General features: G+C 40.5%; 1 protein-coding gene across 12 annotated transcripts; it reads right to left on the reverse strand.

Moving 5' to 3' along the window:
- Positions 1-328: 328 nt before the first annotated feature.
- Positions 329-35,815, reverse strand: CR2 (complement C3d receptor 2). Of its 12 annotated transcripts, XM_047841149.1 has the most exons (27): positions 35,553-35,712; positions 27,733-27,912; positions 26,322-26,421; positions 25,819-25,904; positions 24,848-25,246; positions 23,672-23,848; positions 23,488-23,590; positions 22,749-22,834; positions 21,174-21,563; positions 19,644-19,832; positions 19,460-19,559; positions 18,872-18,954; positions 17,956-18,366; positions 17,205-17,381; positions 17,035-17,125; positions 16,662-16,738; positions 15,214-15,621; positions 14,443-14,619; positions 14,281-14,368; positions 13,616-13,698; positions 12,268-12,660; positions 10,855-11,040; positions 9,616-9,804; positions 8,861-8,884; positions 7,696-7,771; positions 3,086-3,194; positions 329-1,074 (listed from the first exon to the last, which is right to left on the reverse strand). In XM_047841149.1, exons 1-26 carry the CDS (start codon positions 35,608-35,610, stop codon positions 3,101-3,103), a joined length of 4,425 nt encoding a protein of 1,474 aa, XP_047697105.1. In that variant the 5' UTR covers positions 35,611-35,712; the 3' UTR covers positions 329-1,074; positions 3,086-3,100. The 12 variants fall into 12 exon arrangements, with proteins under 12 accessions (XP_047697105.1, XP_047697108.1, XP_047697107.1 ...); XM_047841152.1 differs by lacking the exon at positions 27,733-27,912 and having other exon boundaries at positions 35,553-35,739; XM_047841151.1 differs by lacking the exon at positions 14,443-14,619 and having other exon boundaries at positions 35,553-35,711.
- Positions 35,816-72,089: the final 36,274 nt, after the last annotated feature.

The raw sequence follows: 72,089 nt of genomic DNA on the forward strand, positions 1-72,089 counted from the left end.
GTGGTAGCCACGGAGCAAGGTTTTGTTTTCTCAATAGTATAAATGCTAGAACAAGGAAAATTGTCAGCTGGATTTCGAGTGTGGTGGCAGGGGGCTAGGGAAAGGCGTTGTCTGGACGAATAGAGAATATCTTGAGGATGAGGGAATGGAGTTTGTGGACTGCAAGTCGGCTAAAACAACAAAGTGGGAAGATCCAGAATGTATAAATGTTAGATCAGGAACTCCAGAAACCTTAACTAACTGCAATTAAAATTAAAAACAAAAAACGAAAAACAAAAACTCTAAGAGTTCATTGACTCTAAGAAAAAAAAATCCTGTAAGGCAAATGTTTTTGTTAAAAGATAAAATTTATTTGAGTAACCACTGTACACATTATTAAAGGACACAGAGCTTTGACAAAACTGCCAAGGAAATATCCAAAGCCTGAATTGTACACCAAAACCTTACAGTGAAAACTTGACTCCTATAATGAAAAAAAAAATGTGCAAATTGGAATTACTGAGTGATTATGGAAAGGCAAAGTATACACTGTGGAAAAAGAACAACAACCCTCAAAACAAGCGGAAATACAGGTGAAATGTTTAACCATATGAGAGCAAGATGCTACTATTAAAATAAAATTAGACTTCCCAACAGAAGAATGCCCATCATAACTGCATGAAATCCTCTCTCCTTTGCTTAAATAGTTAAAACCACTCTAGAACCAAAAATATACGGTGACAGTAAGTATGCTGATTACAAAAGAAGGGTCGAGATAGGAGGGCAGCGCTTTTTAGCGCCTTCCTTAATTAAAATGGCGACACTTATGGAGTTCTGTTGTTTGTAGCCATAGCCAGGCTCCAGGCACATCACAGGGGAGGCGTCAAAAAAGTCCTTGAAGAGAGTGTGGCGGTGAGACTGGGATCCCATCTTTATTATCAAGCAAACTTTCTTTGTTCTGCTTGAGAGAAAGTGCATATGGGAAATCATAGCTTATGAAGTCATTTCACTGATGTTGAGACCATACTCATAGACTGGCTGATATTAAAATCGTTTCGTCCCAACTGATGTTCAGTAGGATCCAAACAAGGCACACTGCAATAGAGAATTTTTGTTCAGGGGGCAGCAGGAAGAGCAGTGATGTGACTCAAAATTTACATAGTGAGAACGTTAACATTCTCTCTCTCCCCCAACTGTGCTATAACCGATAGAGCATCAAGCCTCTTAGAAGACACTTTCTATCAAGAGATCCCTTCTTCAGAAACAGGATCTGAAGCAAATAATGATTAAATTTTATGTTGATAAGTAATAAGTAATGAGATAGAAATCCAAGCAATGGTATCATTCTTTCTCATTCATGCATTCATTCAACAAATTATTTATAAACTAGTTTTACTTGGGACCCCTAGCGGTTTGGATTTAGGTATCACTCTGGCCTGGTCTCCGCTGTTCTCTTTCCTCTTTCCATGGTTCACCAGCAGTAGGTAATCTTGGCTTTCCTAGCTACCATACCAGTTTTTCTGTATCTTGTTTAAGGTACTTACTCTCACACTATGATAAGTCGATGTGTATTTTTTGTTCTATTGTTTTTTATTTTGTTCTATTGTTTTCTATTTCTATTTCTATATTCCTATTTCTGTTTTCTATTCTATATTGTTCTATTGTTTTCTATTTTTTGTTCTATTGTTTTGTCTATTTTTTGTTGTAAATAAGTTCCAAGCGGGCAAAGGGGTTTACTTTTGTGTTTTATAGATTATGTAAGAGAAAGCAATTTGAATGTAGATTTGAGTTTGAATTCAGCCTCTGCCCATTACTGATCCTGAGACCCTAGCCGATAGTTCAGCTTTGCTTCTCTCACCTTGGATAGTGTATGCTCACCTGGGTATTATTTGGAGATAATACTTTTCACTGTTGTAGCGGGGACTGAGACAAGGCATGAAAAGTGAGTATTATCTCAAAATAATACCGAGGTTCCCTCTCATACTCCATGACTCTGGATGTGAAAGGACTCAAGGTCCGGCACGTGGACCTTTTCTCTTCCCTAGCCCCTTTCGCCCCCTTGCTAATCTTATTTGATTTCATTATTACATACATCCATATGCTGACAGGGCCCATATTTATGTCTTGAGCCTGGACTTATTCTCTGAAATACAGACTTGTACATCCACTGCCTTCTTGATACTTCTACTTGGATGCCCGTTAGATATCTCATTTCTAACCTCTCCAAAGTGAAACTCTTGTTTTTTTCTCCCTAATCCCGCCTTTTCACATTGCCAGTCATCCTAATTAGTGGCAATTCTGTCCTTCCAGTCGTCAGGCCAAAAAACCTTGCCATCGTCACTGCCTCCTCCCTTGCAAACCATGAGGAAACCCTACTGTTGCTCTCTTAAAAATAATGCAGGGACCCCTGGGTGGCTCAGTCAGTAAGTACCCAACTCTTGGATTTCGGCTCAGGTCATAAGCTGTGAGATGGCGTCCCATGTTGGGCTCTACGCTCACAGTGCAGAGCCTGCTTGGGATTCTTGCTCTTCTTCTTCCTCTCCCTCCCCACTCCTTCTCGCTCTCAAAAATAAATAAATAAACTTCAAAGTAATGCAGAAGCTGCCCTCTTCTCACCGTCCTGGTGGCAGCCACTCACAACCTCCTGCCTAGACTGTTGTGATAAAGTCTTCATGGATGCCTCCATCTTCCACCTTTGTCTTCCTAAAATCCGTTTTCCACACAGCAGTTAAAGTGACCATTCTCCCCTCTGCTTAAAACCCTCCATTGGTTTCCATCTCAGAACACCCACCAAGCTCATTACAATGACCCAGCATACTCTATAGGAGTATGCTTTCTTTCTCTTCAAAATACATACCATCTTCTCCATTTTATCCTTAATTATTACACTATGTATTCAGTATTTGTTGAATGGATGAATGAACTGAAAAGAACCCATGGCATTAGTTTGGCAATACGAAATAGGTAAGTTAACAATTTCTGGGCATGATTGCTGAAGACTTGTGCAATACAACCATACTCATCTAGTACTATACTTATTGACAAATATAAACTGAAGGCATTTTGACGGATGGGTGAATAAAAATATTTCAATTTCATTAGATACCAGTTTGTCTTCCGATTAGCTTGCCGGGTTGTATGGATCAATAGAATAGACTTCCTGTGTTTCTAAATGAAGATCTCCTTCTATAGGGCTTTTGTTTGTATAATAATTCCTAAATGGGAAAAGGAAGAAAAAAGTAAACTCTTTACTCATTGGCCATGATTACTATAAACATGTCATAGTTGTTTGTTTTCTGTAATTCCCATCACGTGATAAATACTTTTCATGAATGGGTTCATTTTGATGTCCTAAGTACCATATGAGATGATCACTATAACCCCTATTATTTGGAGAGGCCCCTAAAAATAAATAACTTGCTAGGATGCTAAGTGTCCAAATCAAAAGTGGGTACCAGGTTGCCTTCCCTCGGATCCAGGACCCTCAATAACTTAGAACTATGATCCTCAGTTTGAAAAAATAAATTAAAAAAAGAAGCTTTAATTTTAGGATATGGCCATAAATTTACCTTTGTGGGACACAGTCTTCCAGTCTAACTTAAAGGAAAGTTTTCATATTTGATGTTAAATTCCGAACCCTTCTGTAGTCTTACAGCACTAAAAGCTTGAAATAATTTTTAAGAGGACATTTTTACTTTTACACTTTAAAAGCCCACACACTTCACTGTGCTCCTAAAACCCCTTGGCCAAAATTAGCAAGAAACATGAAAATGTGATCACATTATCAGGTAGCTCTCTGAAATAAAGTATTACAGAATTACCAAAGAATGATTTCTGCTAAGGTTACTCAGAGCATGTCACTTACTACCATATTTAAGACGTCAGCTTATAGATAGAGGCGTCAAGAATATTATACAATGGTAATTTTTAGGTCTACATGAGATTTAGGTTTCATTAAAAGATCTTAGATGTCTAGAAAAGAAGAGTGGTCTCTCTCAAATGTTTGGGTGGCTTTAAAAAATATTTAATTTCGCGGCGCCTGGGGGGCTCAGTCAGTTGAGCATCTGACTCTTGATTTCGGCTCAGGTCATGATCTCACAGTTTGATCGAGCCCCGCCTTGGGCTCTGCGCTGACAGCTGACAACGTGGGGCCTGCTTGGGATTTTCTCTTTCTCCGCCCCTCACCCTTGTGCAAACTCTTTCTCTCAAAATAAACATTTTAGAAAATATTTAGTTTTGTTACTTAGGCAAAATTTCTAAGTGACCGATTATTTATCTCGTTTACAGAAAGTATTTAAGGCAGCTCAAACGTCTAGATCAACTATCAGAAAATAAATTGAAGTCAGTTACAAATTGGAAATAAAACGAGTGATGCTTAGGAATGGAGTTTAACATATAGGTTTGGTTTATATCAATGGAGGTGCTTCAGTATAGTACATGATATAGTCCCATTCATAAACTAAATAATCTGCCTGGAACATTATAAATTATTTGAGCTTATAGGCATTCCTAAAGTTTGCCAATTTTCCTACACATGTGACTCTCTGATAACAAAATTAGTAGTGTGAAGGAAAGTGATAGAGACCACATTTTCTATTTATTTAAATTTCTAATTACTCTTGGTTAAAATTATCTTCGAACTTCCTGTGAGGAAAGCCATGTGACTGACATCCCTATTTTTCTTTTTTGAGACCCTTTTCTCCCTTGATTCTGTGAGACCACTCCTTCCGTCTTCTGACTGTCCCTTCTTCTCCTCCCTTTTAAGCATTACTGTCCTTCTGAGGTCCGTTTTCATCCCTATTCTTACCTTTTATGTTCTTTTTGGTCTCAAGGCTGCAAATGTGATCTAAATGTCACCTGCCGGAGTCCAAGTCCCTCTCTTGCGTCCTGCATCGTGAGTGCCCCCAAAGTCAACTCCCCAAAACTGCCCCTCTCCTCTTTTGGTGAACCACTGGGTCCACTCCACATGAGTCATTCTTTTTCTCTCCCTTCTGCCCGCATTTGGCAAGTCACTAAGTCCCAGAAACCCTCTCTTCTAAATAGTGACAATACCTCTTCTATCTATTCCATCCTCCCGATCCCCACCACGGCTGCTTTGGTTGGAAGCCCAATCCTGCCCTTCTTTTGAAAATGCGTATCTGAACATATTATTACCTTGCTCAAGATCTGACGGGATACCCACCAACTCCTCTGTCATGGTATGCAAGGCTTTTGGTGATCTAGCTACTGCCCACCTCTCTAGATTTCCCAGTGACTGTTCAATGGAACATTAGTTCCATGGGATGCTCAAGCATTAGTTGAGAAAGAGTTCTCCAGTCCAATTAATTTGGGGAACTCCGGTTTGAAAATAAAATGAAACAGGCTTCTTCGTTGTAGGGCTTTAAATATTTCTCATGGTCATTGTGAATCTTCATGAGAAAAATAACGCATGTTATTTGGTCACAGAACACCCTTTTTATTTCCTGAAGTCATTGACAAAATGAGGGCTATATGGTCCGTATTCTGGTAAACACTACAGGTTAAAGTATATCACAGTTGTAGATCCTTGTAGGACCTGCGGTCCTCAGGCCCCGCCGAGCTCAGAACAAAGCACTCAGGTTCATAGGTGACATCGTTACAGAGGTTCAGCGTAACCCCGTCACGTCTAATGCCTCCATCAGGCATTTTACAATGGTGAACAGTGCGTCAGCCCTGATAGATCCAAGTGACTTAGCATGTGAAAGTAATGTTGCTGGAGTTTATGGGTGACATGTTTGGGGTGACATGACGTGGTCACCCCCCCCCCACACACACACACACTAGAGGTTACCTGAGACGTTGTAAGGCTTCACCTGATTATCTTCTCTAACACTGGCACATACAGAGATTCAAGAACCTATGCACACAGACCATCCCTAGGCTGACATCTGATGGTCTCATTTGCTAAAAAGGTATCCTTTGCACTTATCAGAATATTTTGATACAAGATTTATGGGTTAGAGGGGTCTTTTACGCCATCTCTCCACCTAAATCTATGCTGCCTTTTCCTTCAGTCACCATGTCCCAGTTGTGTCAGATTGCTTGCGTAGTTCTCATAACACATGATGGAATGACAAGCCTCTGGGTTTTCACTCAAACTGCTCGCTTACTCTTTCCAGGAAAGCCTTTCTCTCCTGGTCTACGGTTTCTTGAGGCGCTTTTGAAACATTTTGTTCACCATGGAATTTTTTTTTCTGCTACAAATTCTCTGTGACTTGACCATTTGCTTTGTGCACCCACCAAATAGCACATAACCTACTATGGCAGTCAATATTACATTATAGATTAAAATATTTTAAAACTTTAATAAGTTAAAAATAAAACTAGATCTAATCTCTGGATAATAAAACATAATATAACAAAACACAGAAAACCTAGTAATATATTTAAAAGTAGTCATGAAAACAACAACCAAGCGAAAGAAAAGATCACTTGAACGAATAGCAAGGCCTACGATGCTTCCGAAGAGGAACACATTACAGAAAAAGATGCCAATTTCTCACCCACTAATCTATAGACTTAAGTGTAATCACAACATATGTTTTTTTTGGAAATGGCAAATGATCTAAAAGTCGCCTGGTAAGAATAAGCAGAAGACAATAGAAAAGAAAATAGTAAAAATTAGAGCAAGGGAATTCTTGCCTCGCCGTATATTAGAACAGTATAAAACTATACGAATTAAACACAAAGTGATTTGTGATAGAAGAACAGATAAGTCATTACAGCAGAAAAAAAAAGTCCAGAAACACAACACATCCAAAATACATTAACTATTCAATGTTTGGTCAAGTTAGAGCAAACTTTTTGGAAAGTCACTGGGCAGTATTTATTAAGCAGCTTAGATGTTCATACTCTTAGTAATTCTAGACATCTGTGCTACAGAAATAAGTAGATGGGGGAAAGGTTTTATTCAAAAAGGTTTTATTCAAAGGGGTTTCTTGTATCTTTATTTATTATCAAAGTAAATGTAGGGGCGCCTGGGTGGCGCAGTCAGTTAAGCGTCTGACTTCAGCCAGGTCACGATCTCGCGGTCCACGAGTTCGAGCCCCACGTTAGGCTCTGGGCTGATGGCTCAGAGCCTGGAGCCTGTTTCCGATTCTGTGTCTCCCTCTCTCTCTCTGCCCCTCCCCCGTTCATGCTCTGTCTCTCTCTGTCCCAAAAATAAATAAATGTTGAAAAAAAAAATTTAAAAATAAAAAAAAAAATGTGGAAGCAACCTAAAATTTCTACAATACAGAAATACATAGAACAATCTGCTGTTAAGTAACTAAAAAGAAAACATACGATACAAAAGATAAAGGCCAAATTTTAAAAATTTAGGTGGGAGACTATGATGCTAAAATTTCAGTTAAAGAGAGAAAAAGAGAAAGAAAGTAAGAGAAAGATCAGATAGGAATATACCAAAATATCTGCAGTTGTTACTACTGAGATTTTTCCAATTTTAATTTTCTAGATTTTTTAAATAATATATCACCTGAATAAACATCATTCAAATAAAGTAAGTGATAATTTTTTTAAGTTCTTACAGAGGGGGCTTCCTCTCAAGAGCCCTTGAGAGGACAAGGGACCCACACAAGATCCCTTACTCCAGTGATCACACGACAATATTCATGGCATATAACTTGCGCTTCTGAATTTAGTTTCAGGCAAGAAGCCAAAACCTTTTGCGCCTTTTGGTCAAGCGTGCAATGAACTTACCGTTCTCTGTGTTTTAATATCGTGCATAAGGTGACACCAATCAAGAATATAAGAAGTACTGAGCCTGCAGAAAGACCTAGAAAACAAAACAGCAAGTATCAAATGCCAGAAAAGTGTGACCTGTATTGTTTTGAAGTCATTGCAGGGCTATTCCTAGTGTGTGGGGGAATGTTATGTGATTTTATACCTATCCTTTTTCAGCCATATAAATACCGAATTCCTAAATAATCATACTTGGGATTAAGTGGGTTTTTTTTGATTCAGTCCAGCCCACATTTAATCTAAAGCACTGAGCATGTGACCACAGGGCTCCAGTCACGTTTGTGTCTCCTTTCAGTTTTATTAGCAATATTCTCGTTACTGGGATGATATGAGGAGCTCAGGACACCGGGGTCCCACGACTTGGCCAAACAGCATAACTCAGCTGTGAAATATATTTGGCCGCTGCAGAATAAGCCAACCTATTTGATAGTACCGAATCATGCAAATGACCAGAAGTTAATATAAACTACACTTTCAGGTTAAAAACTTGGAATAGCTGGCTGTTTAAACCATTTATTGAACTCGATGCAAAAGTGTCAGTGTGTAATATGGAGGACACATTAATAGAGGCTTAAAACAGCAAAAAGGATCATTTCCTAGGACTTAAAGTGAAAAAAAAAATAACAGGCAGGATATAGGGCCTCAAAATACACGCATATTTTTAAAAAAAGTTTATTCATTTTTGAGAGAGAGAGAGAAAGCGAGCACAAACAGGGGAGGGGCAGAGAGAGAGGGAGAATCTGAAGCAGGCTCCAGCCTCCAAGCTGTCAGCACAGAGCCCAGCACAGGGCTCGAACTCACGAACCGCGAGATCATAACCTGAGCTGAAGTGGGACGCCACCCAGGCACGACTTAACATATTTTTTATAAAACATTAGAGGGGCACCTGGGTGGCTCAGTCGGGTAAGCGTCCGACTCTTGCTTTCGGCTCAGGTCATGATCTCATGGTTCATGGGTCTGAGCTCCACATCGGTCGCTGTACTGACAGTGCAGAGCCTGCTTGGGATTCTCTCTCTCCCACTTCCTCTCTGCCCCTCCCACATGCTCTGGCTCTCTCAAAATAAATAAATAAACTTAAAAAAAAATCATTAGAGATTTAATTCAAATATTTAAGAAAACTTACCAGAAAGAAGAGGAGCAAGTGAGGCTAAAGAGAATACAGAACCATGAAAATATTAGTCTAGTTGCATGCTTCAGTGCAGCCCAAAGTCCCATGGTCATGTCCCCAAAGTTAACATTCAGCTCCTCTCTCTCAAAATCCACTTTAAAAAGATGTGATTGGACCCTGGATTATAATCACGCTTCATTTTTTATGTGACAACTCACTGGACTTTAAAAAAAAAAATTCACTTTAAGTCGGGGTAGTTCCTGAACGAAAAAACCAACATAGTCAATTTCATAATCAGAGACTTCTCAGGTTACAATGCACATATTAGCTGTTGATATTTATCATTAATTCTAACAGGTTGTTCACCGTAGAGAGTTGTCAGAGGTGAACCGTATAGTTTGTAACAGGTGAACGAACGGCCTTAGTTGGCATAGCAACAATGTTCACCGTTGTCCAATCGGTAAGTGGTTATAAAACAAGATTCAGCAAAGGAAAGCTCAGTAGTGACTCCTTTCAAAACGTAAGGTTGTTAGTCTTGCACCTTATAAGTTAGTATTCCTCTCCCTTGATTTCCTTTCTTTATTTCCTCCATCCTCGGAGAGTTTTGCTTTTTGTAGAATCGACTACTAACTTCAAACTTCCATCAGTGTAGTGCTGGTCACAGACCCATGTCAAGTTAAAACCTAGAACTTAATGCTGAGGCATAGCCCTTGCTCTCTTCTCTCCAGTGAGGCAAGTACACGAGCTGCAACAGAGCCCTTGGTACTTACCTGGCGATTTGCAAACAGCCAGGGGCGGGTTCCACCGGTGATCATCCTGGCACTGGCTCTGTGGACTGCCTTCCAGGGTATACCCCTCCTCACACTCCAAAGTGACAATAGCTCCATACTGATACATTTTCCCAGGCTCCAGCCCCTTCTGGATTCCATTAATATACTCTGGGGAGCTACAGTTCACCTCTGAAATGGAAGAAAGCTAATGGAAGCTGGGTCATAGTTTAGCCTTTTCTCAAGGAAGTAGATCATTCTAAGTAAAGCCTCACTGTGATAACACAAAAGGATATCTTAGGCAGTCTTTTCGTGTCAACAATCCATCTCGATTACTTCTAGGCAATTGAAGCCAGATTATTTTCCTTCTTTGTGCTTTAGTTTCTAAATGGATAGCGTTGGATCGTTTTGATGGCTTCCCAGAGAAATGGTGAGGGCTGAATGGGTAATATTAAGAATTCTGAATGACTGTCTCATCTGCTTCACTGTTACCTAGAATTCTCCTTACAGGAACATGCTCCCTTATTTCTTCCTTCAACTTGCAGTCTAGGGAGTGATAGTGGGAGATTTGGGATTTGAATCATGACTCCTAGACTTCCCAGCTGTGCGACTTCAGGTAGGTTACAAATCTCTCATTCTACCAAGACCTCACCTGTCATACAGAAATAATAGTGGCACCAACTTCATATTGTTCTCGGCAGGATTAATGAAATAATGCATGCAAAATGGTGTGCACGGTTTCTGGTATTTAGTAAAAAGTGCTCGACAAGTATTGGATATTAACTCACTGTGTATTTCACATGTGTTGTTTATGCTAATGAAAGTGAAATCCTGACACTTTTATTAAAAAAATAGACCCATAATGCCACCACCACTGATAGGAAATATACTGACAAGGTCATTGTGCGTTGTATCAGCATTTTGTCGAATGCACACTTCCATAACTACAACCGTAGTATAAATTCAACCTGTATTTAGTTATATAAGTTGTGTAAGTACTTCAGTTTTCTGTACTTAAAGGACTACATAAGCGATCACTCGTCAGACAAGCTATTCCTTAAGTCATTTTTTCTTATTTTGTGGTTACTTAGTGGATTAATCCAATTAAATCAGTCCAATCAAATGCATTGTATTAAATGATCCAATTAACGCATTTGTCTATTTTAAGTTGAAAGCACCGAACTGAATCTATCTACGTGGGAGAAATTTAATTGACAAATAAGAAAATAATAGACACCGCACCTTTACAATAAGGGGCAGGTTGGCTCCAGGTTCCCTCATGTGTGCAAAGGAGGAATGCCTCTCCCACCAGCAGGTAGCCTTGGTCACAGCTGTACAGGATTGACATCCCGGGAGAAAATCGAGCCATATCTCCACCAGTGTGATTCCCATTGGGTATATCGAGTGGAGGCTGACATCCTAAGAAAGCTTGGACACCAAGAAAAAAAAGGATCGTTAATTTAGCACAGAGGGACATATAGCCAACGCTCTCCGTGAGTGACAGTGATACTGACAGAAGGTAGGAAACAAGCCAATGAATTGGTACCCAGAAATACTCATCCCACCCAAGCCAAGCAGCAATGGACGGAAATGTGCATTTTCTACATCTCTCATACATGACCTAAAGATGTCAGAAGTGAAATAATGAAAAATCAATGGTTGTAGCCCACAGTTGTAATCTATCAGCTAACAGTGTTCTTTTCTTTTCCCTTTAAATAGCAGAGAGGCTGTAGTTTAATGGTCTCACACTCAAATGCCTACTGGAACCAGGAAGGGAAGCTGCTATATATCATGAATCCAAGAGCATCTGTCCTAAAAATGGCGGCCATTGCTACCCAATTCAAGCTACTGGAGCCTTGCAGGAAAGCAAAGCACCATATTTCAGCCAAAGAAAACAGTTCTGGTGAGCTGGGTTTGGTTCTTAGGGCACCAATTGGTAGGCTCGGTGGTAGGTAGTTTCTGACAGGAGCAAAACTGCCACACAATAACTAAAAAAAGAAAGACAATTCAATGGGTTTGAAGGCCAGCATTCCTCTTGAGAAACACAAAGTTCTCTTTCTGGCTGCTATCACAGTTTTATATATCAAATCATCAAGCAGTATTATCGCCAGACATTTCCCCTCCCAAAGATAGGTGTATTTTTTTAAATTATAAATTAGTAAAAAGAATAGATTTTAGAGACTCCATCAGTTTGGGAGGTAACCATTATCCTCTCGTGTACTTTTGCTCAACGCACTTAGAAAAGGGGAAAAAGGGGCGCCTGGGTGGCTCAGTCGGTTAAGCGTCCGACTTCAGCTCAGGTCACGATCTCGCGGCCCGTGAGTTCGAGCCCCGCGTCGGGCTCTGGGCTGATGGCTCAGAGCCTGGAGCCTGCTTCCGATTCCGTGGCTCCCTCTCTCTCTGCCCCTCCCCTGTTCATGCTCTGTCTCTCTCTGTCTCAAAAATAAATAAACGTTAAAAAAATAAAAAAAAGAAAAAAGAAAAGGGGAAAAAAAGAATCAGATGAAAAGACAAGACAAGGCAGGTATCTTGTAAAACAATGTGACTGTCTTTGCTTTCACATGCTTTTCTGCAGTTCAAATGGCCAGTGGAGATTCAAAGCCCTTTCCTTTATTCTCTGCACCATCCCATACTTAATTCCTTAAAATATCTTACCCATTTTGATACAAGTTGGTACACCTGGCACCCACTGGTTGTTGGTATGACACCTAATCAAGTTACTGCCATTCATGATGAAGCCGGGATTGCAGGCGACATATACTGTGTCATTGTGGGCATATGAAGAACGAGTTTTGTTTAGCTTATATCCGTGTTTGACTTCTGGGTTAGGGCAGTGGGTCACAGGAGGAGATTTGAAGCACTGGGGGGTAGGTCCACTCCAAGATCCATGTCCTTTAGAATCACTGATGCATCGTATATTTTTCTCTCCCAGAAGGGAGAATCCCTGGTCACATTCATAAGAGACTTCATTTCCATATAGGAAGTGTTCTGCCATCACACCCCTGGGCCTTCCGTGGTCAATCACTGGTGGAGGCGGGCAGTGAACAGCTGTAGAAGAGAGTTAGGAAACTCTACTTCAGTTGGACAGTCTTCATTCAGGCACGAATGAAACTAGGCAACTGTAGGTATTACACAGAGCGATAAAATAACTTAGATTTTAGGACCCGGGTTATACTTTCTTGAAAACAGCTTTATTAGGGGTGCCTGGGTGGCTCAGTCGGTTAGGCATCCGACTTCGGCTCAGGTCATGATCTCCCGGTCTGTGAGTTCGAACCCCACGTCAGGCTCTGCGCTGACAGCTCAGGGACTGGGGCCTGCTTTGGATTCTGTGTCTTCCATTCTCTCTACCCCTCCCCGACTCATGCTCTGTCTCTCTCTCTCTCTCTCACTCTCAAAAATTAATAAATGTTAAAAAAATTTAAATATTTAAAAACAGCTTTATTGGGGCACCCGGGTGGCTCAGTCAGTTGAGCCTCTGACTTCGGCTCAGGTCATGATCTTGCACTCTGTGAGTTCGAGCCCCGCGTCAGGCTCTGTGCTGACAGCTCAGAGCCTGGAGCCTGCTTCGGATTCTGTGTCTCCTCTCTCTGCCCTTCTGCCTTTCATGCTCTCTCTCTCTCAAAAATAAATTATTAAAAAATTAAAAAAACAGCTTTATTAAATTCTCTATGCGACTAATACATCATACTCATTCAAAAAAAATTCAGGAAACACAGTGAAGTCTTCAGAAAGGAATAAATGTGGCTATGCTACCATGAACTAGAAACCTAGGCCATATATATATTTTCTTAAATCTTGAGCAGATATACGGCAAATACTCAGTTCCTACTTGACAACTTCATTTCCCAGTGTCAGTGCCCATCAAACACAGAAAGATTTGCTTTATCTTATGTACACGGAGACTGAACACACAGACCACTGAGGTAGTTATAGGCTAGCTCCTCAGTGGCCTGCCCTCTCTAACCCCCTATTGCCCCTCCAACAACTTTTTTTTCTGACTTACCTTTACAAAGTGGAATCTTTTGGAACCAAACCCTATTCTCAGCATCTTGACACTTCTGATAAGCATGTCCAGTCAGTCGGTACCTAGAGAGAGACTGTAATGCATTTCCTCTTCCTGATAGCACATCTCTGCCGCCTCTCTTCCTCAAATCACAGATGCAGGGGCATTTCTAAGTAAGAACTTCAGGGAGACAGGAGCTAAAACTCTCGGCCCTCTAAGCACAAAAGCTACTTTAAACAGAGTTTTTCGTGGCACCTGGGTGGCGCAGTCAGTTAAGCGTCCAACTTCAGCCAGGTCACGATCTCGCGGTCGGTGAGTTCGAGCCCCGCGTCAGGCTCTGGGCTGATGGCTCAGAGCCTGGAGCCTGTTTCCGATTCTGCGTCTCCCTCTCTCTCTGCCCCTCCCCCATTCATGCTCTGTCTCTCTCTGTCCCAAAAATAAATAAACGTTGAAAAAAAAATTTAAACAGAGTTTTTCACAGCACAGTTATTTCCATGTCAAGAAAGGACTGAAAAGCCCTAGATGTTAGACCTTTAGAACCTCACGTTCCCTGTGAGTGCGACAATGAGGGACTTCTAAATGGAGTCACCAAGACAGGTTGAGGATAGGATTAATGCATAAAGCTAGTGAAGACCCTTCCCAAGAGTGGACCCTCTTCTACTCACCCCTCTTGACAGGACGTATTAACCAGTACCACGTGTGAGTGAACAGGAGGCTCTCGAAGATCTTCTCTCACAGGTTGACACGGTGCTTCTGGACGAGCAAAGTTTGAGTTACTTATACATGCCTGATATCACAGAGAAAGACAACTCTGGAACTGAAAGTACCTTCACACCGAGGGGCAGAAGGACTCCAATTTCCCGAAGGCATACAGTGAATGGATTTGTTTCCCACCAGCAAGTAGCCAGGGTCACAGGTGTAGTCTACAGTCATCCCAGAGACAAAAAGGACCCTATTTCCACCTGTATGCCGACCATGCTGGAGCCCAAAAGGTGGCGGGCAGCCTGAAGAGAAAACTCCCCACATAAATACCAACAACAACAACAAAAAAGGAATTTATACGTGAGAACATTAAGTATACATCGTTCGACAGCAGACAATCTGAAACTTAAACCAAAGACCATGAAGTGCTAATTCATTACTGAATGTTTTCTGCTCTTTTGCAGGAACTAGGCACCTTTTAAAAGGTCGGGAAACAGATGCTTAGCTACAGAGAACAAACTGATGGTTGCCAGAGGGAAGGTGGTTGGGGGGGTGGGTTAAATAGGTGACAGGGATTAAGGAGGACACTTGTGACGAGCAGCTGATGTTGTATCACCAAATTCTACATCTGAAACTAATATTACACTGTATATTAACTAACTGGAATTTAACTAAAAACTTGGAAACCATAAAAAGGTCCTCTCATTACCTACCCTGAATATATCACAGATCCATGGGGGCATTCACATGAAGAATATATAAAACCACATAGAACATTCCATCACAGAATGGAAGAGATGGGATAGTAACGTGTGCATGCTTGCCTTTTTCCGTGACTCCAGTTTTGGGTTGGAGATAATAAGAATAAATAAATAAATACCTCATTGGGTCGTTACCTTTTTCACAGACTGGTATTTCAGGATCCCAGGTGTTATTGGCTTTGCAGCGAATCTGACTGCTGCCCTTCAAAGTAAATCCCTTATTACACTTGAATGTCACACTGTCATTGTAGAAATATGGGGCTTCCTTGCCAGATATCTTGTATCCGTTTGCCACGTGGGCAGGTAGACACTGAACAGCAGGGAGGGAGAGTTTACAGACAGGGGCGGGGCCACTCCAGATGCCCCTCTCTTGGTCATTGCTTATACAACGGATGGTGCTCTCTCCAATGAGGATGAATTCCACTCCGCTCTCTGGCCCAGGGTTGCATGTGTAGGTGACCGTGGTGCCATATGGAACATTTTTGGAGGAACTCCCGGTGTGTTTCCCATTGTAGATCACAGGAGGGGGCGGGCAGGTGATTTCTGGAGAGAGAAGAATTTACTGTAGAATTCTGTTCCAGTATCAGGCACAAAAGAAGAGAAGGGAAGCTGGTTACAGACCTCTTGTTATCAGGTTTCCTGGAGGATATGCATGAGTTTTGATGGTAGAAGTTACATCAAAGCTCATTATGTATGTAAAATGTGATTTAAACAGATATCATAGCAAAGATCTTTGTAACGGAAATCTTTGTTTAAAGTGAACATGTACATCAATATCATGTTGTGAGGCAGTAAAGTCCAGTAGTAAATAAGCCCCCTGTGTTGGGCTCTGTGCAGACAGCCCGGAGTCTGGAGCCTGCTTCGGATTCTGTGTCTCCCTCTCTCTCTGCCCCTCCCCAGCTTACACTTGGTCTCTCTCTCAAAAAATAAACATTAAAATTTTTTTTTTAATCATTTTTTTTTTAAATCACTAATAGGTGAATAAAAGGCACAGGGGAGTAGAATTAAGCTTTTTTGAGTATCATCTTTGTGCTCATGTGATATGATAGGTTACGCAAGAAAGACTGTCGATTGAGCACCTATTTTGACAGGCAATTTTCTTAGCTACTAAACAGGAATAGTACCACATAATTCTAATAATGTGGAAGTCTGCAGTCTTAGGTTAACTTCACAGGTAAGAGTCTAGGATTTCCGAGAAGTTACATAAATTGCCCAAGGTCCAATCAAGCAATAGCAGCAGAATCTGGGTTCAGATCCCACACGATTCCCCTTTCTCCCCACTAAACTCCAGTGTTCCCTCTATCAAGGATGGTGGCTCATATACTCACTGTCCTTATTACTCTTATGCTCCTCAATCACAAAAGAGAATCAGAAACTAAATAGGTTTACATTGATGGTCATGCTCTGAAGTAGAAAGAGGGGACAGCAGAAAGACAGCAAGACCGCACAACTAGAAGCGGTGACAAAGTGAATCAAATAGAATCTAATATTCTTATTCCCATAACAGCGCCTCAAGCGGAAATCTCCCAGGAAACGCATACATCTTACCCTGTTTGAGGTCCTCCGTAATTTTTGCTACTCACCTTCACAAAGACGACGTTCCATAAACCAAGGAATCGCACCTTGACACAACTGATAAACACTCCCACCTAACCGGTACCTGGAGACAAAAAGTCATGTCATTTTGCCATCCGGTGCCCACCAAGCTAAGCAAGAGCTATTGGCTCAAAGTGGACTCCCCACTTTTAGGGTAAGAAACAATAGGAACAAAAATGTAGCTAGCATCAACACCATCCACCCATTGCATGGACAGAGCTTCCAGGCATGGAACAACAGCACAATCAACCCTTCTGCAAACGTGTGACAGGGAAGGGTCTTTGAGATAAATGCTTGCAACAGAGCTTGTAGTGTGCACTGATAAGCCAGACTTGGTTCAGGCTGAGAGCCCTCACTCACCCTTCATCGCAAGAAGAGTTAACATCTGGTCTAATAAACTGATCCCGGGGTCTCTTAAAGACTTGTTTTTCTATAGGTTCACACTCTGCCACTAAGAAAAGAGAGCGGGATGAGAAATCAACTCAAGGCAATCTCAAAACCACAAAACATCTGCATTCAAAGCCTGGCACCTTTGCATTCGGGGGCGGTGGGTGTCCACACCCCCTCAGAGGTACAACGTATGGATTTTTCTCCCACTAGCACATAGCCAGGGTCACAGCGGTACTTTATGGATGTTCCTGGGTCAAAGCGGACCATGTGTCCATCTTCCTTTTGCCCATTGAGGATTTTAGGAGGGGCTTGGCACTCTAAAGGAAAAGAAGAAAAATTTTCTTATATATACAACTGAAAGAAACAGCCAAAGAAATTATCATGAATATCTACAATCCGCTCTGGTGGCAGTTATATGGGATAGAAGTAATCTGTGCGGTCCAGTTTGGGTAATTTTAAATCAGTGGTTCTCCATCTTTTTTCTTTTCTGCATTTAGTTCAGTTTCCATTTGGTGCTCCAACTCCCCTCCTGTCTCTTTGTTTCTCAAGGAACGATCTCGTATGTGTTTCATGGGATATATCCATGGGGTAGAGGATTTGTTGACTTCTCTTAAAAAAAAAAATCAATACTGAGACAAACAAGCATTTTTTTCCCCTAGAGAAGTGGGCAACTTAGTGATCCTCAGTGTTTTTTCTCCCAAGGTACTTCCACAAAATGAAACAATGGTGGGGTGATGATGTTAAGAAAACCTATATAATTTATATTCACTATATTTAGTAGAATCGAGGGGACTAGAAGCTGGAAAAGGCCCTGCTTAAATCTATAACCCCGTCTTCTAACTCTTCAAAAAGATGAATTAGTAGCACTTTTCTGAGTATTGGAACACCCACCCTTTTCACAGACCGGTACCGATGGCTCCCATGCACCTTGGCCATTACATCGGGTCACCTTGCTGCCCTTCATGGTGTAGCCAAATGTGCAAGCAAATACCACGGTCTCATTATAGGAATATTGCTCTTTCCATCCAGATGATATGTGGCCTCTTGGGATCTGGGGAGGTGGACACTGAATGGCAGAGCTAGAAAGTTCACAGCGTGGGGCAGGGCCACTCCAGACTCCTCCAGTCTTCTGACTATTGGCGGTACAATGGATGGTTTTCTTCCCAGTAAGGATGAAGCTCACTCCTTTCTCTGGGTCTGGGTCACAAGCATAAGTGATCATGCTTCCATATGGGATGTTCCCTGAAGGGTTGCCTGTATGCCTTCCATTGAGAATAGAAGGAGGTGGCCCACAAAGAATTTCTAGAGAAATCAGAAATAATTACAAGATTGCAGCTGTACAGCAAACAAAGAATGCCTCAGATGTTGCTTGAAACCGTGGTCCTACCCAAGGTTCAGGGACAGTGATACTTGAATCTGTAATGTATCAATCAGGACACCTACAGCAGTATAATTTTAAAAGTATGATTCGGAACTTTATTCTTGACTATATCTATTAGCATGATCCTTTGATTTCTTCTACTGAATATACAATCTCCTTTATATGCCTGGCCTGGCTGGCAAGTCTTCACAGTTTCCAGAGAAAGAAAAGCCGAAGAACCCCGTTTTACTTGAGGAAGCAGGGAATAAAGAAGTGGCTGAAGGATGCTTCAGTGAAGAACCTATCCCTTCGAGAGGTCTACGTGAGATCTTTGCTCTATGAGATTCTGCATAGTAATGACTGAACCAAAAACTTTTAGTTAAGCTGAGAATGAGGTGTTCTGGTCAAAGACCAGAGAACTAGCTGCAAACCAGTTTCCTAACATACCTTTGCACACTGGCATCCTGGTCCAAGAAGCACGCTGTCCAGCAATTACACACCGACTAGAAGGTTGGCCTTGTAACCAATACCTGGAGACGGAAGGTGGACATTCAGGACTATTAAGCAGTTGGCGTTACAGGGCAACCGCCCCCACTTAAAACCCAAGACAAATGCACTCAGTTGACACGTACCAGCTCCTTTTATTTTTATTTATTTTTTTTTATTTATTTTTTTTTAACGTTTATTTATTTTTGGGACAGAGAGAGACAGAGCATGAACGGGGGAGGGGCAGAGAGAGAGGGAGACACAGAATCGGAAACAGGCTCCAGGCTCTGAGCCGTCAGCCCAGAGCCTGACGCGGGGCTCGAACTCCCGGACCGCGAGATCGTGACCTGGCTGAAGTCGGACGCTTAACCGACTGCGCCACCCAGGCGCCCCCGTACCAGCTCCTTTTATAAGCATTCTCTCTCACAGCCTCACTCACACCAGGCTGTCCCTGCATCCTCGTGGAGGAGCCTTGTGCAGGTATCATGGGTCCTACCGTGCACACATAAGCCAAATGAATTAAATCTCCCAGGCCCTGCCGACACTCACCCTTCATTACAGTAAAAGTTCACAGTTACACCAACCCGAAGACTTGGAGGGCCCTCTATCTCTCCATTGAGAAACGGTCCTGGAGGTTCACACTCTGCCTCTAAGGAAACAAACCAAAGGTGAGTGAAGCATGGCAAATCACAGCATAGCCCAAATTCTTAAAATTGGTTGCAAATTTAGGTACCTTTACACCCGGGAAAAGCAGCGCTCCACTTTCCTGAAGACAGACACCTAATGGTCTTTTCTCCAACAAGCAAGTAACCAGGTTCACAGCTGTAAGTCACAGACAATCCTGGGGCAAAGGAGCCAACACTCTCCCCTGTGTGATGTCCATTGGGGATCTTGGGAAGCGATGTACACTCCTGCGGGAAATCTTTACATGCACACGTTAGGAAAAAGGCTGTCAGGTGATACATCCTTCACAACCTAGACTTTGACTTAGAACAGAGATCCAGACACAAGACATGGGGTCAACGGTAAACAGTCATCGCTAATTTTCAACTCAGTCTTTTCAAGATCAGGCAGGTGTGGTTTAAGTGTATGCATTTTATACCACAAATGGTACTGTAGTTTTCATTCTTAGTTACACTTTATGTGTTACATTTGCCTTGTGAAAAATTTCAGTTACCCAAAGAAGTTCCTTTACACCCATACTATCCTCCTACCCTTAGCCTGTTCTCTGTTCCAAGAGTAGCATGTTATCATTTATGGGGGGATCCTCAAAGACATTAGTAACATAGCTTTTGGGGATCCTATATATGATACATATCTACACACAGGTATGTGTATGTACTTAATACGTATTACTCTATGCCTTTTCTTTGCCTCATAATCTGCCTATATGTATAGATCTATCTAAATCTTTCTAAAGGCCTCACTGTTTTCCATGGTCACGCCATTTTGTGACTATCTTAAGATCTTCCCTACCTCCAAGATTACATACTTACCTACGCATAGATAGACCCATATTTTTCTAATGAGTCAACAGTGTGTTCAACTCAACTGATTTAGAGATGGTCAATACTGTTCTTTACTAAGAAAATAGCTAATTTTGATGGTATAGTTTTTGCCAAGTATTGCCAGTCTGTTTAATTGTCGAACTGAAATTCAGCTTTGGGTTTTGGCAGTGGCATAAACCAAACCAAATGAAAAGAAAATTAAGAACTTACAGTGGTCCCTGTTTTCAAAGGGATTTGATTTGAAATGCGATGACTTAGTACGTGACTTGGATAATAGTGGATCACTCCAGAAAAAATTCACAAAGACCATAGATAAAGGGGAATCATTTCTGCCAGACTATCCCAACAGCTGTTCAAAGATGCGTTTTAAATCCATTGTGTACATCTTGCTATTAGATTCCACATTTCTTCTCAATTTAACAGTAACCCAGATACGTAGTTTAAAACCATCTAATTCCCACATCCCAACCAACATTGGCCCCCATTCTTGTGAGACCTATTCCATTCAGTTATTAGGTACGTTCACAGTTACATCTCCCCCTTATTCTTTGCTCTGTGGATGGTTGTTGAATGAACATTTATATCCCTCCAGAACTAAGGACAAGCCAGAAACCCTAATTTTCACCCTCTTCCCTTCCTTCCGCCCTCACCATTCACATATCCATACTGTTCTTCCTTCAGAATAAAAACTTGATCTGCACAGAAATGCAAGGCTCCAGCCTCCCCACTTAGCATTGTGTTGGGTTTTTACTTACCACTCTCACAGATGGGTAGTGGTGTTGGCCCCCAGGTTCTATTTGCCTGGCACCAAACAGATTTGTTGCCTTTCATGGTGAAGTTGGTATTACAGGTAAATGTCACGGAATCACCATGTCTGTATGGTGGTCTAGATGTTTTATCTCTGTATCCCCCTGGTACTATGGGCTCGGAGCAAAAAGAATTTTTATTATAATATTCACATACAGGAGCACCTTTATCCCAGATGGCCTTCACTTGGTCTTTACTTATACAAAAAATGACTCTTTCTCCAATGAGGCGGAAGTTACCAGAACAAGTGTACCGTATCACAGTGTTAAGAGGTATGGGACCAGAAGAATAACTACTCCAACCATTTTTGATAGGAGGAGGAGGGTCACAAGAAATTCCTGAAAAGTAGACAAGGAAATATATGGTCATACTGATCCTGACAACGAAAAGATCTAAATTTAGATAAAACATCCAAATACAGGTCATGTCATTTTTTTTTTCAGAAACAGATATTTGTGTAATCTGTTTCTTACTCATAGTCTGTGCTTATCCCCAACCTCCTAAATTCTTACCTTTCTCCCAATCTGCAGCAAACAAATCAAACTGATCAATACCATCCCGACCAAACAGTAACAATGAAACAGAATTTATTGAATAGTTGTGGATCTCATCAATCTTAGTAGTGAAATAAAAGGCAAACAGCACACGAAAATAATCTTAGTCACATGTTAATCACATGTGGGGAGGCACCATGCACTAATGAAATTTGGGCTCAACAGACCTGGTTTCAAACCCCCACTGTCATCAATAGCTGTGTGACCTTAGGCAAGTCTTAACCTCTCTAACCCTCAATTTCTTAGTCTATAGTAGAATTCAAGCTACTTCATAAGGTTACAAGAAGCATCCAGTGAGCTAAGAGTACCTAAAAATGGCAGGCACAATACCTGGAACATACTAATAATTCAATGTCTGTTTCAAACACACAACTGGGGCCACAAGTGGTGAGAACACATTCTGTTTTGCTAGTGAAGGTACTGCGGCCTCACCACAGATCATTTGTCATCCTTTGATGCTGGACGCCTTTAAAAAAGCCACAGAAAGTGATCAGAGGTTTTGAATAATGACCTCACATCCTTTATTTACTTGTCCTAATGCACAAGAAGGATATTAATGGTTTACAGCTGTGTTGATATATGCACACCTTTCCTGAATGAGACTCAGAATGAAGGGAAAATGGCCAATTCCCACAACTTATGGCTGATTTCCATTTAGCTCCCAAGAGTTGCTCATCAGTAGAGGAACTGGCAAAAGAAGACATAGCCACGCCATTTCAACACATCGGTGCTACTCAGTTTCAACAGGGGGAACTTTCAAAGCATTTGTCTTTATATATATAGAATACCTAATACAATAGGTAGTCAAATAAATTTGGCTTTGGTCTGCCTCCCAGAACATAGAGAAGACTGGCATACATACATTCAAAGCACACATATGAAGAAGATGTTATGATTGATAAATGCATGGGAATACACCAAAAATCAAGGGGTAAGATCCATACTTGATGATTTTTGTTTTCTACTCACGTTCACAGACAGGAAACTTATTATTCCAGAGTACTCTCGTTCCTTCTGAGACACACTGACTAGAAGATTGGCCATTTAATCGGTACCTTAAACAATAAGGGGTAGCAAATCATCACCAGAACAAATCAGTTCTCGGCTGCACGGAATTAATCACTTCCCTCAAGTATGTGGTATTAATGGCCTCTATTTTTTAAATCATTTCTGACTTAAGGAAAAAGTCCAAGTTTGTGAATCAGCTCAGCTATGTGATGGCTTCAGACCAGGTAAAAACACAGAGGGAAAAAAAAATTCCTAACAATCATATTCTGTTTTTGTAGTCTCCATTTCCTCTTTGGAATCCAAATGTCAAGATTCTCTTTACCATTTATAAGGAGAAAACCTCAGTTCTCAGTGAAGAAAACGTCAAAGACCTTGTTCCCTAAGATCATTCCAAAGAACCCCTCTTAGTGAACCCCCATTATTCTCCATAATACGAGTCTTAATTTCTGACCCTTAATTTTGCTTTTTCAAATGGTTAAAGGACAATTTCTAGCTCTCTCTGGCTATGCACAATATATACATTTGGAGAAAATCAACAGGATTTGCTTAACAATGGAATTATGAGTCATATAAGATAAAGAAAATAAGAGAAAAAAATCAGAAAGAGCAAAAAATTTTTAACCATCTCTACAGATTAATCTTTGCAATGCTTAGCTATATATTATACGTCTCAATTCAGGCCCTCTCACCTCACACTCACCCCTTATCACAAGCAAACGAAACCTCTGCCCCAAGCTTGAGATTAGGGGGGACCACCACACGGCCATTGAGAAGTTGGTTTGGAATGGCATCACATGATTTTGCTAGGAAAAAAGAGACAAGGCTGGCACATGAAGAGTAGGAAACAATTGAGTTTCCTGAAGATGGAATAGAGATTTAGGCACCTTCACATTCAGGGGCTGTATGGCTCCAGGTTCCCAAGGATGTACACTGAATAGGGTTAGTTCCAATGAGGGTGTAGCTGGGGTCACAGCTGTAGGACACTTCCTGTCCAATTGGAAAGAATTCCTTATCCAAGATGTTATAACTACCATGGTTGATAGGTGGAGGTGGTAGACACCCTGAGAAAAGAACAGGACCAGAGGTCTTTTATTCCTGAAATAAGAACTTTCTCCTCTACAACCTAAGCCAACTTGAGGTGTGTAGGGGTGGGATGAAGGTAGCCATGTCAACTCTCCTAAGCAGAAGGCAGCGACTCCTTTGGGTGGGGTGGAGGTGGCGTGGAACTAACATGCATTACGTCTTTAGATATGATGAACCATGAAACTATCTGCTTTCCCTATCTTGATCTATGCTGGAAAACATTACACCCACTCATCATTTTCCATTTTATTTCACTAAAAAGGTCTCAGATATTCTCTCACTAATATTGTAGCCAAGGGAACCTAACTATTATAATACATTTTTATTACCAAAATCTACCTCTTTCTTCCTGCCGTCCCCAAACCAGGTTGATGAAGTTCCTGAGCCTTGTGGGAGGGGCTCCCAATATTGTCATGTTTTTAGTAAGTCAGACATTTCTCAATAACAGTAGGGGAGAAAGGCAGAATGGGGAAGTGACTCAATCTGAATTCTAGCCTTATTCCATAAAGGCCACATTCTCAACAGGAGCATGTATAATGTCTACAGTATTTTTAATCAAATTATGATTTGATTAAAATCAGATTCTGATTTGATTTGATTAAATTGACATCAGTCAATTTCCTCTATTGGCACGGCCAATAGGATTCAGAGTTTATTTTATCCTCATTTAAATAAAATCTAATCGCCTATGTCCTGGAAAAAGAATCTCTGATCATTGGCTCTGCTTTTCTTCGCTTTTCAAAGTGTCTTCTAATTTGCTCTACACTAATGGACATGTAGTACTGCCAAGAATATAGTAAATTTCCTACTTCTTCAACATTTAGATATTGCTTTGAAAGTATACCTTCAAATTCTTTAACCAAGATACCGAACTACATATACTATCTTTCCCCTTCTTTTTTCCACAGGTACCATGTATCTATTTCTCTAAAAGTTTCATTTTGTTTCTAGATCCCCAGAGTTTCAGCCCAACTCACCCTTAAAGCACTTTGGCAGTGGAGGATTCCATTTGCTGTTTGCTTGGCACCATACTATGTTGCTGCCTTTCATGGTAAAGCCAGGCTTACACCTAAACATCACAGTATCATTTAAATAAAATGAACGTCCAAATCCAGATTCTATAATTCCGTTTTCGACTTCTGGAATTGGGCACTTGACTAAAGTAATACACTGAGGGGGAGGGCCACTCCAGATGCCAACTCGATTGTCTTTGCTGGTACAATATATGGACTTCTCACCCACGAGGTCAAACAACTTTTTTCCATTCTGTCCAACGTGGCACTTATAAGTCACCACCATTCCATAGTAAAAGTTCTCTCTACTGCTGCTGTAAAAATCCCCATTGGAGATGGCTGGGGGTGGTGCACAAGGAATAGCTTTTGGGGGGTAGGTGGGAAAAAAGAGAAGGCATTTAAATGTTATACCTTCTTGGAATCTTGTCTTCACTCTTGCAAACCACACTTCAATTCAGCCAACAATTAACCCAGATTGTTGAAACTCTACATCCTCATCTCAAAGATCGTTCTAAATAGGAAGTAGCAAGGTAGGAAGATTCATGGAACTGGCCTGAAGAAAACTTAAAAAAAAACTGTGATCTGGTCACCAGTCGCTCCTTCTACTGCAAAGTACAGATAAACTATTCTGGGAACACCTAGGATGGCCGACATTCTGCATAGAATAAAGATGGCAGTGTGTAATCTCATAGTGTATTTTAGATTCAAGCACTTATTCACTATGAAATAACTTATCCTCTAAGAACAGTAATCAAAGGAAAGTGTGGTGAGACTGGGAGGCATGGAAGAAGATAAACCACAGCTCTGTACCCAGAGCTACCCAAACCAAGTGTAACTCTCCTGGGTACTTGTTTTGATGTGTAGATGCCCAATTTCCCTCTAGAAGGGGACAAGAGGAATTGCAAAGGGTATGACAACGGGATCATTTTACTCACATTCACAAAAAGGCATGTCCTTATCCCAGGTTACAATATTGTCTGAGATAATACATGTAGCAGATGAATCACCAATGAGTCGATATCTAAAGACAAACAGATGAGTGATCATCTCCCAGCTAGATGTACATTTTAGGAAAGCTTAGTTCTTCCTCTACTGAAATAATGGCAAAGAATAGATCATCATGTAAGACAAGTAATGGTGATAAACTAAGGACTCATACAAAAAATTCAACAATCCGAAGCCAAATGACATTTGGCTCCTGGTCAGTAATGCTGGAGATGTAAAATTAGAAGAAGAGTAGCCCAAATTTCTTTCTCTTCTAGTGGGTATTCTTGAAGTGTTGTCTCTGGAGCAGATCAGGGTGGTAGTTCTCTTTTTGCTTATCTATGTTTAAGGGTAAATGGCAATTACTTGGATCTCTTTTGGAAAACTGATGTTTTATGGTTGAAACCACTGTTCTAATACCCATGTATTCTGGAGATGTCTCCTGCCAACTCACCCTTTATCACAAGAATATGTAATTGTTGACCCAAACAGGACACCCGTGGGTATGAGGACAGAGCCATGGAGGAGTTCTCCAGGACTCCCACATGATTTACCTATAATGGAAAACAAAACAAAATTTGGGACTGGGATTTGGGGGATGTTCTGTGTTTCATATTAGATACCAACCTGACTGGACTTGCCAACTAGCCTACTTAAATTAATTCGAAGACAGTTTTGATATCTACAAAACTTGTATCCTCCAAAGGGTCAGTCAACTTCAGAACACTATCTGTTTGAAGCATGCACTCTCTATTTCTGAGCATGGATGCAAACATTATTTGTGGTCAACCATAATTTATAATCTGTATTTCCCCTTTTTTATATCCTGTCAGTTGATGGCATCATCTACCAAGTCTGTGGCTTAAAAAACCTCATAGACATCATTTCCTTTCTGTAACTCATCCTCCACCTACTGCTCTTCACTCAATTGGTTACCAAATTTTAGCGACTGGGTTCCAGAAATCTCTCTCCAAACCAACTATGTAGTCATTGCTGTAATCTCTCATTGGATCATTGAGTACCAAAATTTACCTTTCTATCTTTGGTCTCCATTGGTTTAATACATCTTCTATAGCACAGCACACACTATCTTTCGGAAGCACAAATATGGCCATGCCCCTCCCCACACTGAAAAACTTACAATGACTTACCACTGTTTATTGGGGAAAAAATGCATGGCCCATCAAAATTAAGCTTCAATACACTTAATTAACTATTATTCCCCACTATGTACCTTATACTCCAGCCACATTGAATTTTTCTGTTTTCCAAAGATGTCCTGTTCTTTTATAGCTCTATGCTTTCGAATATGCTATTTCCTCTGCCTATAATGCCTACTTTTGCCTAATTCTCCAAGACAGTATTATTTACTTCCCTGCAGAGCTTTATACCTATAAATAAATTACATAATAGTACAGCATTTATTTAAAAGTCAGTCTTTACAGCTAGTATAGGAGCTCCTCAAAGGCAAAGACTAGCTAATTTTTATGTGTATTCCCAGCCCCATCATCCAGCCTAATGCTTCACACCTAATGGTTACTAAAAAATATTTCTTGGATTGAATGGGACAAGAATGAGGTGACACACACGTGTTCCTTGTATACTAACTCTTAAGCTCATTTAACACAGTATAGAGACTGTAGAACAAAGCTGTGGAGATTACAGGATAAACAGGGCTGGCCAGCTGTGATGATTTAACCCCAATACCCAATATTATTCTTGGGAGTAAAAGAAACATGGAGAACCCAGGAGCACCCTTCATTTGAAATCATGTAGTAATTTTCTGGTCTTTCACCTTGAAAATAATAGGCTATCTCACAGAGGTACAGATAGACCCAAAGATGCTTCTATTACAGATTACTCACGTTGACACAATCGCTGAGGATCTGACCACTTGGAGGTTTTTAGGCAGGTGATAAGGAATGACATCTTGATATACCCAGGAAGGCATTCATATTCCCAAGATGTCCCAACAGCAAACTCAGACTGATCACTCTGAATTTTAGGCTTAGCAAAATGATACCTTGGCAGGAACTTACACTGACCTAGAGACAAAGACCACAGGAATATCAAAACTAGGAAAGGCTGGCACTGCCACTCCGCTGCTTTTTTGTCACCGATCATCCTGACAATTTTGATCTTTAGAAAGTAATCCTAAAATAGGGCAACATTTTCTGGGACAAAGAACATATGGGTGAATATACAGAGATATAAGCTCAGAAGTTCAAAGACTTTTTAGGATGGACTAAGAGGAAGAGCTCGAGAAAATAAATTTTACAAAATTCCATAAGGACCTTGGAGTTGTTTCATCTCCTTAAAGACTCGTTAAAAAAACTAAGCCTTATAAATCAAAGCTTTTCTGGGATAGCACAGGGAACAAAAGTGCATCAGAGACCTTGTAAGCTTAGCACATGTATGATCTTCTAAAATTACTTTAATGAATTAACATTACTCTGTTAATCATTAAACCTTTAGGTCTTAGCAAGACAAAAATACATTTATTAATTCTTCGTTACTTTATTCCTTTAACCTAATAGTGTAATATGCCTCTTAAGAGACCACAGTATATAATTCTGATGGGTACTAGATAAAAGGAACTAGTCATTTTGAAATAGTTCCCTGTGATTTAAAATAGTATGATGATGATGATGTTTAATGAAACAAATATCATCATAGGTGATGGGTGAGAAACTGTAACACCCATATACTTGAGGATGTACCTGGAAAAGTCATTTTTCTAGGTATGAAAGAGAGCTCAAGTTTCGATGCCAGAATGGCAGAATATCTGAATATCGCATTTATAAATCTTTCTTTTTCAAAGAAGTTTGACACAGGTACAGGTGAAAGTCCAAGAACAAACATGAACAAAATGACACAAAGGCAGACGTAGAGCTCCCAAGGTTGTAGCCAGACTCGGCCTTTCGGTAGCCAGACACTTCTGTTGGAGAAGTCATAGACAGGGTCTAAGAACAGCCATCACTGTTAGGACCCAGATCACTGTAGGTCTTCTTCTAGTTCTCTCAACTCCTTTGTTTTTCTTCATTAACCCCCACAAATATCTCCAATTGCATACCTGTGCAAAACAGCAAGACTCTGTAGGGAAAGTAAAGGTTTGACCTCAACGAACACCATCTTCACGATCCTGGTATTTCTTGTACCAAGTCATCCTAAGCAAGTGATTTAATCTCTAAATACATAATGTGAATAGGGGCAATACCAAATAATGCTCTACAAACCGGAAAGCCAATTTAAAGTTGTAATAATCAGTAGCAATGACATGGCCTAAGATGGAACTGAGACCTAAAAGCAGGAAGAGCAGAATACTTTATAACATGATCTTCTGGGGCGAAAGGAGAGAAGGGTCATACTTTCTGGATGGGAAATAATGATAAAACCTTATCCCCGTTAAGAAGACTCGAGGACCCCGTCTCTTTTGGGGGACAAGAGTTATTTGTAACAAATTGCCAAAAATCTAGGTCACGGAAAGAATTTCCCTCAATCATGGTCTCTGCCATCTCAGAAAAAAAAGGTTAGTCCATGAGCCATTAAGAAGACTTTTCTTCAGGGTCACTGTACCCTCTTTACACCTTTCTATTATCAGGAGGAAAAAAAAATCAGAGTAGATCGCGACTGGATCTAAAACAGAGTTGGGGCGCCTGGGTGGCTCAGTCGGTTAAGCGTCCGACTTCGGCTCAGGTCACGATCTCACTGTCCGTGAGTTCGAGCCCCGCATCGGGCTCTGTGCTGACCGCTCAGACCCTAGAGCCTGTTTCGGATTCTGTGTCTCCCTCTCTCTCTGACCCTCCCCGGTTCATGCTTTGTCTCTCTCTGTCTCAAAAATAAATAAAACGTTAAAAAAAATAAATAAATAAAACATAAAAAATAAAACAGAGGATAGTGGTTAAGACACCGACATATGCATTCTTCAAAAGGTGTTAAAAACTAAAGAGGCAAAGCAGTTCCCGGAGAGCAGGGATACATTTCACTCTTTACTTGGGTCCAAGGGGCCTTACCTAGAATTGCTTAGAAATCCATTCGAAATGAAAGAAGAACACATATATAAGATAATAAAAATAAAATGGAAAATTAGGTCAGAAGGCAGATAGGAAAAATTATTATTGAGAACGAGAATTATTATAACCAAACGCTTTAACAATGGGTTTCCTGACTCATCATTTTTGGTTTTGTTTTTCCTTTTTTTAAATGTTTTCTTTTTTATTTTGAGCGAGAGAACGCGCACAGCTGTGTACATGCTGGGGAGGGACAGAGAGAGAGAGAGAGAGAGAATCCATGCTGACAGCCTGGGGCCTAATGTGGGGCTCGAACTCACGAAGTGTGAGATCATGTTCTGAGTCAAAACCAAGAGTCAGACACTTAACTGACTGAGCCACCCAGGCGCCCCTGATCATTTTTGAATGGCAGTTATGCATATTAACCAAGGTACTGTCCCAAACACAGGAGACACTCTAGTGAACATTAGAAACAAGGTTCCCACGCTCACCGAACTCATACTCCAATAGAGGGAGACAGACAGACAGGTACTACCAGTAAATAAACGGTATGTAAAGGAAATAAATGGGGCGATGTGTCACAATGTAACGTGCCAGAAGGAGGAGGGGACGGAGAGGCATTCGACCATCAGCTTGTGATGGTTTAGGAAGGCCTTTGAAGAGGAGGCATTTGAGTTGTGACCGGAGAAGGAGCCAGTCGGGTGAAGCATGGAGTAAAAGCATTTTAGGCAGAGGTCTAAGAGCAGGGATAGACAGAAGGCAAGTGTGGCTCTAATGTAGTGATCACAACAGAGCGGTAGGAGATCAAGTTAGAAAGTTCAGCGGTGGGGGGGGGGGGGGCGGTTCATATGAGGCTTCTTAGGCCATAGTAAGAAGTCTGGATGCTCTCCTAAGTGGAAGCTACCAGAGAGTGCAAGCAGGAGAGTCACATGACCCGATTTACCTTTTAAAAAGAATAGCCTGGCAAGTGAGGATAAGTTTGGAATATATTTTATAAGTAGAATTTAGAACAAAAACTTCTTGTTGCATTAGATGTGGGGGTAAGGAAAGGGCAGGATTCAGTAATGTCTTCCAGGCTACTTGTAGCGACTTGAGCTACTTGGTTGATGGTAAGACCGTGAACTAAGATAGGAACGCACCGGTGTGTGTGTGTTGTGGAGTGTGTGCAGTTGGTTTTATGTTAGTCTTGGTATATTTAACACATTTACTGGGAACCCATATGGAGACGCAGGAGGGAAGTCGGCTACACAAACTTTCTACTCAGGAGAGAGTTCAAGCCTACAGATAGGAAATGAGCCATCAACATATAAATAGTATTTAAAGCCATGAGACTGGATGAGGTCTCTTAGGAAAAAGGAATGGAGAAAAACAGGAGGCTCAGGGCTGAGCCCCCAAACCCTATAATATTTAGAGATAGGGCAAAACAGACCCAGAGCAACCAGAGAGGTACAGAAAAAAAAAAAAAAAACTTGATAAGAGTGCCCTGTTTTGGAAGAGGAGAATGAAAACTGTTCCAAGAGAGAAGAAAGAGTCAGCTTCTGCTGAAAGACCGAGACAGAGGAGGATAGAAAAAATGGCCATTGGATGCGTCAGCATGAAGGTCAGTGGTAACCTTAGAGAGAGTAGCTTCGGGAGAATGTGGGGGAAGGAGCCTGTCTGGAGTGGGTGAAGGAGATAAAGAGAAGCGAGCAAGTAGTCCATGAGGAGTTTTGCTGAGAAGGATGAGAAGAGGGCTGGGAAAATGGAGTTTCACTAGGCCATGAGAAGTCTCCTGACGACCTCAATCAAGAATGTCCCAGCATGTTTAACTGCTGGTGGGGATGATCCAACAGGGAGATGCAACTAGGTGATACGAGATGGGGTATACGCAGAAGTCAAGTGCTGGCACACCGTAATTCTGAAGGAGGAGTGGACTCCAGTCAAGAGAAAGGATACTTTTTCCGTTGTTACAGGAGGAAAAAGAACGTTCTTACTGAACTCCTTGTTACATGCTAGTGTGAGGGATTCATCAGGCAGTAAGACAGATAAAGACCTTGTTTTCATGGAACTTGTATTTCAACGAGAGAACAGACAAGCCAGTGAAAAAAAGAAATAAGAAGTTTTCATAGGATGAGAGATAGGTGCTCTGTGGAAAATAGAACACGGTCGTGTGATAGAGCGTGACCTGGGGTACAGACTACTTCCGATGAGAGTCAGAGAAGGGTGACAGTGGAGCAAGAGACCTGAATGTCGAAGAGACAGGCAAGGGATGATACGTAGGATGAGCATTTCAACAGAGGGAGCCCCTAGTGCCAAAGCTAAACAAACGTCACTGTGTTCAAGGAACAGAAAGAGGGCCAGTGTGGCTGGAACAGAGGGAGTGAGGGAGAAGAACAGAGAATTTCAGAGACAGACAGATCTATGGTCAAGGTTAAAGAGCATGGATTTGTTTCTAACGTGATTGGAAGCCCTTGGCAGGGTTTAAGCAGGGGAAAGAATCTGAGCTCAGATGGAGACAGATGATTGGCAAATAAGGGAATTCCTATTTAATGATTTTCTTTTCTTAGTGTAGGATGAAATGAAGTGGTCAGTCTAGGCAAGAGTGAAATTTAAGAGCAGGACATTAGAATCGGTTTATGCAAACAGACAAAAGGAGAAAAGCGGGAAATCACTCTAAGAAGGGAATTCACTTCCCATATGACTTTGCTCATAGCAGTGCACCCTATAGACACTTGCTTCAGAATCTTCCAGAGTACTTGTTAAACTCAGCTTCCTGGGCCACACCCCAAACCTATGAATCTCTGAAGAATGAGACGGAACCCAGGAACCTGAATTTTTAAAAGGCACTTCAATTCCTCCAAAAATTAAAAATGGAACTACCATATAATCCAGCAATTCCACCTTTGGGAATGTATTGAAAGGAAATGAAAGCACACACTCAGAAAGATCTGCACCCCCATGTTCATTGTAGCATTATCTACAATAGCCAAGACATGGAAACCACCTAAGTGTCCCTCAATAGATGAACAGATTAAGAAGTTGTGATATATACATACACAACACAATATTATTCAGCCATTAAAAATGCCAGAATCCTACCATTTGTGATACCATGGATGGACCTTGAAGTCATTATGGTAAGTGAAGTAAGTTAGACAGAGAAAGACAAATCCTGTATGATCTTGCTTATATGTGGACTCTAAAAACAAACAACAAACAAAATCCAAAGAGCCACACCATATTCGTAGAGAAAGAGATCAGATTGGCGGCTACCAGAGGCGGGATTGGGGGAGGGCAGATTGTAAGAAGGTGGTCAAAAGGTGCAAACTTCTAGTTATAAGGTAAATAAGTACTAGGAGATAATGCTCAACATGGTGATTCTAGCGGATGCTGCTGTAGGATACATAGGAAAGTTAAGAGACCAGATCCCAAGCATTCTCATCACAAGGAGAACTTTTCGTTTCCCTTTTATTGTATCTCAATGAGATGATGCATGTTAACTAAACCTATGATGGTAATCGTTTCCCAGTATCTGTAAATGAAGCCATCATGGGGTATACCTTAAACTTATACAGCGATGTATGTCAATTATTTCTCAACAAAACTGGAAAAATCACTAAATTTTGCAAAAGGTACCTCAAGAGTTTCTTAAGAATGCTCAAGGTCAAGAACTGGCCATGAGCTAAGGAACGGTCTGCGGGACGCACACAGTAGAAGCAAAAGTCAGAAGGGATGTGTGGGCACAGCACCAGCAAAGGACCGTGGTGGTGGTGGCAGGGGGGAGGGGACAGTCAGGCAATAGGATGAACAGTAGAAGCGATGGGGAGTCAGGAGGGGCATGTTTAGATGAGATCCAATGACAAAAAGCTTGAAAGGCTGAGGCATTAGATTTTTTTTTAAATTTTTTTTAACGTTTATTTATTTTTGAGACAGAGAGAGACAGAGCATGAATAGGGGAGGGGCAGAGAGAGAGGGAGACACAGAATCAGAAGCAGGCTCCAGGCTCTGAGCCGTCAGCCCAGAGCCCGACGCGGGGCTCGAACTCACGGACCGTGAGATCGTGACCTGAGCCGAAGTCAGACGCTTAACCGACTGAGCCACCCAGGCGCCCCTGATTTTTTTTTTTTTTTAATCCCACAGGCAGTGGGAAGCCCTCTTACATTTTTGAGCAACGGAGTGGAGTAATGAAAAAACATATCTAGATCTAGATCTAGATCTAGATAAGATATGTTAAAATGTTGGTGGTCACCACTGGTAAGTTAAAGGCGGTTATCAGAGTCACTGGTAAGAGAGGAGGTTGTTACACAGGTAATCAATCATATGCTCAGGATTAGAATATTGGTGGGTGGGCGCAAAGACAAACAAGGGAAGCACATTAGCTGGAAGCAGACAGGGAGGCCTGGTCGTTCATGAGTCTCCAGTTAAGTGGCCAGAGAGGACGGTGGCACGCTGGTACTGGGCTGGGGGGGGGGGGACTCTCGGGCATACTTGGAAGGGGCGCTGAACTGGCAGGGCCGGAGTAGAACCTGATTTTCAATGGATAATATCCTCTGCAAATTTTAGTAATAGGAACAGAGCGTCAGTGAGAAGTCAGGTCTGGAACCCTGCCATGCAGAGGTGTTAGAGAAAGTTGTGAACGCGCACTTGTTCAAAGGGAGTTCATGCGTAGGAAAGAGAGATGAAGATGTTGGTCTGGGGGAAATGTCCAACCGAGGGCCCGGAGAAAGCAGAATGTCAGGAAGCAAAGTAAGCTGTAACAGAACCATTGATTGTATGCAGGATGCCTTAGCAAGGCGGGGGAGGGGGGGTTGCGGATTATGCCTAGATGCTGGCTCCATAAAACCGGATCTATACAGTAATCTCAGGACTGGTATTTAGTAGTAACAAGTAACGCCTGACCTTCATTCGCCTAATTTCATCTCACACTCAGGGCAGCGCTGTAAGGTGGTAGGGCAGCTTACCGCACTAGCTTCATTTCACAGATGAGGAAACTGAGGGTCAGGGAGCTAAAAGACTTGCCAAAAGTCACCCAGTTATTGGAATGTGCAGATAGTAAACTTTTAACTAAGATTTCACTCTACCCTGGAGACAATGACAAAGTTAGACCCACGTTGTAGCCAAGAGATTCTAGTCTTAACAAACTGCTGTGCTTCTCTAAAATGAAGCCAATCGCGGGTGGGGGGAGTTAGCATCAACGTGGAAGGAGACCTTCTGGGGCCCTTGCCATTGCAGAAGGTAAATAACACGAAGGCTGTAGTTTTAATTCACATACCAAGTTTCCTCCAATAGCTCTAGGTGTTTGTCATTTAGGATCTCTTTACCAGCATCGCATCAAAGCGCAGACGATGGGAGAACCAAGCCCACAGCGGGAGGTCTTCGCACACCTGGGCCCCGTAGGGTTTGGTTACGTGGCCAGCGTTATGAGCGCTTGCAGACCTCGGGCGAGTGCGAGGAGCATCCGCTGAGTCCCCGGGGGCCGGGAACCCGGACAGCGCAGAGCGAGTGATCCCAGCCCCGGGAGGAGCCAGTGAGCACATTTAGGACCAGGAGATCCTAGGGGTCCCCCAGAGCGAGCGGGAGGCAGTCAAGCGTCCGGCCCTGACCCCACCTTCTCACTTACTCCGTTTTGCATCGCCGCACAGAGGCGTCCCTGCCCCAGACGTGTCCCTACCTCCGTGCTCCCCCTCCCAGCTCACCGAGGACCCCCGGCGCGAAGAGTGCCAAGACGACGCAGAACAGGCCCGCAGCGCCCATGCCCCGGCGGCAGCCCCAGCGGCGGGATGCGTTCCGAGACGCCCGAGCCTCCGGCAGCTCCGAGAAAACGCGGCTGAAGCAACAGACGGCGACAAGGGAGGGAGGGGGGGCCCTTAAATAGAGCCTGGCACCACGTGCTAGCTTTGCGCGCACACCTGCAGGCTGCCTGGGGCGGGACGCAGGCGCCTGTTAGGTTGGCCGTGGCTGCGAGGCGTCCGCCTGAGGGGGCGACGGGGTCAGGGGGGCAGAGGGGCGGAGCAACTGTGACCCGGTCTTTGGCTCAGGCTCTAGCCCTCAGCGTTGTGGCTTTCCAACCTTTTCTACCGTGCAACGATGCGTCCACTTCGTCTTTTCTGGAGAAATGAAACACGTTTCACAAACTAGGACTCACCGTTGCTAATCTACACTGCTCCATCCCATCCCATCCTATCCCAAAATTCTGGTTTGACTCCACTAAAATATTTTCAAAAGCTATTAATGTTTCAAATCCTCTGTTCAAAGAAATCGTTTACTTAGAAAGGAAATTTACAAGCAGCAGTCCCCTCTGCTGTTTGGCCCTTTTTATTTTGAAGCAATTTCTACAGAAAGTTTTGAGAACAGTACCACGAATTCCCATATACCCGTCACCCAGATTATCCGCTGTTAACATGGCACTATTATTTTCTTTATTATTCCTTCTATAGACAGTTAGATGACATATAGGTGTAATTATATAGAGATCGATCTAGATGTGTGCACACATACATACATATGATTCTATAATTATAGAATTGTTACTTTGGAACTGAAGTAAGGTGAAGGTATGATACCCCCTGCTATAAATACTTGGTGTGCGTTTTTCCTAAAAACAAGGACATTCTCTTGCATAACTAAGTAAATGCACAAAAACAGGAAATAAACATTGAAATATCTAAGCAACAGGCTATCCTCAAATTTCTCCACTCATCTCAGTAATCTTTATTATTGCAATCTCTCTCTCTCACCCTTTCGTTTTTCCGGTCCAGAATCATTCAAGGTTCACACATTACTTTAGCAGGTTATGTCTTTTACTTCCCCTCATTTATCTGTAAAAGATCCTCGGCCCTTTTTATGTCTCTCATGACCTTGATGTTTTTGAAGAGTACACAGCAAGTATTTTTGTAGAATGATTTTTATGTTGGTTAGCTATTGCACAGTAACAGATTACCCTATGCTCACTGGTTTAAAGCAAGGGCAAGAATTTAGTATCTCACACAGTTTCTGTGTGTCAGGAATCCAAGAACAGCTTAGCGAGGCAGTTCTGGCTCAGGCTTGTCTTGAGGCTGTAGTCCAAACATCAGCCAGAACTGGTTACCTGAAGGCTGGGCTTGCCCTGGAGGATCCAGGTCTAAGAGGGCTCACTCATGGCTGTTGGCTGCAGGCCTCATAGTCCCAACATGTGGACCTCACCATAGGACTATTTGAGTCTCCTTGTGACATGGCAGTTGGCTTCTCCCAGGAAAAGAGAGAAGGGCAGATGCCACAATGTCTTTTATAATCTGTTCTCAGAAGTCACACTATGTTATTTCCACAGTATCCTATTGGATAGTGCGATGGTTAATTTTATGTGTCAACTTGTCTGGGCTGTAGGATGTTCAGATATATAGTCAAACATTATTCTGAGTCTTCCGGTAAGGGTGTTTTGGGACGAGATTAACATTTTTTTTTTTACAGTGGTAACTGATATTTTTATTCTTTCCATTTTGTTCTCCAGTTTTATTAACATATAATTGACATACTAGTTAAGGTATACAACGTAACGATTTGATAATGATTACCACAGTAAGCTTAGTTAACTACCGTAGTTACAATTTTTCTTCTTATATTAAGAACTTTTAAGATCTATTCATTTAAAATAAATGCACAATACAGTATTGTTAACTAGTCACTATGCTGTACATTACATCCCCAGAATTTATTTATCACGTAACAGGAAGTTTGTGCCTTTTGACCACCTTCACGCACTTTCCCCACTCCCCACCTGTGTCACATCTGGCAATCACCAATCTGTTCTCTATTTCTACAAGGTCAATTTTTTTTAGATTTCACATATAGGTTAGGTCATATAGTATTTGTCTTTCTCTGTATAACTTATTTCACTTAGCATAATGCCCTCAAAGTCTATCCAAGATTTTATTCTTTTTTATGGCTAAATAATATTCCACTACGTGTGTGTGTGTGTGTGTGTGTGTGTGTGTGCGCGCGCGCGCGCGCGTGTGTGTGTGTATCTCACGTTTTCTTTATCTGTTCATCTATCTCATTAAGACAGTGATTTCTTTTCCCCTTTGGATATATATTCACAAATGGAATTGCTGGATCATATGATAGTTCTATTTGTAATTTTTTGAGGAACTACTGTACTGGTTTCCCTAGTTGCTGCAACAATTCATATTCCCACTAAAAGTGCCTGAGGGTTCCCTTTTCTCCACACCCTCACCAACCCTTACCTCTTCTGTTTTTGATGATGGCGATTCTAACAGGTATGAGGTGATAGCTCATTGTGGTTTTGATTTGCATTTATTGATGTTGAGTATCTTCTCATGGTGGCTGTGCAGAAGCTTTTTAGTCTGATGTAGTCACATTTATTTTTTCTTATGTTGCCCTTGCTTTGGGTGTCAAATTAAAAAGTCATTGCTAAGACCAATGTCAAGGAGTTTACCCCCTATGTTTTCTTTTAGGAGTTTTATGGTTTCAGGTCTTATGTTCAAGTCTTTAATCCATTTTGAGTGGATTTTTGTGTATGGTGTAAGAGAGTGGTCCAGTTTCATTCTTTTGTGTGTGGCTGTCCAGTTTTATCAACACTATTTACTGAAGACATTATGCTTTTTCAATTGTATATTTTTGGCTCTCTTGTCATAAATCAATTAACCACATATGTTTGAACATATTTCTAAGTACTCTAAACTATTCCATTGAACTATGTGCCTGATTTCATGCAAATGCCATACAGTTCTGATTTTTATGGCTTTGTAATATAGTTTGAGATCAGGAAGTGTGATGCCTCCAGCTTCATTTTTTTCCTCAAGACTGCTTTGGTTATTCGGCGCTTTGGGGTTCCTTACAAATTCTAGGAATGTTTTCCCTGTTTATGTGAAAAGTGCCATTGGAATTTTGATAGGAATTGCATTGGACCCAAAAATCTCTTTGAGTAGCATGGCCTTTATAATAATATTAATTCTTCCGATTCATGAGTATGGAATATCTTTTCATTTATTAGTGTCATCTTCAATTTCTTTCATCAATGTCTTATAGTTTTCAGTGTGGAAATCTTTCACCTCCCTGATTAACTGTATTCCTAGGCATTTTATTCTTTTTGATGCAGTTGTAAATGGGATTGTTTTCTTAATTTCTCTTTCTGATAGTTTGTTGTTAGTGTATAGAAATGCGACAGATTTTTGTATATTGATTTTGAATCCTGCAACTTACTGAATTCAAATTGTTTGAATAGTTCAAACAATTTTTTTACGGAGTCTTTAGGGTTTTCTTTTATTTAAAAAATTTTTTAATGTTTATTTTTGAGAGAGACAGAGAGAGACAGAGTGTGAGTGGGGGAGGGACAGAGAGACTGAAAAAGACACAGAATCTGAAATAGGCTCCAGGCTCTGAGCTGTCAGCACAGAGCCCAACACAAGGCTCAAACTCATGAACTGTGACATCATGACCTGAGCCAAAGTCAGATGCTTAACTGACTGAGCCACTCACGTGCCCCTTTAGGGTTTTCTATATATAATATCATGTCATCTGCATATGGAGATAATTTTACTTCCTCCTTTCTGATTTGGATGGTTTTTACCTGTTTTCCTTTACTAATTACTCTGGCTAGGCCTTCCAGTACCATCTTGAATAAAATGACAAGAGTGGGCCTTCTTGTTTTGTTCTTGATCTTAAAGGTAAAGCTTTCAGCTTTTCACCACCGAGTATGATGTTAGCTGTGGGCTTGTCATATATGGCCTTTGTTATGTTGAGGTACATTTCTCTGTACCCCGTGTGTTGAGTTTGTATCATGAATTTCTGTCAAATGTTGGATTTTGACAATGTTTTTTCTGCATCTATGCATTTTTTTCTGCATCTATAAAAATCGTATGATTTTTACCCTCTATTTTGTTCATATGGTGTATCGCATTGATCAATTTATGGATGTTGAACCATCCTGGCATCCTTAGGACAAACCCCTCTTAATCATGGTGTATGATCCTTTCAATGTATTGTTGAATTCAATTTACCAATACTTTGTTGAGGATTTTTACATCTATGTTGATGATGTAATGTTCTGCAGTGTTCTTTTCTTGTAGTGTCTTTGTCTAGTTTTGGTCTGAGGGTAATGCTGGCCTTATAAAATGAGTTTGAAAGTATTCCCTTCTCTTTTATTTCTTTGAAAGACTTTGAAAATGATTGATATTAGTTCTTCTTTAAATGTTTAGCAGTATTCACCAGTGAAGCCATCTAGTCTGGACTTTTGTTTGTGGGGAAGTTTGTGATTACTGATTCCATTTTTTCACTAGTAATTGGTCTGTTCAGATTCAGTCCTGGTGGGTTATATGTTTCTCAGAATTTATGCATTTCTTCTAGGTTGTCCAAACAAGTTGTTCCAGTCTCAACTTGTATTTTTCCAGACACAACATTGAAATCTACCATTTCTTGTAAGAATGTTGGTTCTTTTGAGCAGAGTACAGTGTTTGAAAACCAAGATCTGGTTGCTAAGTATGTTCACTGCTATTGGAATATCATTGCATCTATACCCTTTCAGAAGGCAGTGTAGGAAATATATGTATGTATATAGATTCCTATATCTATTTAAATCTATTCCAGTCTATTTTTATATCTAAGTCATGAATTCATATCAGTTCTTCAAATTCAAACCCAATACCATAGATGTCATTTTAATGTTTACTTTTTCCATATTTGTACTTCCTTTCTTCAACAGCAAGATACCTAGTGCTCATATCCACCATGTATTAACTTATTTGCTCAATCCTAGAATACACAGAAAGTTTTGGAATTGTAATCCAATACCATGGTGGAAAGCAAACCTACTAGTTTTTAAGACTTTTATGTTTTTTTTTTTTTAGCCTGCGAGCATAAAAATAACATTGCTCTGTTCAAAAGTTACTTAGATTAATTATCGCACATCATCTCCGCTGACTTCAGTGTGGTTATGTTATACAGGTAAATTTATTTGTTCCCTTTGGATTTCATTTTAACTTTTCCTCTTTTTTTTAATGTTTGAATAATTTTATTTTTTTTAATTTTTAAAAATTAAAATTATCAGGGCTCAATCCCACGAACTGTGAGATCGTAACCTGAGCCTAAATTATAAATAATAATTTATAATAATAATTTATATTATATAAAAATTGTATATATAATTATATCATGTATTATATATAATTATATATAATATTATATATTATATATGTAATTATTTTATAATTCCATATAGTAAACATACAAGGACATGAATGATAGCATTGTAAGAGCAAAGAGTTTAAAACAATCTAGGTTATGTCTCTTGAGGCAAGAGAAACAAAAGCAAAAATAAACTAATTCACTTAGCATAATGCTCTGTAGCTCCATCCATGTCATTGCAAGTGACAAGATTTCATTCTTTTTATGGTTGGGTAGTACTCCATTCTCTCTATATACCACATCTTCTTTATCCATTCTTCAATCAATGGACACTTGGGCTCTTTCCCTAATTTGGCTATTGTTGATAGTGTTGCTATAAACACTGGGGTGCATGTATCCCTTCGGATCAGTGTTTTTGTATCGTTTGGGTAAATACCTAGTAATGCAATTGCTAGGTTGTAAGGTAGTTCTATTTTTAACTTTTTTGAGGAACCTCCATACTGTCTTCCATCCAGAGTGACTACACCAGTTTGCATTCCCACCAACAGTGTAAGAGTGTTTCCCTTTCTCTGCATTCTTGCCAGCACCTATTGTGTCCTGTGTTAATTTTAGCCATTCTGAGTGGTGTGAGGTGATATCTCATTGTAGTCTTGATTTGGATTTCCCTGATGATGAGTGATGTTGAGCATCTTATCATGTATCTGTTGGCCATCTGTATGTCTTCTTTGGAAAATTGTCTATTCGTGTCTTCTGTCCATTTTTTAACTAGATTATTCATTTTTTGGGGTGCTGAGTTTTATAAGTTCTTTATACATGTTGGATACTAATCCTTTATCAGATATATCATTTGCAAATATCTTCTCCTATTCTGTCAGTTGCCTTTTAGTTTTGTTGATTGGTTCCTTTGCTGTGCAGAAGCTTTTCATTTTGATGAAGTTACAATCATTTATTTTTGCTTTTGTTTCCCTTGCCTCAAGAGACATAACTTAGATTGTTTTAAACTCTTTGCCATTACAATGCTATCATGAATGTCCTTGTATATTTACTATATGGAATTATAAAATAATTTCTTTGAGAAATTTACCTAGGAGCAGAATTACTGGGTTATAGAGTATGTGTGTTATTCAATAGAAGAATACCAGATTGTATCCTCTGCATCATTCTATACTTCTAGCAACAGTGAATCAGGGACATTTTGCCTCTGTATTCTTGCCAACCCTAGACATTATCCAGCTTTCTGTTTTTTCCCTTCGCACAGGTGTGCAAATATCATGTGTTTGTGGCTTTTCTGCCTTGTAAACATTATCTAATGTAGTCAAATTGATCTATTGTTTTTAAATTGTATCTGGATTATGATCCATAGTGAGAAAGCCTTTACCCAGGTTATAAGGTATTTCATCCAAAAAATAAACAAATAAAATAATTCATCCATATTTTCTTACACTTGTATCATTTTCCTTATTTTACAGGTAAATCCACAAAACATTTGGTATATTCTTGTACTTGTTCTTGACTCTTCAAACTATATTCTTTTGGAGATAAACACCTTTCATCAAGACCAAAACTCAAGTTCTCAGCAGGTTAAATGTGCTCAGTGTCTCGTATCTTGCAGTGATCCTATGTAAATCTTTGTCATAAAAAAAAATCATTTCTTTTTGCCCCAAACTGTCCACTAATTTTCTATCTCGTTCAAAGTAAAAACTAATGTTGAAACTTTGACCTATAGGGTCCCATGTGATATGGCTGTCTTTAACCTCTCTGAGTCATCTGCTGCTTTCCCTTTCTTTCCTCTGCTCTGATGGCAAAGGCTTCTGCTATTCTAAAATGTAGGCATCATGTTCTGACTGAGGTCCTTAGACCTCAGTGTCTTGTTTCTTCTACCCAGAGGTTCTTCTCCCAAATACCTATAAAGAAGAAACTCCCTATGTAGGGAAAATCCCAGCTCTTCCCCACGTGTGTTTCTTCCCTGTGTGTCTCCTTTATTTTTACGTGGGACACTTTACTTTTGGTCACTGAATGTTTGTAGGGTTTTCCCTATAACAACAAGCAAGTCCCAACACCAGCAAGATATCCTACCTTTAACCAGCAAGGTATCCTGTAACTTAACTCAATTCTGACACTGTCTATCTACACATAGCATCAGAACTCACAGGTTAAGGGCTGAGTTCCATAAGACTACCATCCCCCACCCCCACTTCAGATGCCAGTTGCACGCAAGCTCACTTTATCATCTCTGTGCTTCTGACTGACCAACTATAGATCAGAGGTTCCAATGAACCCTTCCTCAGGTTCCAGTAATTTGCTAGAGTGGCTCAGAGAACTCCAGGAAACACTTATGTTTACCAGTTTATTATAGGGAAAGATACAGGATACACATGAACAGCCAGATGAAAAAATGCATAGGATAAAGTCTGGGAGGGTCCTGAGCACACAAGCTTCTGTCCCTGTGGAGTTGGGGTGCACCACCCTCCCTCCAGTGTGGATGTGTTCTCCCACCTGGAAACTCTCCAAACCCTGAACTTGTTGAGATTCTATGGAGGCTTCTTCACACAGGCATGATCAATTATTAACTTCATTTCCAGTCCCACTCCCATCTCTAGAGAAGGGCAGAGAGCTGAAAATCCCAAGCTTTTAAGCATAGGTTGGTCTTTGTGGTGACCAGCTCCTGCCAAGGAGCCATCCAGGAGGAGCTCATTCACAGTAGCCTCATTAGAATGAAATATGTTCCGGGGCGCCTGGGTGGCGCAGTTGGTTAAGCATCTGACTTCAGCCAGGTCAAGATCTCGCGGTCCGTGAGTTCGAGCCCCGCGTCAGGCTCTGGGCTGATGGCTCAGAGCCTGGAGCCTGTTTCCGATTCTGTGTCTCCCTCTCTCTCTTCCCCTCCCCCGTTCATGCTCTGTCTCTCTCTGTCCCAAAAATAAATAAACGTTGAAAAAAGAAAAAAGAATGAAATATGTTCCTAAGGTTCTTATCACTTAGGAAATTACAAGAGTTTAGGGGCTCTGTGCCAGGAACTGGGGACAGAGACCAATGCTTATATTTTCTATTATTTCACAATATGCAGATGGACAGGTGCCCTTTTCTTTTTAACCTTTATTCAAAGATACCTTCTTAGTTTGGTCTTCCCTGGATGGTCCATCTCACATTTTTACCTACCTTTCTATTTATATTCCCTTTGATCTATTTTTTTTTCTCCTTAGTACTTAACTTTATTGAACACTTCATGTATTTTACATTGATTTTGTTTATCTGTGTCTATAACCTAAGACCCACAAAGGCAGAATTTCGTCTAAGTGTATTTATTTCTTTATGACAAAACCCCTAGTTCCAAGAACATTACCTGGCACATGGTTAATGGACACTCAATAGAAATCTGTTGAATAAATAAATACATGAATCCCATGGGGGGCTGGGGATTCTACATATGGTAATCCCCCTGTACTGCACTTAAGACATTAGTATGCAGTGGAAACATTTTCTGATTGTTTATAATAAATAAAACCCAGAATACGTAGAAATTTTTGCCAATGCGACCAATATAAAATCTCAAAAAAATTGAAACTGGGGCAGTGAGTTATAGGCATACATATATGGCAGGTTGTATTGAGGGCAAACATCAAGTTTTACTACAGTCAGGAGACTAAGCTTTGTAGGGAAGTGCACTGAGTAGGCAACTTGACCTAAAATTTTTTAATTAAGCTGGGTAACACAGAGGGGGCTATTGTGGTCTATGTTGTAATCTGAAACTAATATACTATTGTATGTCAACTATTCTTTATTAAAAATAACAATTTTAAAAATTTAGGAAAACAACTTCAAAGATTGAAATCACAAAGTGTATGTTTTCTGACCTCCATATCTTAAGCCTAAAATCAGTAACTAAAAGACAAGTAATTTTAAAAATCCGTATGTTTGAGAATTAAGGTAGACATGTTTAAATAATACATGCAGTAGAGAAAAATCACAGTAGAAATTAACATATATTTATACGTATTTCAAAGTGAACCATAGGGGTATATCACATTAAAATTTGTGGGATTCAGCTAATGCAGGTTCTAGAAGGAAGTTCAAAGTTTTACACGGACACTGAAAAAATGCTGAGTGAAATAAGTCAGTCAGAAAGGAAAGATATCATATGTTTTCACTCATATGTGGATCTTAAGAAACTTAACAGAAGGCCATGGGGGAAGGGAAGGAGAGGAAAAAAAGTAGTTACAGACAGAGAGGGAGGGAGGGAAACCACAAGAGACTCTTATATACAGAGAACAAACTGAGGGTAGATGGTGGGGTGGGGCAGAGGGAAAAATGGGTGATAGGCATTGAGGAGGGCATTTGTTGGGATAAGCATGGGGTGTGGTATGTAAGACAATTTGGAAACAAATTATATCAAAAAAATAAAAATAAAAATTGACAAACAGTTCTCGGGGGGAAAAAAAGGAAGTCTGAAAAACATCTGTTTCAAGAAGTTAGGAAAAGAAATCCAAAGAAAGGAGAATGAAGGTGATTCTAAAAGTAAGAATTAAAATCAATCAAATAGAAAACAAGTAAGAGACAAGTCGTGTTCTTGAAAAAGTCCAATTAACTGGACAAATAATGACAGTGATCAAAAATAAAGGATAAAAATAAAAATAATGGTGAATAGTGGAAATGTTGGGGTCATTACTGCAGATAGATCAAGAAGACAGCTAAGTTTGTTGAATGAACCAACCCAGAAGTCCCTAGCAAAACGCTTCCCAGCCTGTGACTTATCAAAAGATACTGTCTATGACCACGATCAGTTTTGGAACTTCCTAGCTTCTGGTGAACTAGGAAGGAGATTGATATCAAATCATCCTAAACAATTTCTGTCTAATCCCCCTTTCTTACACACAATATATATGTATATATATATATATATATGTATATATATATATATACACATATATATATATATATTTATATATTCGTGCTAAGGTTAACCTTGGACTTCAGGTTGTAGATGAGCTCCTTGCACCAGCACTGAGCAACTGCCATCATAAAAATGGGTCTAACACATCTACACATTGTGGTTTTCAGTGGTGACGGTGCCTGGGACCTGAACGTCTTGGGGTATTGCCAGAACATGTAAGAACAGTGGGTCTATGGGCATAGTCGGGGGGCACCCAAAGAAGGGCACAAGAGAAGAAAGTTATTCTCCATGAGACTTAATTTTTCCCAAGTCAAATAGTATTTTTTTTAAAAGCTGTCATGACACTAATCCTGTCATGGCATTAATATGGAATTTAAAAACAGCTGCAATGTTTCTACCATCTATTAAAGTAACATTACTGGGTGTAGCCGCACACTGAGGAAAAAGTTCTCAGGGCTGCCTCTGCCAGCAGAACAGCAGCAGCAGCAAATTGCACATGTCTTTATTTCACGTCCTCCAGGTATAAACATCAAAGAATGTTAAAGCATGGGAGGAAAACACAGAGGCCTCTAGACATAGACCGAACAGACATCTGGTGTTTATGTGAAAGCATGGAGGGAAGATGTGCAGTTTCGAGGACTCCTGGGCAATTACGGTGGGTTTGTCTCCTAACTGGCTCCTGGGAGATCATGGGGCTCTGTTCTCATAGTGCTATGGGCTCAGACAGCCTTGAGACCAGAACATCACTGATGTTTCAGCAACTACCCCGTCCACTTTCCCAGGGGCTTACAGTATGCCCTCTGGAAATAACTCCACAACTTGGAATGTGGGTCTCTTGAATACAATAAAAAGTCATATGTTAAACACACACACACACATGCACACGCATACACACACACACACACACAGGAAAGAAAGAAAGAAAGAAAGAAAGAAAGAAAGAAAGAAAGAAAGAAAGAAAGAAAGACCAATTCCTTGAGATTTCCTGGAAAAAAAACTTTGGTCAGTTCATTTAAAAAGCAGAAGAGGAACCTCCCTTTTGGGGGGTTTCCACACTGGCTTCAGAGCATGTAATGCTGGACCCTCAATGATGAAAGAAGTTCATTCAGGAGTCACATGAAGAGAAATATTCTTTTCCTTTTGGAAAGCAGGATTAATGTAATATCAGTTTCCATAGAATCAGTGTCTAGATCCTGGCCAGGACAATTTCTTCTCCCCCCCAAACCACTTGATCATTTCTGGCAGTTTAAAACCAACGCACTCAACAGTGAGTTACCTCAAGAAAGTTCTGTTACACGATGCCAGTCAACGAATGACCTTTTCAGGAAACGAGTCAGAAGTCAACTTGCATTTTAGAACCTTAAGACCAGCTCAGTGGTGGTAGTAGTGATGATAATTCATGATGTGGTGTGGGTCAGGAGGCTGGAGGACAGAGACATTACAGGGGCTTTCCAGGCTACCTAAATCCCGACAGACATTTCATCACCATTTCTGCTCTCATTTTCAAAGACGAGCCAGAAGGGCTTTTGCTACCGTTTGGCCCTACCTTCCTGCAAAAATCACGGATTTGCATCTCAGAATTTACTGCATTTCACCTATTGCGGATCTTGTATTTGTGGGTACTGAAGCAAAGACCTGACACAGCCCTCCGAAGTGCAGAATACTCAAAAGGTGCACCCTGCCCACGCCTCTGGGAATGGAGACCGATTGCAGTCATCTATGGCCTATCTTTGCCTCCTAGGGTGGCCCGCTTAAGAAGGACAATGAGGGACTACTACGTAGTGGAAGAGGGTGTCCAGTCACACTCCTTTCAGACCTTCTCCACTTTTTCTTCATAATTCCTCTGTGTCTCTTACTTGGGGTTGATCCAAATTTTCACGTCAACAAAGATCTTTGGTTTCGAGAAGACACAGAATGAGTCATGGCTCATTGTCTTTATCTCTATTTGTCCCCGACATGGGAAGAAGTCCTGTCATTGATCGTTCTTGCCTAGAGTTCACTTTGAAAAGAACTTGCACAAACTAACTTACTGATGGCACTAAATTAAGTTCCAAACACTTAAGACATAATGTCATTAAAAAGAAATCATGGTCCCTAATTTTCTCAGCAATCAAGGATTTTTTTTAACAATTTTTACTGAGGGTTTGAAGATGAAGTGAAGACAATGCCAAGTGATACAGATGATTAGCAGTTGATTAAAATATATATACAGGCTTACAAAAGAACAACATGGGCTTTGTTTAAAAACCTGGGCATTCGGCATTCGAAGAGGAAGCAAATTTTCCTAAGTTGGAGTTCAGTTTGTGTATTAAGAAAAATTAGAAAGAATTATTCTCAACACCAGAAATAAGACAAAGAGTAAGCAAGTAAAGTGGTTTTGAATTTTATCACAATCGATAAGCTATACAATTAGTAATTAATATAACAAATAATTGGCTCAGTGAAAAAATTAATTTGTTCGTGACAAAAATAACGAAATACACAAAATGTGGGTAAACTTCCTAAAGCAATTTTAGCACATTTGTAAAAGCTCCAAATCAGTATGCTCACTTGAGTCCATAGGGTTTGAAAATTAAAATGAAAGCAATTAAACTCAAAGCGATAACAAACAGCAGCAACAATCGGGGCGCCTGGGTGGCACAGTCGGTTAAGCGTCCGACTTCAGCCAGGTCACGATCTCGCAGTCCGTGAGTTCGAACCCCACGTCGGGCTCTGGGCTGATGGCTCAGAGCCTGGAGCCTGTTTCCGATTCTGTGTCTCCCTCTCTCTCTGCCCCTCCCCTGTTCATGCTCTGTCTCTCTCTGTCCCAAAAATAAATAAACGTTGAAAAAAAAATTAAAAAAAAAAACAGCAGCAACAATCGACATAACAAAACCTTCATTTTATGAACATTTCCAAAGACCCCTTTTTAAACCTCCTAAATCATGAAAATAATTTAGGATTGTGCTATTTTTGTACCTACTTGGTAAAAGTTCGATCAATGATAGCTAATATTTGCAAATACAGCAAGTAGATGAAAAGGTCAAAGCTCATAAAGGGTTTACAACTTGGAATTCACAAGACAATTGACAGTCAATATACTGAACCACATACATATATACAATTTCACTTTTGATTCCACTTAATATGGAGCAAAGATACATAGAACCCATAGTGACAGCAGGTAAGCAGTTTAGACTATCATCCCCCAAACTGTAAATCTCCCAGAAAGTCTACAAATTCTTGCCAGCTAACATATAATTTTAAGTGGTAATTAGTGACCATTTTTAGTTCTGGGATATATGGCAAATGAAAGAAAAGAAAATCTTTCTTACTTCAGAAGGAAAGAAAACAGCGTATTCATCGAGGTTAAATAATGCACGAAGATGTTAATGAGCCACTACATCTAAACATATTCTCCAGTCCTAGTAGAAACCATTTATCCTTTAACATCTTGGATGTTTTCAGCCATCCCAAGTTCCAGATACGAACTCTGCAGTATGTTATAAATCATACATCTAAAACTTGGCTTCTCCAAAACACTTTACATAAGAAGTAGGCTGAGTTATGAAATCTGAACTTGCTCAAGGTGATTAGACCTGCAGTTTTTCCTCTAGGAATCCTTAGTTTTACTAGCCTCTGCTGCTTTTTTGGCTGGTGATTTTGCAAGCCTAGATACTCTTTGTACCACCTTGTGATAGCCTCTAGAACAAGTTACCCTCCAGGCAGAAAGAATCTGATGTTGGGAACCTAGCTTGGACATCAGTCTTTCCTTTAGCGTTGGATGGAGCAAACTACATACTCAGAGGCTCTGTTTTAGGCCTCAGTAAAGGGTGTGGTTGTTATTTGTTGACGTCTCCCTCTCACTGTATTAATTCTGAATCCCTCCCACATTGCATCACTCTTTCCTTGTATCTTTAACATTGGTTTCTTCAACTGTTACAATTCCACCTGTCAGTGAATCTTGTCATGATTCTCCCAGTCTCTTCACTTAAGTCTAATGAGACAGAATGTATCTCGTAGGTAAAATGTGGAAGTTTGTAAAAACTATGAAAAGTCAATCTCTTTTGCCAATAATATAGAAGAATCCCTTTCTTTTTTTTATTTGTTTGTTTGTTTGTGTGTGTGTGTGTGAGAGAGAGAGAGAGAGTGTGTGTGCTCAAGTGCACATGACCAAGGGAAAGGAGCAGAGGAAGAGAGAGAGAATCCCAAGTAGGCTCCATGACCCTGGGATTATGACCTGAGCCAAAATCAAGGGTTGGACACTCAATGGACGGAGCCACCCAGGTACCTTGAGGAATTCCTTTTTTAAAATAATTTCCATTGTTCCATCCGAGTCCTTTGCTTGCCTAAACCATTTAATTGCATACATTTCTCCACTTTTGGCTTTTACATGTCAGTATACTTTTCATGTATCTCTCCTATACTTCCATGCAATTTGTAATAATTCATTATCAAATGAGTATTCAGTTTTGCATTTCCACTGATAATCATAGTTGAGATATTTTCCCTGAAGCACGTAATACACTTTTCTCTGCTGCTGGCTCAAATATGTCATGACTCTTACTTATTTCCTTGAAAACTGCACGGCCAATAAACTCACGACAAGACGCTCACCAGTAATTGAAAAATTACAAATTAATGCCAATATTATTTCATACCTATTAAATCGGCAAAAATTTGAAAGTTGATATTGGCAACAATGCCAAGTGTTGATAAAGATGTGACACAAGGGAAATTTCATGCCCTGCTGCTGGAAATTAAGTTAGAACTTCTATGAAGAACACTTGTCACATTTAGTAAAGTTAAGGGTGCATATACATGCGGACCCAACAATTCCACTTCGAGGTATATACCCCAAAGAAACTATAGCATGAGAGCTACATTTATACAAATGTATGTAATTTATACATCAGTGAAAATTGTTGAACTAAAACTACAAGTATCTTCATGAATAATTCTCAAAAGCATACTCTTCAGCAAAGATGAAAAACTGCTTACTACATGGAGGATGAAGCCATTTATGTAAAAAGTATAAATATATAAAACTACTGTTTTTATATTCATTTAAAACTGCATGCACTTTTGCTAAAAGGATAAAACGTGCAGAGAAATAATGACTACCACTTTGGGGATAGTAGTCACCTCCAAGCAGAGGACAGAAATTGGGTGTGACCATGGCGTATAGAGCACTTAAATTCATGTCTTTAATTTTACAGAAAATCTGAAGATTTACAAAATGGTAAGATTTGGCAAAGTTTGGTATTGGATTCATAGTTGCTTATTATTCTATTTTTTTCTGTGTGTTTGAAATATTTTTTAAATGTTTTATTTTATTTATTTATTTTTTTTGAAAGAGAGAGTGTGTGCGTGAGTGGGGCAGGGGCAGAGAGTGAGGGAGACAGAGAATCCAAAGCAGGCTCTGCTAGACATCCCGAAGCAGGGCTCTAACTCACAAACTGCAAGATCGTGACCTAATTTTTCATTTATTCATATTTTGACAGAGACAGAGCGTGAGCAGGGGAGAGGCGGAGAGAGAGGGAGACACGGAATCGGAAGCAGGCTCTAGTCTCTGAGCGGTCAGCACAGAGTCCGACGCGGGGCTCATGAACCATGAGATCGTGACCTGAGCTGAAGTCGGACGCTTAACCTACTGAGCCACACTTCTGAAACTGTGAAATCAAACATTAGGCCTTGGGGTGTGGGGACACAAATATTAACCTTGAGAAACCTTGTCTAGGTGGTCAGCCAGGCTGATTTTATCACGATCTCACTCTTCCCTTCTACCTGATCATCTATAATCCCTCGATTGATCATTATCCTCAGGCAAAGCCCAACTATCTTAACATGATCTGTGAGATTGGCGATCAGGATCCTCTGGCTTCTTGGGCTGGTCTTCCCCTCCACACTACTGAATTGCCTGCATTGCCACCTGAACTTGTCAAGTCTCTGAGATGTCAACCTTGAACAAAGTCTTCCCTTGACCTTTTTCCAGCTCTGTTGCCATGACTGCCACCACCACCTCTCTTTTGGACGACTCCCACTCATCTCTCAGGTTTCAAACTTAGAGATCGTATCCCCCGATGATCCTTCTAATACTTTTAAAGGTTTACGGTCACATTTCTGTCTATTGGCATACACAGTCCTCTTTCAGCGTCAGTATCATCGATCCCAGATGGATATTTTTACTCCTTTCCTATCCATACAATGTTATTACCGTTTGCCCAAATGCAAAGTGGTTTCTCTTAAATATATAGGAAAGAGTCTCCCATATATTTTTATCTCAGTCTGAAATGTGTTCTCTCATTCATGCATTTGGCAAGAACTTATTGGGAATTTCTGGTGTTCTAGGCCCTGTGCTGGGTCTTGGGAAAACGAACAGTCTTGACAAGGATCATTAGCACCTACTTATTCCTGGGGTCTCAATTTAGGCCTTATTTCTTCCAAAGAACATTCTTGACTCTTCATCCAGGTTTATGTCCCTTTGTCGCCTCCTAGACTCTGGACTGCCCCATAACCCAGGGTTTTTTCACACTCTAGGATCACCCGTTTGTCTTCCTATATTCCTATATTCACCTCAGACTTTGAACTCTGTAAAGGCAAATCTAGTTTATTTATTGACATATCCCTACTACCTTGGCAATGCCTGGCACCGTAGTTAGGGATCAACAAATATTTGTAAAAAGCACAAAGCTTTTCTGTAACAACGAGAAAAGACTTGGAATTTTGAAGATGACAATGAGATCTCCGAATGGGCGTAGGCTATTGACAGCCAGCAATATGGCACCAGGGTTTGGGGGAAAAGCAGGACTTGAAGTATAGACTAAAAATCTGCAGTACAGGGAAGGTGGGAGGGGTAAGTAACAAAGCATTTGAGTTGCACACAAGGAGAGAATAACTGAAGCACAGAGATTGGTCTTGAGGAATATCTTTCATCCATTGTGAACAGGTCTAGAACAGGTGCTACAGCTATGGATGCCCCTTGTCAGTTCATCTCTACACAGCAAGGCTGTTTACTGAAAACCGTGGAATCTTCTGCTTTTTTGCCCTCTACGAAAGAATGCTGGGCCCATAGAGGGCAAGTCATGTTCTTATAAGCAGTTCTCAACCACTAATGACAAATGGGTAGGACAGCAATGACCTAATCTGTGGAAGCTCTGACTTTGTCCCAGCCTTTTCAGTTCAGTTCTCCTTGCTCCACAGAAACAAAGTGTTGTCTGAGGTCCTGTTGCCATGTACCACGTGAGCACGTATGCCCAGTGCAGCCAGAATCCAGAGGGAGATATCAGATATTGCAGAAACAGTTCCTGAGTTTTCCTGGCTTGTCTTCATGCTGACTAAGGACATCTGTGCTGTGTGAAACTTTTAACATAGCAGATTTTTTATAATATCTTTTTTTTTTTTTTAATGAGTGGCAATGGCAATCAGGCAATACAGTTGGCTATTGGGACAAAAGATCCTTTGCTCCCTTTTGGAAAATCCCTGTATCAGACTAAGAAAGACCGGTGCTTTCTGCAGGATGGCAAAGGAGTATTGTCTTTGACCTGACGACTTCCATAACATCTAGCAAACACCAATGTTTCTAGTGAATCTAGTGGAATAACTAGACAATAAACAAGCTAGGGTTGGTTTTTGTTTCTTATTTCTTCCAAATTCTCTTTCAGATCACGTTTCTAGAATATTCATGTAAGTTAGCTAGTGACACATTAATAAGCATAAATTAAATCTTAGCCCTATTGAATATTCCATTAGACAATTTAGCCAATAGCATCATCTCTTAAAAGTATTTGTAATTATAGCATTTACAGTAGGAATATATTTTTATATTTATTTTTTTTTTAATATTCATTTTTTATTTTTTATTTTTTTTAAAATTTTTTTTTTCAACGTTTATTTATTTTTGGGACAGAGAGAGACAGAGCATGAACGGGGGAGGGGCAGAGAGAGAGGGAGACGCAGAATCGGAAACAGGCTCCAGGCTCTGAGCCATCAGCCCAGAGCCCGACGTGGGGCTCAAACTCACGGACCGCGAGATCGTGACCTGGCTAAAGTCGGACGCTTAACCGACTGCGCCATCCAGGCGCCCCAATATTCATTTTTTAGAGACAGAGCATGAGCAGGGTAGGGGCAGAGAGAGATCCTAAGCAGTCTCCAGGCCCTGAGCTGTCAGTACAGAGCCCAACACGGGGTTTGAGCTCACGAACCATGAGATATTGACCTGAGCTGAAGTCAGATGCTCAACCGACTGAGCCACTTAGGCACTCATATTTATTTGTTTATTTAAATGCAAGTTAGTCAACATATAGCATAGTAATGGTTTCAGGAGTAGAATTTAGTGATTCGCACGTTACGTACAACACCCAGTGCTCACCCCAACAAGTGCCCTCCTTAATGCTCATCACCTGTTCAGCCCATCCCCCCCCCCAACCCAGCTCCCCTCCAGCAACCCTCAGTTTGTTCTCTGTATTTTGAGTCTCTTACGGTGTGCCTCCCTCTCTGTTTTTATCTTTTCTTTCCCTTCCACTATGTTCATCTGACGGCCTTATTTCGCTTAGCATGATACACTCTAGTTCCATCCACATTGTTGCAAATGGCAAGATTCATTCTTTTTGAGAACTGAGTAAAATCCCATTGTATGTATACCACATCTTCTTTATCCATTTGAATATTTTTTAGAGATAACATGATTCGGGATGCCTGGGTGACTCAGTCAGTTGATTCAGGTCACGATTTCACAGTTTGTGAGTTGGAGCCCCATGTGTCAGCATTCTCTTTCCCTCTCTCTCCGCCTCTCTCCGCTCTCAAAATAAATAAATAAACTTAAAAAAAAAAAAGACTTAATATGATTCAGTGGCTTTTGAACAGGGCCGGTCATTACGATCACTCAGAAGCACGTAAAAAATGTAGATTCCTGTGCTACAACCCAAAGTAGTTCAAATAACTTAGAAGCCCCAGGTGAAGGACTTTTTAGATGATTTCTTAAACTTTTAAAAATGATCTCCCAGGTGATTATTTTGCAGCTTGGCACCAATATTTGAATAACTTTTGAAGGCTGCTGCACATTTCATTCCTCTGCCTTATGCAAGACTCTTTGTGTTAGCGTTATCCCGGAAGAATTTTACTAGTTTCCTCTTGTGGGTGAAGTTTGTTGAGGCATTATCTCCTTCTTTGTTATGGCATATAGACAAAATTTGTCTAACCTGTTCTTTTTACTCGTTGGCCTTGCTGAGTCCTGTCATCTGGAACTACACAGAATAAATCTAATGTTACTTCACATTTTTAACACCAGCTGTGTCTTTTCTTCTGTAGACCAAGTATTTTACTTCTTTAATTCATTATATTACGGATTCAAGTTCTTGTACCATTGTCTTCACCCGCTATCGGGTACAACCCAGTTTGCTTGTGCTCCTAAAGTATGGTGGACCTCAGCACCGTGCAGCGTAATCAGCAAAACTGAGATTAATTCCCTTTTCCTGAATGCTATACTTGCATGGGTGTGTTCCAGTAACAGAAGCAACTTACATCATTCTATCACATTATTGGATAATACTGAGTTAATTAAAGCCAGAAGTTATTTTTACATGTTCTGCTCTTAAGCCGTGTCAGTTCCCATGCTAAACTTACATATTTGAACATCTGAAGACTTTTTTAAATTAAGTACCAGTATTTATTGAGACGTTTGTAACATTTCTTCATATTGGATTTGACCTAAAGTTTCCCTAGATCAATGTTATTTTGCATCCTTATTCTTCCAACTATCTCTGGCTATTCATTCCTACATCATATCAATCACAAATTTTACACACAAGCCATCAATAATTCTTTCAAGTCACTGAAAGGGCCAAAGTCAGATTTTTTTTTTTTTAGGGTGCGATATCATTTGCAAGGAATCATTATTTTGTAAGTATTAAAGTCAAGGGAGAATGAGTTTAATTTATGCACAAACTCAGATCATGGATGTGCTTCATGATCATGCACATTCAGCAATGTTTTATGGACATTGACTAGGTTTCTGAGCATGTGGACTTTAAAAAGGGGTTAGTCTCCTCTACCTGGAATTGGTGAGTCTTAAAACTATTTTACTCTAGGTATTCTCTGGTTGATCCGACTTACATAATTAAGTTCACTTCCTCCCTTCCCCTATGGGTTTTAACTTAAGCTCTCATAAAGAGTTCCTGTAGGAAATAGGAACCAAGGTACATTGCACCTGTGTTTCGATTCTTCTTTTTCTGGTCCTGGAGTTAAAGAGTGTGACAACATTCACTTTGAAAGTTGGTTTTAAGCCTCTGTGTTTTTGTTAAAGAATAAGCTAATGTTAGGAGTAATCCTATTATTTGAAATAAGATTATATGTACAGTCCTTACAGCCAAATAAAAAAGCTTTCTACTTTGTGGCACTTTAGGTACAGCTCTTACAAAGCTTGATTCAGAGTTCCTGTCGAAATCTGAAGCCCCAGGTTTCCAGCCCCAGGTTGTCTCCATCCTATCTTAAAATCATTTTCAGTTTTTGCTCTTCTTTGGATTTATTTTGCAATTTTTATGCTTTCCACCACCATTCTCCTTAACACAGTCTTCTACAATAGCTTCCCAACTTATCTTTTTCCAGTCTCCCCAAACCAGATATAGAGGAGAATATCAAATGATAAGAAAACCTTGAAATCAGTATCATAAATAACGACACCATTTTATATCTTTAATTTCTTCAAAATCCATAAGTGATCTCAATGAAATGTAAAGTTGGGCTCCATTTGTTTCTAGTTTGTGTCTCCTTCTTCCATCATTCCAACTGGGTCCTTTGAGATATCTAGCTCCAGACGTTTGTATCGAGGACTTGAGAGGTCAGAGCAGAATCCTTCCCTGTCTCTCGGGGAAAGGGTAGTCATCTATGGTGAACTGGTAAAAATTACTTGGGAAGCTATTTGTTAATACGCAGATTCCCACGCCCCCGATGAGAACTGCTGAATCTAGTTAACCATGGGCAGACTGGGAACTTGCGAATTTAAAAAAGCTCTCCAAATGATTCTGATGATCAGCCAAGGTTGTGAAATCACAGAACTAGGAAATTGGTAAATGGGTAAGAGAAATCTGAATGCTATTGAGAGGAAGTATGCACCCTAAATATAAAACTACACAGCTGCTACCAGTCGATGACATGTAAATGAACTCTATGAGAATTGATTCAAAGACTGAACATGCAAACCTATCCCTAATGGATTTGTTTTTTTAAAAAATGGTATAACCCCCAATGTTAGGGTTAAAAATAATAATTGTCATTATACTGACTTGAAGCGTGAGGTTAAAATTTAGCATGGTTTCAAGTAGAGAATTTCAACAATCTACTTCCTTGGTCACACCCTGACCTTATGTCATAATATTGCACCACTTCCAAAATCACGAATTCAAACATCCTGCTCTCTGTCTATAACCTCTACGTTCAACTTGCTTATTTAACGACTCACCCTTGACCGCTGTTTGACCACGTTGGGGACTCTGTCCTCCCCAACTTCCAAGTCTACCTGCCCACTCTTTCTTCAGTTCCTCAATCAGTGTAGAGACTATAACCACAAATTCAGCGGTATTGCCAATAACAAAAACACATTGCTTTTCTGTTTGCTTACTACACGTGTTTAGAAACGCCTATTTTCCACTTTCTCTGCACCTTCTTCTTCATCGGCTGCAGGTAGCCCTCATGGATAAATTCAGGGTAATCGATTTCAACGTTTACTTATTTTTCGGACAGAGAGAGACAGAGCATGAACGGGGGAGGGGCAGAGAGAGAGGGAGACACAGAATCGGAAACAGGCTCCAGGTTCTGAGCCATCAGCCTAGAGCCTGACGCGGGGCTCGAACTCACGGACCGCGAGATCGTGACCTGGCTGAAGTCGGATGCTTAACCGACGCCACCCAGGCGCCCCAGGGTAATCGATTTCAAATGGGATTTCCACCTTGCGTGGCAAGCTTAAAATTGTTTTCTTCCCCACTTTTAGCAGATGAAGTTCTCCCTTTCTTCACTGAGAAGCCATCGGAGATCTCTTGTCCCATTTTCCTGCTACCGATTCTATGAACCTCTGTCTGCATTTGTCTTTTCCTTCTCTCTTGTCTCTACTCCTGCTTAAAGTCACTCTCTCACCTGGGTCTCGGATTCTACATTTGCCTGATTTTTCGTAAACGTTACATTACCAAGCAGTTTCTCTCTCTTTCTTGCATATTCAACAGTTTCCTAACATTGGATCATTCCCAGTGACATTTAAACATGCTAAAAAAATAGGTTTTTAAAAGTTTGTATTTAAATTCCCGTTAGTTAACATACAGTGTAATATTAGTTTCATGTGTACAATATAGTAATTCAGCAATTCCATACCACACCCAGTGCTCATCATGACGAAGGCACTCCTTAATCCCCATCACCTATTTCACCCATCTCCCAACCCCTTCCCTTCCTGCAACCATAATTTTGTTCTCTATAGTCGAGAGTCTGTTTCTTGGCTTGTCTCTCTCTCTCTCTCTCTCTCTCTCTCTCTCTTTTTCCTTTCGCTTGTTTGGTTTTTTTTTTTTGTTTGTTTGTTTCTTAAATTCCACATATGAGTGAAATCATATAGCATTTGTTTTTCTCTGACTGGTTTATTTTACTTGGTATAATACACTCTAGTTCCATCAACATTGTTGCAAATGGCAAAATTCCGTTCTTTTTGATTGCTGAGCAATATTCCATTGTATGTATGTACCACATCTTCTTTATCTACTCATCAGTCAATAGACATTTGGTCTGTTTTCATAGTTTGGCTATTTTAGACAATGCTCCTATAAACATTGGGGTACATGTATCCCTTTGAACTGGTATTTTTATATTCTTTGGGTAAGTACCCAGTAGTGCAATTAGTAGATTGTAGGGTAGTTCAATTTTTTAACTTTTTGAGGAATCTCCATACTGTTTTCCAGAGTGGCTGCACCAGTTTGCATTCCCACCAACGGTGCAGGAGGGTTCCCCTTTCTCCACATCCTCACCAACACCTGCTGTTTCTTGTATTGCTGATTTTAGCCATTCTGACAGGTATGAGGTGATATCTTTTTGGAATTTTGATTTGCATTTTTCTGATAATGAGTGATGTTGAACATCTTTTCATGTGGCCATATGTATGTACGTTTTCTTTGGGAAAATGTCTATTCATGTCTTCTGCCCATTTTTTAAATTGGATTATTTGTTTTTTGAGTGTTGGGTTTTATAAGTTCTTTACACATTTTGGATACCAACTCTTTATCAGATATGTCATTTGCAAATATCTTCTACCATTCTGAAGATTGCCTTTTAGTTTAGGTGATTGTTTCCTTCCTGCTATGCAGAAGCTTTTTATTTGATGAAGTTCCAATAGTTTATTTTGCTTTTGTTTCCCTTGCCTCAGGAGACATGTCTAGTAAAAAGTTGGTATGGATGATGTGAAAGAGATTACTGCTTGTGTTCTGCTCTAGGAATGGTGTTGGGAAAACTGGACAGCAACATGCAAAAGAATGAAACCAGACCACTCTCCTATAACATGTACAAAAATAAACTCAAAATGGATTAAAGACCTATATATGAGACACAAAAAAAAATGTTTTAAAGGCCTTTTTTCAACTTCTTATACTCAGACCCCTTTTCACTCTCACTTCCTACCTTTCCCCTCACTTTCAAAGCCAAATGTTTTAACCTATTAAAAGAGTTAGAGATTCCCTATTCTTTTTGACATCTTTTACTAATGTTCAATCTATTTTAATTTGGCCTCTGCCTGTCTCACTCAGGTGAGCAATCACCTCCATATTGCCAAAGCAAATGGACATTTTTCAGTTCTTGGTAGAATTTGATGTTTTTCTTTTATTTTCTTATTATTGAAGTTTTTTGATGTTTATTCATTTTCGAGACAGAGAGAGAAAGACAGAGTGTGAGTTGGGAAGGGGCAGAGGGAGAGGGAGACGCAGAATCCGAAGCAAGCTCCAGGTTCTGAGCTGTCAGCACAGAGCCCAGTGCAGGGTTCCCACCCACAAACCGCAAGATCGTGACCTGAGCCGAAGTCAGACGCTTAACCAACTGAGCCACCCAGGGCCCCAAATGTTGGGGTTTTTCAAGACTCAAGCCTGATCTCTTCACAGTCTATTTTACTTCCACAGGTAAATGCAGCTGTTACCAAGTGTATTTACATGGCTTAAAAAATTCTAAACCTAGTTCACATCTGTCCTCTGAGCCTACGTCCCTATGTGTCTTACTTTACATCTCCATGCAGGTGCTTTAGCCTCCATATGTCAAATGCCAAACTCCCTGAAAAGTTTGTTTGTTCCCTCCAATGTTTCTAATCTCACTGAATAGTGACACCATGCATCCGGTTGCGTAAGTTAAAAATCCATGATAACTGCATTCTCTTCAAACCCCAACATTTAGTCCATCTTTGAGATCCATCTATTTTTTAAAATCTAGGTAGAGATTTCTTTTTCTTTTTTTATTGAGGTATAATTAACATGCAGTGTTAGTTTCAGGCATGCAATATCATGATGCAATAGTCTGTACATTCCTCAGTGCTCATCAAGATAAGTGTACTCTTAATTCCTCTTATCTGTTTCTCCATTCTCCACCCACCTTGGGCAATGACCAGTTTGTTCTCTATATTTAAGAGTCTAGGGGGACCTGGGTGGCTCAGTTGGTTGAGCGTCAGACTTTGGTTCAGGTCATGATCTCGCATTTTGTGGGTTCAAGCCCCATGTTGGGGTCTGTGCCAACAGCTTGGAGCCTGGAGCCTGCCTTGGATTCTGTGTTTCCTTCTCTCTCTGGTCCTCCCTGGCTCATGCTATGTCTCTCTCTCTCTTTCTTTCTCTCTCTCAAAAATAAACATTAAAAAAATTTTTAAAAAGAGTCTGTTTTTTGTTTGTTTTTCTTTGTTATGTTTCTCAAATTACCCATTTGAGTGAAATCATTTATTCTTTATTCTAAATATCTCTTCTATCCATTCTAGTGAACTAGTCTTTTAATTAATTTCCTTTCAGTTCTTGTGCGTCACCCATTCTCATCCATTTTTGACAACATGCTGGGTGATCTCTTTAAATTTTTTTTTTAACGTTTATTTATTTTTGAGACAGAGAGAGACAGAGCATGCACGGGGGAGGGTCAGAGAGAGAGGGAGACATAGAATCTGAAACAGGCTCCAAACTCTGAGCGGTCAGCACAGAGCCCGACGCGGGGCTCGAACTCACGGACCGCGAGATCGTGACCTGAGCCGAAGTCAGACGCTTAACCTACTGAGCCACCCGGGCGCCCCTGGGTGATCTCTTTAAAATGCAGTTCTCAGGGGCGCCTGGGTGGCGCAGTCGGTTAAGCGTCCGACTTCAGCCAGGTCACGATCTCGCGGTCCGTGAGTTCCAGCCCCGCGTCAGGCTCTGGGCTGATGGCTCAGAGCCTGGAGCCTGTTTCCGATTCTGTGTCTCCCTCTCTCTCTGCTCCTCCCCCGTTCATGCTCTGTCTCTCTCTGTCCCCAAAATAAATAAATGTTGAAAAAAAAAATTTTTAAATGCAGTTCTCATTTTCTTCTTCTCAGCTAAAATGAATTCTTCACTGTTACATTTATGAAATTTGTCCAGGAACCACACATGGGCTCACTTTGATATGGACCTGAGTCAAAATTCCACTCACCATTAGTTTATATCAAAGGTCAACTTTAATTAGCCAATGCCAAAGACATCTGTGGGCTAACCATTCATGTTACTGCTTTGGTATTGATATTAATTATAATGACCATCTAAGTCTCCATTAAATAAGTGTTACCACTTGGCCCTCATCAGTTCAGGATCCAATCAACCCCACTGGATTCAAAGAAGCCCTTTCAATAGCAGAATTTTCCACTATCATTTCTGGCCTGCAAAGAGAATCTAGTACAAAGGACTTAACACTGGAACTCCTCTTACCAATGTATGTCTCAAATTCTTGGGGACGTAGTATCCTCTAGATACCCACAGCGTATACTCATATGTGGCAGCTTAATAGCTTATATAATCCATTTCAGAATTCCAATATGCCTCAGTGTTTGAATAATAAGAAAAAACTTCCATTTACTCATGTAGTTACCATTTCTGGTGCTCTACATTCCTTTGTATAGGTCAGTATTTCCATTTTTCCTTTAACATTTCGTATAGTGTAAGTCTGCTTGTGATGAATTCTTTCAATATGTCAGAAAAAAAATTGTTTTGCCTTTATTTTTCAAAGTTATTTTCACCGGTTATAAAATTCTAGAAAAAACAATCCTAAACTTTGTATGGAACCACAAAAGACCCCAAAGAGCCAATGTAATACTGAAGAAGAAAACCAAAGCAGGAGGCATCACAATCCAGGACTTTAGTCTCTACTACAAAGCTGTAATCATCAAGCCAGTATGGTATTGGCACAAAAACAGACACATAGGCCAATGGAATAGAATAGAGAACCCAGAGTTGGACCCACAAATATATGGCCAACTAACCTTTGACAAGGCAGGAATGAGTATCCAGTGGAAAAAAGACAGTCTGTTAAGCAAATGGTGCTGGGAGAACTGGACAACAACATGCAGAAGAATGAAACTAGACCACTTTCTTACACCATTCACAAAAATAAACTCAAAATGGATGAAGGACCTGAATGTGAGACAGGAAACCATGAAAACCCTAGAGGAGAAAACAGGTAACAACCTCTTTGACCTTGACCGCAGCAACTTCTTACTCAACATGTGTCTGAAGGCAAGGGAAATAAAAGCATAAATGAACTATTGAGACCTTATGAAGATAAAAAGCTTCTGCACTTCAAAGGAAACAATCAACAAAACTAAAAGGCAATCTTCAGAATGGGAGAAGATATTTGCAAATGACATATCAGATAAAGGGTTAGTGTTCAAAATCTATTTAGAACATACCAAACTCAACACCCAAAAAACAAATAATCCAGTGAAGAAGTGGGCAGAAGACAGGAATAGACATTTGTCCAAAGAAAACATCCAGATGGCCAACTGACACATCAAAAGATGTTCAACATCATTCATCATCAGGGAAATACAAACCAAAACCACATTGAGATACCACCTCACACTGTTCAGAGTGGCTAAAATGAACAACTCAGGAAATAACAGATGTTGGCAAGGATAAATGGGAATCTTCTTGCACTGATGGTGGGAATTCAAACTGGTACAGCTGCTCTGGGAAACAGTGTGGAGGTTCCTCAAAAAATTAAAAATAGAACTACTGTACGACCCAGCAATACCACTACAAGGAATTTATCCAAAGGATACAGGAGTGCTGAGTCCTAGGGGCATTCGTACCCCAATGTTTATAGCAGTGCTTTCAACAATAGCCAAATCGTGGAAAGAGCCCAAATGTCCATCAACAGATGAATGGATAAAGAAGATGTGGCTTATATATACAATGGAATACTACTTGGCAATGAGAAAGAATGAAATCCTGCCATTTGCAGCAACATGGGTGGAACTGGAGGGTATTAGGCTGAGTGAAATAAGTCAGTCAGAGAAAGATATGTTTTCACTCATGCGTGGAATTTGAGAAACTTAACAGAAGACCATAGGGAAAAGGGAAAAAATAGTTTCAAACAGAGAGGGAGGCAAACCCATAAGAGATTCTTAAATACAGAGAACAAACTGAGGGTTGATGGGGGGGATGGGGGAGAGGGGAAAATGGGTCATGGGCATCGAAGAGAGAGCCCTTGTTGGGATGAGCACTGGGTGTTGTATATAAGCGATGAACCACGGGAATCTGCCCCCCCGAAACAAGAGCACGCCATATACAATGTATGTTAGCTAAGTTGACAATAAATTATATTTTTATTTTTATTTATTTATTTTTTTCAACGTTTATTTATTTTTGGGACAGAGAGAGACAGAGCATGAATGGGGGAGGGGCAGAGAGAGAGGGAGACACAGAATCGGAAACAGGCTCCAGGCTCTGAGCCATCAGCCCAGAGCCCAACGCGGGGCTCGAATTCACGGACCGCGAGATCATGACCTGGCTGAAGTCGGACGCCTAACCGACTGCGCCACCCAGGCGCCCCATAAATTATATTTTTAAAAAATGTACAACCAACACCACAATTCCATAGGTGCTTTTCCATAAAATCACAGTTCAATTTCAACCAGTAAAATTTTAAGTGTTTTCTTAAAAAAAGAAAAAAAAATCAAAAAGCATTGGCACATGTGGTTAACATCTACCATACTGGACAGTGAAGAGCAGGCTGCAGGCTGGGTAAACTAGGAACAGTGGGTAAAAAATAATCACAAGAAAGTAGATAGGTTCTCGGTCTTTCAGAAGTCTCAGAACTAGTGGAGAGGGCACGAGACTTCTGATGAACTGGAAGCTTAAAGTATTTTATTCAGTTATTTAAGAAAGAGTGGCCTGGGGCGCCTGGGTGGCGCAGTCGGTTAAGCCTCCGACTCCAGCCAGGTCACGATCTCGTGGTCCGTGAGTTCGAGCCCCGCGTCAGGCTCTGGGCTGATGGCTCGGAGCCTGGAGCCTGTTTCCGATTCTGTGTCTCCCTCTCTCTGCCCCTCCCCCGTTCATGCTCTGTCTCTCTCTGTCCCAAAAATAAATAAAAATGTTGAAAAAAAAATTTAAAAAAAAAAAAAAAGAAAGAGTGGCCATAAAATGTTGAAAGGCAACACATACATTGTATGAACTTAAAGTTGCAAAGTAGATTTCTGTGCTCTGAGAAAAGATTGGAAGGATATATTTCACAGCGTTACCTTTAGATGGTGTGGTTATAAATACTATCCATTTTTTTTCTTTATGCTTAAAATGCCCTTCTCAGATTTTCTCTATGAGCATGGAAAAGTTTTTATTTTTGCTTTTGTTTTAAATCCAATTGGTTATTTATCCGGGTAATGCTTTGTAGTGTTAATGACACCCACCCCTCCCAAATTTCCCCATTTCCTTCCCATTCAATTGATCAGGTAACTGACTAACCAAGCTACTTTGCTTCTGGGAAACTATGTGGTCAGCAGGAAGGCAGAAGTTATCTACAAGATTTCCGGTGTTCTGTTTGAGTGTGTAAAGGTTTGCAAAATTTTTAAGAGAAATTAGGGGTTGGGAAGAAACAGAAGGAGGACTGAGATGAAACTTGCCCCTCAGAAAGCAGAGTGCCTTCTGGGGATTGAGAGAGGGGTCTGTGAATTTGAGAGGACGGGGGATCAGAATGAGCTTTCTGGTAGTGCTAGGGTCTTGCATGATTTGTCAGGGAAATGACTGCATTACTGACCCTGGGGTTCTCTGCATAATAAGAATGTCTCATGTCTCAAAGATAGTGTGAAAACAACAGAAAACTGTCATCCCTGAATCTGTTAGACGATGGGAAAGATCATTTCATGATCACCTGTGTGGGCCAAAGGGCTCAGCCCCTAATACCCTGTCCCTTGGAGTTTGATACAGTGCTGGGATGGGTACGGAAGGCACAGGAAGGAGTGAAGAGGAATTTTCGGCCAGCTGGGAAAAAAGAATTTCATGAAATTAATGAAATTAATTATTAAATTGTCTTAAGAGGTTTAAAAAAAGAACGTGGAGAAAATGGAACCCTAATGCACTACTGATAAAATGTAAAATGGTGCAGCCGCCATGGAAAACAGTTTGACAGTTCCTCAAAAAGTTAGACATGGAATTAGCATATGATCCAGCAATCCCATTTTTGGGATTTAAATCCCAAAGGAATTTAAAGCAAGGACTACAACAGGTACTTGTACACCCATGTTCGTTTCAGCATTATTCACAAAAGCCCAAATGAGGAAACAACCGAAAGGTCCATCAACAGAAAACAAATTTTTAGGAAGTGATATATACATACAATAGCCTAGAATGCAGCCTTAAAATGGAATGGAATTCTGATTCATGCCACAACGTGGATGACCCTAGAAGACATTATGCTAAGTGTAATAAGCCAGACACAAAAGGACATATGCTGTGTGATCCCACTTATATGAGGTACCTAAAATAGGCAACTTTATAGAGACAGAAAGTAGAACAGAGGTCACCAAGGGCTGGAGGGTGGGGGGGGGGGTGGATAGGAAGTTATTGTTTAATGAGGACAGCATTTCAGTTTGGGATGATGAAAAAGTTCTGGAGACGGGTAGTGGTGAAGGTTGCCCCACATGGTGAAGATACTTAATGCTGCTGGATTGTATACTTAGATGTGACTAATATGGTAAATTTTATGCTATGCGTATTTTACCACAATACAAAGAATACTTTAAAAAAGCATTTAATTTGTGGTTTTCTGTTCTTAAGTTTTATTAAGTGGGTTCAGAAGAGCCTTTAGAGTTAATTTAGCTTCTGCGGTGAAGCAATGAATAGCCTTTTAGGTTTCTACCTGATGCGTCATGTGTTGAGGTCTTTCTACCTTTGCCAGTGGGAAACAAATTGTTCCTAGGCTTGCTGGGCTTCAAGAATTTTCTGCCTTTGTCCACCTGGTGCTTGTTTCTCTGGCTTCAGGAGAATTCTCATATGTGTGTAGCTAGTACTTCGCCAACTACTTGAGCGTATCCCTCTGTTGCTTTCTGTGCGGCTTGTCTTCTCTGTGATACTCAGCCCTGCAATTCGAGTCACCTTGCACCCACCAAACTCCAGCGTCTGCCTGTCAGCTCGGTGAGACTGTGGGCTCCTGGTGCTACGGCTTGGTGACCGTCTCCAGGTACCCAGCTGTTCCTGCGGTGCAGCTCACCTTTTCTGTGTCCCTCCTTACAAGGATCACAGGCCAGTGCTGTGTCTGGTACAGGGTCTCACGCAGGTGACCCCTTGGCAGATTCCTGGAGCTCCTTCTGCGTGTGGCTGTCTTCTGTCTGGCACTCTGCCCGGCGACTCCTGCCACTCCAGACTCCCCGAACACCGATCTCCGTCTCTTCAAGTCTCTGAGCCCACTGTGTTCCACTTGGGTTTTCCCTTTTGCTGTTGTGACCAAAAATATGTGCCCATGTAGAAGCCAGAGCAATTGTTTCTCTTTCTCTCGGGCCGTTCTTTAATGCCCGAAAATCGCAGTCTGTATTTTATCCAGTTTACTCGTTGTTTATGGTATCGGGGCAAGTCTGGTACTGGGTACGGAAGTGTGAATGACTGTATTTTTTTAAGTTTTAGCATTTCTGTTTTGTCCTTTTTTAAAATTTTCTGTTCCTTTTCATTATGTTTTGTTCTTCCATGGTGGTTTCCACTCTTTACTTCTCTTTGAACATTGTAAAGATCCTTTATTTAAGGCATGTTTATATTTTTCTATTATCTGTATTTCTCTGGACGTGATTTACCTAATTCACTGTACTCCCTCTTCCCCAGTCCTTGGTCTCCTCTCGTGGGACACACGTTTTCACTGGGAACTCTTCTTCAGCGGGAGCTATTTCTACAGGAATCAAGTGTCCTGATTTGCGAAGGATCCTCTGTGGGGCAGAAGCACACTTGACTCTGTCCGCCAAGGCCCCAAAGGTTTTCGTTTTTATAAGAATTTATAAATTGGGGTTTTCCACATAGACAGGATAATGCAAATTCATATACCACACCAAGCAAGGTTCAGATGCAGGCTTCTGACTTCTTTTGTCTCCACCCTCTTACTGCTTCACTGGCTTAGTTAGCAGGCTATTCTAGTTTCCATTTCATGGACTGGCTCTCAGATTTACGAAAGGGCCCATTTCTACGTGGCAATGTTGCCTGGGACTTCAGACTCAAGTCTGTGTTCGTATGTGTTAAAACCATGGTTCCCATAGGGATTTACTCCATTCTGGCTCTTCCACAGGTCACTGGGTTTAGCTCTTGCTCACCGCATTGATTTTGAATATTCTATTTGTTTCTTCAATCTGGGGATTTCCTAGTCTCAATTTCAAGCTCAGCTGTCTGTTTAAAAAATGAAATGTGAGTTTATTGTATCCAGTTTTTTCAATGTTTTATTTCTTTTTCTGTTAAATTTTTTAATGTTTACTTATTTTTGAGAGGCAGAATATGAGCAGGGGCAGGGGAGCGGCAGAGAGAGAGGGGGAGACACAGAACTCAAAGTGGGCTCCAGGCTCTGTGCTGTCAGCGCACAGCCTGACACGGGGCTTGAATTCACAAACCCTGAGATCATGACCTGGGCCAAAGTTGGATGCTTAATCCACTGGGCCACCCAGATGCCCCTATGTTTTATTTATTTTTGACAGAGAGAGAGCAGGGGCGGGGCAGAGAAGGAGAGGGGGACAGAGGATCTGAAGTGGGCTCTGTGCTGATGGCAGTGAGCCGATGGGGGTTCGAACTTCCAAACCGTGAGATCGTGACCTAAGCCAAAGTTGGACGCTTAACCAACTGAGCTACCCAGGCACCCCTGTATCCAGTTTTTCTAAGCCTTTGCTTGGGATGGGAAGCTTCAAAAGCCAGTCTTGTTTACCATCCTGCCTTGAAGAATGTGTAGTCTTAAGAGCTCCATCGTACTGCCTCTCAAGTCAGATATTTTCTAGAATCATACTCTTTCACTTTTTATTGTTTGTATGTATGTATGTATTTGCATCCAAGTTAGTTAGCTGATAGTGCAATAATGGTTTCAGGAGAAGATTCCAGTGATTCATCCGATATATATGCTCATCCCAACAAGTGCTCAGTGCTCATCCCAACAAGTGTCTTCCTTAGTGCCCTTTGCTCATTTAGCCCATCCCCCACCCACAACCCCTCCAGCAACTCTCAGTTTGTTCTCCGTATTTAAGAGTCTCTTATATTTTGTTCCCCTCCTTGTTTTTATGTTATTTTTGCTTCTCTTTCCTTATGTTCATCTGTTTTGTTTCTTAAAGTCCTCATACGAATGAAATCATATATTTGTCTTTCTCTGACTAATTTCACTGAGCATAATACCCTGTAGTTCCATCCATGTAGTTGCAAATGGCAAGATTTCATTCTTTTTGATTGCCGAGTAATACTCCGCTGTGTATATATACCACATCTTCTTTATCCATTCATCCATCGATGGACATTTGGACTCTTTCCATACTTTGACTATTGTCTATACTGCTGCTATAAGCATTGGGGTGCATGCGCCCCTTTGAAACAGCACACCTGTATCCTTTGGATAAATGCCTAGTAGAGCGATTGTTGGGTTGTATGGTATTTCTAATTGCATCTTGAAGTCCGGGATTGTGATGCCTCCAGCTTTGATTTTCTTTTTCAGGATTGCTTTGGCTATTTGGGGTCTTTTCTGGTATTGTACCAATTTTAGGATTCTTTGTTCTAGCTCCGTGAAGAATGCTGATGTTATTTTGATAGGGATGGCATTGAATATGTAGATTTCCTTGGGTAGTATTGACATTTTAACAACATTTGTTCATAAAATCCATGAGCATGGAATACTTTTTCATTTTTTTTGTGTCCTCTTCCATTTCTTTCATAAGCTTTCTATAGTTTTCAGTGTATAGATTTTTCACCTCTTTGGTTAGTTTTCTTCATGGTATTTTATGGGTTTGGTGCAATTGTAAATGGGATTGATTCTTGATTTCTCTTTCTGTTGCTTCATTATTGGTGTATAGGAATGCAACCAATTTCTGTGCATCGATTTTATACCCTCAGACTTTGCTGAATTCATGCATCAGTTTTAGCAGGTTTTTTGGTGCAATCTTTTGGGTTTTCCATAAAGAGTATCATGTTGTCTGTGAAGAGTGAAAGTTTGACTTCCTCCTTGCTGATTCGGATGCCTTTTATTCCTTTGTGTTGTCTGATTGCTGAGGCTAAGACTTCCAATACTATGTTGAATAATAATGGTGAGAGTGGACATCCTTGTCGTGTTCCTGACCTTAGGGGGAAAGCTCTCAGTTTTTACCCATTGAGGATGATATTAGTGGTGGGTCTTTCATATATGGCTTTTATGACCTTGAGATATGATCCTTCTATCCCTACTTTCTTGAGGGTTTTTATCAAGAAGGGATACTGTCTTTTGTCAAACATTTTCTCTGCATCTATTGAGAGGATCTTGTGGTTCTTGTCCTTTCTTTTATTAATGTGATGTATCACATTGATTGTTTTGCAGATATTGAACCAACCCTACATCCCAGATATAAATCCCACTTGGTCGTGGTGAGTAATTCTTTTAATGTATTGTTGGATCCAGTTGGCTAGTATCTTGTTGAGGATTTTTGCACCCATGGTCATCAGAGAAATTGGTCTGTAGTTCTTTTTAGTGGCGTCTTTGTCTGGTTTTGGAATCAAGGTAATGCTGGCTTCATGGAATGAGTTTGGAAGTTTTCCTTCCATTTCTCTTTTTTGGAACAGCTTCAAAAGAATGGGTGTTAAGTCTTCTTTAAGTGTTTGGTACAATTCTCCTGAAAAGCCATCCAGCCCTGGACTTTCATTTTTTGGGAGATTTTTTGTTCCTAATAAAATTTCTTTACTGGTTATTGGTATTTTCAAGTTTTCTATTTCTCCTTGTTTCAGTTTTGATCATTTGTATGTTTCTAAGAATTTGTCCATTTCTTCCAGATTGCCCAATTTATTGGCATGTAATTGCTCATAATATTCTCTTATTATTGTTTATATTTCAGCGGTGTTGGTTGTGATCTTTCCTCTTTCATTCTTGATTTTATTTATTTGGGTCTTTTCCTTTTCGTTTTTGATCAAACTGGCTAGCGGTTTATCAATTTGTTAATTCTTTCAAAGAACCAGCTCCTGGTTTCACTGATATGTTCTACTGTTTGTTTTGTTTTGTTTTTGCTTTTTTGTGGGTTGTTTTTTTGTTTCAATAGTATTAATTTCTGCTCTAATCTTTATTATTTCCTATCTTCTGCTGCTTTGGGGTTTTATTTGCTTTCTTTTTCCAGCTCCTTGAGGCATAAGGTTAGGTGGTGTATCTGAGACCTTTCTCCCTTCTTGAGGAAGGCCTGGATTGCTATATACTTCCGTTTTATGACTGCCTTTGCTGCGTCCAAGAGGTTTTGGGCTGTGGTGTTGACATTTTTATTGGCTTCCATGTACTTTTTAATTTCCTTTTTAACTTCTTGGTTAGCCCATTCATTCTTTAGTAGGATGCTCCTTAGTGTCCAAGTATTTGTTGTTTTTCCAAAGTTTTTCTTGTGGTTGATTTTGAGTTTCATACCATTGTAGCCTGTAAATATGTACGGTATGATGTCAATCATTTTGTACTTGTTGAGGGGCTGATTTGTATCCCAGTATGTGATCTATTCTGGAGAATGTTCTATGTGTACTTGAGAAGAATGTGTATTCTGCTGCTTTAGGACGAAGTGTTTTAAATATATCTGTTAGGTCCATCCTATCCAGTGTGTCATTCAAAGCCATTGTTTCCTTGTTGATTTTCTGCTTAGATGATCTGTCCATTGTTGTAAGTGGGGTATTGAAGTCCCCTACTATTATGGTATTATTTTTAATTAGTTTCTTTACATTTGTGATTAATTGATTTATACATTTGGGTTCTTTCAGGTTTGGAGCATAAATATTTACAATTGTTAGATCTTCTTGGTGGACAGACTCCTTAAGTATGATATAATCCCCTTTTTCATCTCTGTTGCAGTCTTTATTTTAAAATCTGATTGTCTGATATAAGTATGGCTACTTCAGCTTTCTTTTGGTGGCCATTACCATGATAGATGGTTCTCCATCCCCTTACTTTCAATCTGAAGGTATTTTTAGGTCTAAAATAGGTCTCTTGTAAACAGCATATAGATGGATCTTGTTTTCTTATCCATTCTGTTACCCTATGTCTTTTGAATGGAGCATTTAGTTCACTGACATTTAGAGTTAGTACTGAAAGATATGAATTTACTGCTATTGTGTTGCTTGTAGAGTTGAAGTTACTGGTGGTGTTCTCTGGTTCTTTCTAGTCTTTTTTGGTTTTGTTTCTTTGTTTGTTTGTTTTGTTTTGGGTTTTTTTTGTCTTTTCTCTCCTTAGAGAGCCCCCCTTAAAATTTCTTGCAAGACTGGCTTAGTGTTCACGAACTCCTTCAGTTTTTGTTTGTCTGGGAAACTTTTTATCTCTCCTTCTATTTTGAATGACAGCCTTGCTGGATAAAGAATTCTTGGCTGCATATTTTTCCAATCCAGCACATTGAATATATCATGCCACTCCTTTCTGGCCTGACAAGTTTCTGTTGATAGGTCTGCTGTGAACTTAATCTGTCTGCCCTTGTAGATTAAGGACCTTTTCTCCCTTGCTGCTTTCATGATTCTTTCCTTGTCTGAGGATTTTGTGAATTTGACTATGATATGCCTTGTTGATGGTTGGTTTTTGTTTAATCTAATGGGAGTTCTCTGTGCTTCCTGGATTT

The sequence above is a fragment of the Prionailurus viverrinus genome, chromosome F1 (genome assembly GCF_022837055.1).
Source record: "Prionailurus viverrinus isolate Anna chromosome F1, UM_Priviv_1.0, whole genome shotgun sequence".
Taxonomy (NCBI): domain Eukaryota; kingdom Metazoa; phylum Chordata; class Mammalia; order Carnivora; family Felidae; genus Prionailurus; species Prionailurus viverrinus.

Excerpts from the sequence above, each read along its gene's own strand:
- CR2 (XM_047841147.1), bottom strand. The coding sequence starts at position 27,991 with ATGATCGGTGACAAAAAAGCAGCGGAGTGGCAGTGCCAGCCTTTCCTA. Across the intron at positions 18,955-19,459 it reads AACTTTTACTGTAATGAAGG|GTATTGGTTACAAGGCCAAC; the intron begins GTGAGTGTCGGC and ends TTCCGTCTCCAG. Across the intron at positions 9,805-10,854 it reads ACCTGCCCCTTATTGTAAAG|AGGTGAACTGTAGCTCCCCA; the intron begins GTGCGGTGTCTA and ends CTTCCATTTCAG.